The sequence below is a fragment of the Nicotiana attenuata genome, chromosome 2 (genome assembly GCF_001879085.1).
Source record: "Nicotiana attenuata strain UT chromosome 2, NIATTr2, whole genome shotgun sequence".
Classification (NCBI taxonomy): Eukaryota; Viridiplantae; Streptophyta; class Magnoliopsida; order Solanales; family Solanaceae; genus Nicotiana; species Nicotiana attenuata.
Window position 1 is genome coordinate 5,396,979 of NC_031990.1, and position 60,949 is coordinate 5,457,927.

At 39.4% G+C, this 60,949-nt stretch overlaps 2 protein-coding genes across 4 annotated transcripts; one reads left to right on the top strand and one right to left on the bottom strand.

Annotated features, from left to right (window-relative positions):
- On the top strand, positions 32,777-38,418 carry LOC109243492 (alpha-galactosidase 1-like). The gene is made up of 15 exons (XM_019410436.1): positions 32,777-33,342; positions 34,400-34,458; positions 34,588-34,644; positions 35,244-35,278; positions 35,362-35,465; positions 35,556-35,631; positions 35,716-35,774; positions 35,878-35,943; positions 36,033-36,116; positions 36,193-36,257; positions 36,588-36,670; positions 36,770-36,860; positions 36,992-37,041; positions 37,129-37,269; positions 38,114-38,418. The coding sequence occupies exons 1-15, from the start codon at positions 33,134-33,136 to the stop codon at positions 38,204-38,206; spliced, it is 1,272 nt and encodes a 423-aa protein (XP_019265981.1). The 5' UTR covers positions 32,777-33,133; the 3' UTR covers positions 38,207-38,418.
- On the bottom strand, positions 41,788-51,715 carry LOC109243500 (katanin p80 WD40 repeat-containing subunit B1 homolog). Of its 3 annotated transcripts, none has more exons than XM_019410459.1 (19): positions 51,419-51,715; positions 51,211-51,321; positions 50,451-50,581; positions 49,926-50,043; positions 49,600-49,826; positions 48,157-48,259; positions 46,957-47,027; positions 46,738-46,812; positions 46,505-46,648; positions 46,179-46,407; positions 45,465-45,989; positions 44,579-44,638; positions 44,386-44,504; positions 43,357-43,482; positions 42,976-43,050; positions 42,775-42,887; positions 42,562-42,678; positions 42,411-42,479; positions 41,788-42,320 (listed from the first exon to the last, which is right to left on the bottom strand). In XM_019410459.1, exons 2-19 carry the CDS (start codon positions 51,239-51,241, stop codon positions 42,257-42,259), a joined length of 2,397 nt encoding a protein of 798 aa, XP_019266004.1. In that variant the 5' UTR covers positions 51,242-51,321; positions 51,419-51,715; the 3' UTR covers positions 41,788-42,256. The 3 variants fall into 3 exon arrangements, with proteins under 3 accessions (XP_019266004.1, XP_019265998.1, XP_019265990.1); XM_019410453.1 differs by having other exon boundaries at positions 41,788-42,317; positions 43,357-43,521; positions 51,419-51,713; XM_019410445.1 differs by having other exon boundaries at positions 43,357-43,521; positions 51,419-51,711.

The following is a 60,949-nucleotide window of genomic DNA, read 5'->3' on the forward strand; positions in this document are numbered from 1 at the left end:
GTATCCCAGTCGCTTGTTGGCACTGACAGCCATGTCCTTCCACTCCTCAATTAACTTTTGATTGGCTTCTTGTATCTCACGGTGCTCGCTTTCGCACTCCCGGATCCTCTTGCGCAGTTGGTTGTATTTGACCCGTGCCTCGGCCTTTTCATCTATAATCCTGTGACCTCGAACAAACCTAGGCTGGCCCAGACCATCATGATTATCCTCTAACCAGCCGGAATAGTAGGGAGTACAACCAGCGTGGTATCTATCTGGTTCGATGGTATCCTTCCCCATGACGATCTTGCAGTGCCACATATGCTGAGCTTGGAACTTGTAAGGGCTATCATCATCCTGGAAGTCAGCCCAGAAGTGACTCATCTTGTCGACCCTGGGTACAACCTGCTTCCTACCAGCTTGCCTCATAACCCGGAGAGGGACGTAAGGGTACGTTCCTCTCAGACCGATCAATATCAGAAAAGGCGCGTCTCTGGATCGGGCGATGAATTCCTCGGTCGGAAACCACTCGAACATCCATTGTACTTGCTCCTCGGTCAAATTATCAAACAGTTCGAACCATTCTTTGGCATCCTCTGGCTGAGCAAACATATCAGGGATATAATTTATTCGCTTTGGGTGATGGAAAGCGATGTGATCGTCCCAGTCCCTTCGCTGAATCTCTTGTCAGTATTCACCCTTTTGTAGATGCTTCATGAGCCAAAGTTTAAGTAGCAAATTGCAGCCTTCGAAGTGATTGGCTCCCTGTTGTCACTTCTCTAGGGCTCGGTATATTTCCGCAATGATCATGGGCACAATGCTTAATGGTTGCCCGTCAATTCCTTCCATTAAGGTCTTAGTTACCATGGCCAATCTGGTGTGGATTCTTGCTTTCTTCATTGGAAACACAATCAACCTCGGGAAACAAAACATGAATACAAAGACCCTTCGGTGAATATGCCCTAATGATGTGATGGCAAACTCGTCAGGATAGGTACGGTAGGATTTGCTGTGTCCGTACCTCTCGTACAAATAGTCAAAGGGGATATAGGATTCTTTTAGGCATGTCAGTTCTGGATTCTTCTTCAGACCCATCGTTTTGAGGAAACCCCTGCCCTTGCGGTTCTCAGGCATCAACAAACCCGGAGTTTCCCATACCGAACCGGCCAATCCTCCTATTTCTTCTAGCAAGGGTGTCATCTCAATGTCCCCTAAGCGGAACACATCCCTTTCACAATCCCAAAACAATGTGGCAGCTTCTATGATTTTGTTGTTGGGTTGAATCTCCAGGAGGGAAGGTAGATTCCCTAGATATTTTCGGACGAGAGTCTGATCACTAGAGTGAAGATCTTTCCACCAGCTTAGCAGTCTTGGGTGGATGTTGGTAACCATGCCGAATCTGGGGATTTCGTGCCTCATTATCTGCAAGACAGAAGGGTTAGACCCTACCCCCACCGGACTCGGCTATTTAACATCAACAATTAGCATTAAGTATTTGGTTCTCCAAATAAATGCACAGAACGTGATGATGTCCGTTTGGGTTTAGGGAAACCCAGTGGACTTTGGACAAGGCTATCTTAAAGGATCATTATGTGGACAACATAACTGATCTAGCTAGGTTTGACCATGATGCATGTACAATTTAAATGGAATAAGGTTTCTATGGGGTTTTAGACCGGTACCCTTGAGCGGACAACTCAAGGGGGAAAGGCACGGAACCGTCGACTACACCGTTGATTGACTGGTTTTACCACAAATATGCCTTTCCGAATTTAGGGGGTAATAATATAGGAAGAGCGCAACCACTCATTATAAGCGTCGCTATAGTATTTGTTTTGGCACGAGTGGAGTATGATGTTGAGCATGATTATGCAATAAATAAAAGCATGTTGACATGTATTTGCACATTTAGAAAGCAGTAAATACAACAGTTTCATAATTTAAGGCAGTAATAAAGGAAAGAAACAAAAAGACAAGTCAGTTTTGCAATGGGAAAAGGGAATTGAATGCTTAAAGGAATTAAACAAGTAATTGCACATAAAGAGATATAAATTCACTATAACAGTCTGAAATGGTAAAAGGCCTAAAATCCCCAGCAGAGTCGCAATGCTATCGCGCCCCCTTTTTTCCCTCCTCGCGACGGGAGAATCGGGTTTATGACATTTTGGGTATGGGGCAACTCGTTCATTTTGGGAACTGGGTTTTGCATTTTCGAAGAGTCGCCACCTAATGATTTATGGTGCATTAGGACACCTTACAGGGTTCAATTACAAATATGCTTTGATAACCAGAGACATGGTAAGGGCTTTGAAATTATCTCAAGGGGAAGGTGTTAGGCACCCCTCAGGATCCACTAGTGTGGTTCCCGGCCAGACAATTATTGTGAATTTAGCAAATAGACATGTAGACAAATAAGGCTCAAGTAAGAGGGGATTTTAATACACAAATGCTTGGGAATAAACAAAGTATGGAAGAGCAATTATACAATGCTGATTTTTTGAAAAAAGAAATCAAAAGAAATATTTTTTAAGACAAAGAAAGAAAGGGAAATAGGGTCCTAGGTTTAATCATAATATGGATCACATCAATGCAATACCCGGTAATCACTCCTCAAGAGAGGGGCTACACGTGGTATTAACGCACCGGTCATCATATCCATATCTACCCTTTCCTACCCCGTTTAAGGTACTAAAGCGTGGATTGGTCTCGATTACTATTGCATGCTATTACCCGTCCCATTCCTATCAGTCCCGGAGGTATGTAGGACTACTATTCCTAAAGGGAAGGGATATTAGGCAAATTGGTTTCAAAGGATAAAAATCTAAGGCGACATACAAAACACATACTGCATGTTGGGGAGCATATAAACAGATACAGGCTCAAATACACCTCCTTGAACAAAAAAACACATAACTAGCATGACTTACACATACTTTTTAGGGTCTGATTAAAATACTAAAGACGAGGGGAGTTTGATTCAGAGCCAGATTCATCAGATACCTCAGATAAGAAGCCCAAATCAGGCCTGCCTGCTGGTTGGAACAGTTACTAATTAACAAAGGCAAATTCAGTTTTATTGTTGTTATTACGTAAGGCTTGCCTAAGTACTTAGACGGGGTCCTATAGGCATGATATCTACTTAATTCAGAATGCGGTGAAACAGTAAAAATGAATTGTTTGAAATCCTATAGGCATGCTTGCTAAACCTCGTTAAGCAAGTGAATTAGATTGTTTAAGACTGATTCAGAATAGACTGATTTTAGACCAATTTCAGATTCTGCAAGTGATGGTATCTACTATTGCCGATTTAAACCCTATGAACATGATATCCAACATTGAGTGTGAATTAAACGACTCAAATTTATTTAAGAGTCCCTATAGGCATGATTTCTATATGTTACTGATTTCAGCATTACGAGCATGACACTTATTTTCTAGCCATCTAGAACCTAAACATGATATCTAAGTGGTATGCAGAATTTAAATACGTCCTATAGGCAGGTTATCTAGGCGTGACACTGACCATGAAGAAATTGACATAAACCCTATAGTCATGATGTCTAAGATGCAGATTTGAACACAAAGAATTTAAAACAGTCCTATAGGCATGCTTTATACCCTTGAGCATACGTGATCACCCAACCCTTTTCATTAGCCAACCCCAAATGCTTAATACAACTTATTACAAACCAGAAATACTGAATTACAAAAGAAATAAAGAAAGAAAAAGCTACAACCATAGGAAAGCCTGATTTGACTTCCTATCTGAGATATGCAAGGAACCGTATCTTTGCCAATGCCATGATATCAAAGCCTTTCTCAGACCTGGGTGTGTCAAAGTTCCCTAAGGGCCTCAATAGGACCCCGGGCAGTGCTCACACCCATGTTACACAAGCAGAATAGAGATGAGTGCAGTGTGGAAATGCCAGCCCTCATGTGTCCAAGTTAAGAGGGAGCTCATGGGGTCCCGAGGCAAGGCTCACATGAGGGGGGGCAGAACTTAAGTTCTAAGAAGATAGTGAGAGTGCAGGAACAGAGTTTAAGGGCTGAGGGAATAAAGGAGAGGGAAAGGGTGATGGGGGACAGCCATTAACATTTCAGGAAATCAATAACTTCACAAAAGGGGGGCAGGGGATTGGGAATCCATTGCAAAGGAGCCTATACACTTAGGTATGGGTTAACTTTGCGCATGGACAGCAATAGGAAGTGCTGACATACCTGTAAATTAACCAGAACACACAACAGATAAGGGAAACATGGAGGTTGTGATCCCAAGGGGATCAAGTTTGGGTTATGAACAGCAATGTTCAATGCTGTTATGCCCCAAACCAACCACAGATACTAATTACATTAGGGATAGGGATTCAAAGTCCACAAGCTATGATAAATAACAAAAGCATTTATTCAGACAGAAGGGCAGAACATAGCATGCATTAATAATGGAACTATTTAAATACAAACAGGAGGCAAACTAGAAGGAAAGAAAAAGTAAAGAAATATATTGTTGTTGATGCTGAAAAATTAATCAGAACATACCAGTTAAAGAAGCAATGTGCAGTAAAGAAAGTAAGCAGGACTTCAAAGTATAGCCTTGGCTTTCAGCCGGCTAAGCAAATAGTAGCACAAGTAGTAATAATCAAGAGAGAATTTTCTTTTTGAGTGTAAGTGTGTGTTCAGAACCAAAAAGTTCGTGTGTTTGTGTTAATGAGAGAGTATGTATATATAGTAGTTCGAAACTAGGTAAAATAAGGCATGAATCATAATAGTATAGTAATTATGGAACTCAGAATTAATTAGAGCAAAATCAGTACAAGCACTCCCATAATTTAAGGGAATTAGTTCAAACGGTAAGGACAAGTAACAAACAAGGAAAGAAATCAATGTACGACCAACAAGGAAAGATTTCAAATTCAGTAAGTATAGGGTAAACAATTAGGGCTAAGTTCAGAAAACTCTAATTATGGAGATAGTCGGTAAGAATCAAAAACCAATATGGAAAAGGTACACAAATCAATCAAATTGAGTAGATAGGGTAGGAATCGAAGGTTTAAGCGAAAGTGTTCAAATCACACCAAGAAACAGGGAAATCAGAATCAATTAAAAGAAAGTCATGAGTCAATGTTTTGCATATAAATAAAGTAAGACATAGATGGTTAAGAGTCGACATACAATTCTAGCAAACATGAGAGTCAAACAATACTGGTTCAATGAGAAGCAGGCATGTTTTAAACAGTTAAGATGAACACAAGCACATGGAATCAGTGTAAGTTTAGGCTAAGAAACTGAGTAGAAACATATCAAGGCAGGATAGTCACGAAAAATCACAGAAACTCATAAATGAGAACCGGCCAGTCATGCTGATACACAAACCAAACAAAGAACCCCCGAAAAATTAGGGCTTTCAACATAGATGAGTTAAAGATGTAGAAAACTCATAGAATCAGTCAAGATATGCAAGAAATATAAGTTAAAACACAAAGAGTCAGTTAAACAAGGTTTTAAAAGAAGTTCTGAAAACCCTAGTTTTAGAAGAAGATGAAAAACACTTGAAACCGCATGATTCTCGTAGAAAACCTTAAGGACAGTGTAAAACATTAAAGGAACAAACTCAAATCGTTCTAGATCTGTATAGATCTAGGAGATATAGGCAAAAATTAGGGTTTCAGAAGAATCCATAATGAGATGAAGAAACCTGTCCAGAAACTCAAAGATCGTGTCAAATATAGAATGATGCTGCTTGAAATCACACTGGAATAGCCAAGAATAGGCAGGAGATGAACCCTAGACGTAGGTCTGCATGGCCCCGGGCCCTTGAAGACCTTAGAAAAGACAAGCATAGCATGAGAGAAGCCATTGAAGGCTTAAGAGACGATGAGAGGTGACCAGAGATGGCCGGAGAAGGGAAGTCGGCGGTTGACGGCTAGGGTTTGGTTGAGAGTTGCTGAGAGAGGAGAGGATCTTAGGGCGGCGGATTCTGGGAAATAATTAGGGTTGGGGGGTGGTTTAAGGGATTAAAAAAAAGGGCAAGAATCGAATACGGGCCGTTGATCGGGTAGGTGTATTTGTGTCCGTGGGTTCGGGGTANCAGACTCGAGTGTGCCTGAGATGGGTTGGGTGGAGAGTGGCATGGTCTCCACATAGATAGGGGTGTTATGGTGGGTGTGGAAGTGGTCATTTGTGGAGTTTTGGAGTTCTGGGAGAAGCAATGGGGTGTTGTTTGTGGTGTGGCAAGTGTTGCATTGTGTCTTTGGTGGAATGACATGGGGAGCGGGATGATTTTGTTGCTTTGGGATGTTTTGGGGTGGTGTAGGGTTATGAGTAGTGGGAAAGGTGATATCCGGGGTGCTGAGCCAGAATGATAAACTTGCCAGATTCCGAACCTGGTCGAGCTCTTCCTGGAACTTTAGCAATTTTTGTTCAAGCTGGGATACATTTTCCTTAGGAACCTGAGTACCATGACCATTAGTGACCTCTACCCGTTCAGTGGAATTTTCCTTTCTGACGCTGTTCAAATCTTCCATCTTGCCTTTGTTCTTATTCTTAACAGGACTTAGAGGAGGAGTGGGTGGAGGGCCCTTGGATCTTGTGGAATAGGATGATGTTGCCAGAGTGCTCGAACTAACCTTTGGGGAGGAGAATAACAAAACAAAAATAAAACAAAAAGGTAACCAAGTTAGTTGGGTATTGAAAAGTATTGCAATATTTAAACACATAATGCGGGAATGTAAATCGCGTCCTAATTTGGGGACCTCTTTGTGCCCGAGGTAGGCCTAGCGACAAATTAATTTGGAGAGCTCAAGATGCTAAATACCACATTTTATTGATAGAAAATAAGACGAATCCCAAATCGACACTAAACAACAGGAAACAAAAGTCACTAATGGCCCTTGGCCTTATTACATTTTATATAGCGAAAAGATAAAATCCTATCTACTTGGTGCCTGAAGGACCTTCCCCAGATTCGGCATCCTCGGCTCCATCGAACAGCTTCCCCAGCTCGCGAAGTCCCAGCAATAGGTAGGCCCTGGCTAGATGTCCGCCTTCGTTCCCCTCAGCATTCTGACAGTCTTCAACCCTTTTGAGAAACTTTCTTTCCAGCTCCACTATGCCTCGCTCCAAGTATCCCAGTCGCTTGTTGGCACTGACAGCCATGTCCTTCCACTCCTCAATTAACTTTTGATTGGCTTCTTGTATCTCACGGTGCTCGCTTTCGCACTCCCGGATCCTCTTGCGCAGTTGGTTGTATTTGACCTGTGCCTCGGCATTTTCATCTATGATCATGTGACCTCGAACAAACCCAGGCTGGCCCAGACCATCATGATTATCCTCCAACAAGCCAGAATAGTAGGGAGTACAACCAGCATGGTATCTATCTGGTTTGATGGTATCCTTCCCCATGACGATCTTGTAGTGCCACATATGCTGAGCTTGGCATTTGTAAGGGCTATCATCATCCTGGAAGTCAGCCCAGAAGCGACTTATCTTGTCGACCCTGGGTACAACCTGCTTCCTACCAGCTTGTCTCATAACTCGGAGAGGGACGTAAGGGTATGTTCCTCTCAGACTGATCAATATCAGAAAAGGCGCGTCTCTGGATCGGGCGATGAATTCCTCGGTCGGAAACCACTCGAACATCCATTGAACTTGCTCCTCTGTCAAATTATCAAACAGTTCGAACCATCCTTTGGCATCCTCTGGCTGGGCAAACATATCAGAGATATAATTCATTCGCTTTGGGTGATGGAAAGCGATGTGATCGTCCCAGTCCCTTCACTGAATCTCTTGTCGGTATTCACCCTTTTGTAGATGCTCCATGAGCCAAAGTTGAAGTAGCAAATTGCAGCCTTTGAAGTGACTGGCTCCCCGTTGACACTTCTCTAGGGCTCGGTATATTTCCGCAATGATCATGGGCACAATGCTGAATGGTTGCCTGCCAATTCCTTCCATTTAGATCTTAAATACCATGGCCAATCTGGTGTGGATTCTTGCTTTCTTCATTGGAAACACAATCAACCCCAGGAAACAAAACATGAATACAAAGACCCTTCGGTGAATATGCCCTAATGATGTGATGGCAAACTCGTCAGGATAGGTACGGTAGGATTTGCTGTGACTGTACCTCTCGTACAAATAATCAAAAGGGATGTAGGATTCTTTCAAACATGTCAGTTCTGGATTCTTCTTCAAACCCATCATTTTGAGGAAACCCCTGCCCTTGCGGTTCTCAGGCATTAACAAACCCGAAGTTTCCCATGGTATACCGGCTAATCCACTTATTTCTTCTAGTAAGGGTGTCATTTCAATGTCCCCGAAGCGGAATATGGACCTATCACAATCCCAGAACAAAGTAGCAGCTTCTATGATCTTGTTGTTGGGTTGGATTTCCAGGAGAGAAGGTAGGTTGCCCAGATATTTCCGGACAAGAGTTTGATCACTAGAGTGAAGATCCTCCCACCAGCTTAGCAATTTTGGGTGGATGTTGGTGACCATGCCGAATCTGGGGACTTCGTGCCTCATATTTCTGCAAGACAAATAAGGTTAGGCCCTTACCCCCACCAGACTCGGTTACTTAATATCAACAATTGGCATAAAGCATTTAGTTCTCCAAATAAATGCACAGAACGTGGTGATATCCGTTTGGGTTTAGGGAAACCCAGGGGACTTTGGACAAGTCTTTCTTAAAGGATCATTATGTGGACAACATAACTGACCCAACTAGGTTTGACCACGATGCATGCACAGTTTAATAGAGTAAGGTTTCTATAGGGTTTTAGACTTGTACCCTTGAGCGGACAACTCAAGGGGGAAAGGCACGGAACCGTCGACTACACCGTTGATCGACTGGTTTTACCGCAAATATGCCTTTTCCGAATTTAGGGGGGTGATTATATAGGAAGAGCGCAACCACTCATTATTAGCGTTGATATGGTATTTGTTTGGCACGAGTGGAATATGATGTTTAGCATGAGTGTGCAATAAATAAAAGCATGTTGTCACGTATTTGCACGTTAAGAAAGCAGTAAATACAACAGTTTCATCATGCAAAGCAGTAATAACAGAAAGAAACAAAAAGACAAGTCAGTTTTGCAATGGGAAAAGGGAATTGAATTCTTAAAGAAATTAAACAACTAATTGCACATAAAGAGATACAAATTCACAATAGCAGTCTGAAATGGTAAAAAGCCTAAAATCCCCAGCAGAGTCGCCATGCTGTCGCGCCCCCTTTTTTCCCTCCTCGCGGTGGGAGAATCGGGTTAATGACATTTTGGGTATGGGGCAACTCGTTCCTTTTGGGAACTGGGTTTTTGCATTTTCAAAGAGTCGCCACCTAATGATTTATGGTGCATTAGGACACCTTATAGGGTTCAATTACAACTATGCTTTGATAACCGGAGACAGGGTAAGGGCTTTGAAATTATCGCAAGGGGAAGGTGTTAGGCACCCCTCAGGATCCACTAGTGTGGTTCCCGGCCAGAAAATTATTGTGAATTTAGCAAATAGACAAGTAGACAAATAAGGCTCAAGTAAGAGGGGATTTTAATAAACAAATGCTTGGGAATAAACAAAGTATGGAAGAGCAATTATACAAGGCTGATTTTTTGAAAAAGAAATCAAAAAAAAAAAATTTAAGACAAAGAAAGAAAAGGAAAGAGGGTCCTAGGTTTAATCATAATATGGATCACATCAATGCAATACCCGGTAATCACTCCTCAAGAGAGGGGCTACACGTGGTATTAACGCACCGGTCATCATATCCATATCTACCCTTTCCCACCCCGTTTAAGGTACTAAAGCGCGGATTAGTCTCGATTATTATTTCATGCTATTACCCGTCCCATTCCTATCAGTCCCGGAGGAATGTAGGACTACTATTCCTAAAGGGAAGGGATATTAGGCAAATTGGTTTCAAAGGATAAAAATCTAAAGCGACATACAAAACACATACTGCATGTTGGGGGAGCATATAAACAGATACAGGCTCAAATACACCTCCTTGAACAAAAGCACATAACCAGCATGACTTACACATACTTTTTAGGGTCTGATTAAAATACTAAAGACGAAGGGAGTGTGAAAATGCCAGCCCTCATGTGTCCAAGTTCAGAGGGAGCTCATGGGGTCCCAAGACAAGGCTCACATGAGGGGGGCAGAACATAAGTTCTAAGAAGATAGTGAGAGTGCAGGAACAGAGTTTTAAGGGCTGAGGGAATAAAGGATAGGGAAAGGGTGATAGGGGACAGTCATTAACATTTCAGTGAATCAATAACTTCACAAAAGGGGGTAGGGGATTGGGAATCCATTGCAAAGGAGCCTATACACTTAGGCATGGGTTAACTTTGGGCATGGACAGCAATAGGAAGTGCTGACATGCCTGTAAATCAACCAGAACACACATCAGATAAGGGAAATATGGAGGTTGTGATCCTAAAGGGATCAAGTTTGGGTCATGAACAACAATGTTCAATGCTGTCAGCCCCAAACCAACCACAGATACTAACTACATTAGGGATAGGGATTCAAAGTCCACAAGTTATAATAAATAACAAAAGCATTTATTCAGACAGGAGGGCAGAACATAGCATGAATTAATAATGGAACTATTTAAATTTAAACAGGGGGCAGACTGGAAGGAAAAAAAACAGTAAAGAAACATGTTGTTGTTGATGCTGAAAAATTAATCAGAACATACCAATTAAAGAAGCAAAGTGCAGTAAAGAAAGTAAGCAGGACTTCAAAGTATAGCCTTGGCTTTCAGCCGGCTAAGCAAACAGTAGCACAAGTAGTAATAAGCAAGGGAGAATTTTCTTTTTGAGTGTAAGTGTGTGTTCAAAACAGAAAGTTCGTATGTTTGTGTTAATGAGAGAGTATGTATATATAGTAGTTCGAAACTATGTAAAATAAGGCAAGAACCATAATTGTGTAGTAATTATGGAACTCGGAACCAATTAGAGTAAAAATCAGTACAAGTACTCCCTTAATTTAAGGGAATCAGTTCAAACGGTAAGAACAAGTAACAAATAAGGAAAGAAATCAATGTGTAGACAAGGAAATAATTCGAACATATTAGGCATAGAGTAAACTATTAAGGCTAGGTTCAGAAAAACTCTAATTAAGGGGATAGTCAAGCGAAGGTAAGGGAAAACCAATGCAGAAAAGGTAAACAAATCAATCAAATCGAGTAGAAAAGCAGGGATTGAAGGTCTAAAGGAAAGTGTTCAAATCAGACCAAGAAATAGGGAAATCAGAATCAATCAAAAAGAAAGTCATGAGTCAATGTTTTGCATATAAATAAAGTAAGACATAGATGGTTAAGAGTCGACATACAACTCTAGCAAACATGAGAGTCAAACAATACTGATTCAATGAGAAAGAGGCAAGTTTTGAACAGTCAAGATGAACACAAGCACATAGAATCAGTGTAAGTTTAGGCTAAGAAACTGAGTAGAAACATATCAAGGCAAGATAGTCACGAAAAATCACAGAAACTCAAAAGCGAGAACCGGCCAGTCATGCTGATACACAAAACCAAACAAAGAACCCCCTAAAAATTAGGGCTTTCAAGATAGACGAGTTAAAGATGTAGCAAACTCATAGAATCAGTCAAGATATGCAAGAAATATAAGTTAAAACACAAAAAATCAGTCAAACAAGGTTTTAAAAGAAGTTCTGAAAACCCTAGTTTTAGAAGAAGATGAAAAAACACTTGAAACCGCATGATTCTTGTAGAAAACCTTAAGGACAGTGTAAAACATTAAAGGAACAAACTCAAATCGTTCTAGATCTAGGAGATATAGGTAGAAATTAGGGTTTCAAAAGAACCCATAATGAGACGAAGAAACCTGTCCAGAAACTCAAAGATCGTGTCAAATATAGAACGATTCTGCTTGAAATCACACTGGAATAGCCAAGAATAGGCAGGAGATGAACCCTAGACGCAGGTCTGCATGGCCCCGGGCCCTTGAAGACCTTAGAGAAGACAAGCATAGCATGAGAGAAGCCATTGAAGTCTTAAGAGACGATGAGAGGTGACCGGAGATGGCCGGAGATGGGGAGTCGGCGGTTGACGGCTAGGGTTTGGTTGAGAGTTGCTGAGAGAAGAGAGGATCTTAGGGCGGTGGATTCTGTGAAATGATTAGGGTTGGGGATGGTTTAGGATTAAAAAAGGCAAGAATCAATACGGGCCATTGATGAGAATTCTCTCTCCAAATCAACTCCGAACTTCCCGGAAATCAATTCCGACCATGCGCACAAGTCATAATACCTGAAATGAAGCTTCTCATGGCCTCCAACTGCTGAACGATACGTTAGAGCTCAAAACGACCGGTCGGGTTGTTACATTCTTTCCCACTTAAACATACGTTCGTCCTCGAATATGCTAAGAACTGCGCTGGAGTTTGCTGAAATCACAGTTAAACACATTGCGCACCTACCCGTGCTACCACAACCCAGTTGAGCATATTAGCTCGAGCGATTCTGAAGATATTCTCTTTTATTCAAACAAATGAGCCTTAGAGCCCAGTTTCAACATCCGAAATTCTCTGCCAGGCCTGCTCCCAATATAAGAACATTGTATAAATCACCACATGATGCACCGATGCAAGATTGCATACCTTTGCTGAATTAACACTATGCACCACGTCATTCATAGGACCATAATGACATTCTCTGACCATAATAGCCAACTTTCCCCAAGTCTGATGCTCACAATGCACCTCATGATACATTTAAATCTGGTTCCAACTCTTACAATACTGCCAAGACGGAAGAGACATGTAGAAATTCATAACCAATTGCCGGGTCTACAAATCATTGAGGCTACACTCCTGACAAGAACATTACCTCATTCTGAACCAAATAACGATCTTTGCTCTTTAATATACTTCATACAATCCGATTGCACTCATCCTAGATCCAATAACCTTGTCTCACCCAGTACAAACTGCTCATGCAACAAGTCACCCCTGACATGACCAAAAGTCTCATATGATGCCATAACGTGCCAATAGGCTACCAACTCGAACGCGATACATAAGGAAAATGAACTTTGGAATGGACTACTCAAATCACGCAACTAATATGAACTTTCCTCAAAAAATGGGAAACAAAACACACATAATAGAATATAAGGGACTGTAATTATCATCACACTGTTGCGGCGCGCAACCCGATCCGCATATAAAACTCACATAAGGAGATACACATCGAGCTAAATTGCTCATTACCACAAAATACCGAATATCAGTCACAAGCACGCTAAGTGAATAATATCGTCCCTGAGGGGACATATAGCGCCATAAGCTAACAAACTCAAGCACAACTGAGGTGCGATATATGTTCTGAAACTAAAGAACCATCATGCTCACATAACACCATCGCTCCGCGGAACCTCAACACATAAGAAATTTACCAAGCCGTTTCACAACTCACACGGCACAATATAGCATTACATGAAATAGCCGACGATGAAATAACACCCAACGTCCGAATACTCCTGTATAAGGAGAGCTATGCTGAAATAAACACATTCGGCCGGATATAGAGCCCATATTCATATTTAAATCCATTCACAGTCCTCAAGCCCTTTCTGATCATACCGAACTAGGCCAATAATCTTTTCTGGGTCCATAACAACCCCTTTTTCCCATAACTCACAAGAACAACCATCATAATCGGAGTAATCCTCCACAGTCCACAACCCAATAAACCGAGTGCCTTCCAGGCATAAATCCTCAAATTAACCATATCACCACAATCTCCATACTTGGTTTCATTCTCCAATCAATCAAGTGACTACATTCCACACTTATACAATCTTCCCGTGGAACACGCTCCTACGATCTTCCGTAACTGATAACAAGTCTGCACATCCATACTATCGGCCGCACTAACACTGAAAGGAGATCAAGAATTCATAACCAGGATGCAAAGCCTCTTTCACAAAACACTGATCCCAGGTGACGCTGAAGACGATGCCAGCTTACTCTAAACATTCAAATTACTTTCATGCTCATCCGAGCTCGTGACATCCTTGTCAACACCAAACCGCAACCTTGATCCTCACCTTCAAATTCCATACTGCTCACTGCACCTAACATGCCAACATGCGATAGTACAAGAATTTCATCACAACTCCTGAACCACTAACATGGTAAACACTTCCTCACATGGAAGCTCTTTACTTGACTCATTCCAAGAGAACCATAGCAACACACGAGTCAATTCTCATATCCGAAGAAGATGCAATTCTTCAAGTAGTGGCCTAAACCACCATAGCCCTTTCCGGGATCCGCCTACACATAGCAGTTCATAATACTAGAGTACTTACGAATAAAATCATTTACCGCGGCCGACAAGCCTCACACGTTCCGTCACAAATCACTTGCATAACTTGATCATGCTGAAGGAACTGATCACTACCACCAATATGCCAAATCAACTATGGCTACCCAATCCAACCTCTTCCAATTTATCCTTAATTGCCTTAGAATAATAATAACTTCATTCAACACATAACGCACTCAACCCGAGTGGCCTTGTAACATGAGACCATGCTGTCTCAAATCCCACGAACCATCTCATACCTTCCTTGTGTGCATAATCGCATCTCGACTGGTACACCCATTATGATAATTCCTCTACGAATCCGAAGTCTTTTTCCCCTTTTTCCCCTCAATGCTACACTGCAAGTCAAAACATCATAGAACATTCTGAGCCTCTTATCATAATCTGCTTCACAAGCCCGATTCCTAAACACATTGCAGGCTTGAACCCTTAGGCACCGCATTTTTAACCTTTGAATTCACTAGGACCGTTATTGAGAGTCACCCACTTTACATGGTCCTGAATATAATCAACTACAAGGCTTCGCTAGCCCATGACCGCCCTCTCAAAGAAGTACCCGGCCGAATCACCTTCCTTGCAAATCACTTCTTCACGAAGCATAATTCCTGAGTATTCCCAAAACTCAAACATGAATCGATGATGCCAATTATAGAACACATTCTTCAATTCCTTTGCTCAAATTACTACTGATGTTCTCTTTCCTTAGCCTAAATAACTTACCAATACGCCGATAACCCAAAACCCCGCAAGAAGATAAGCATACAACCCAATCGTAGGCGGGACTCTCCCACTTAGCTTGAAGCCACTATTATACAACTTTGGAACCCACCAAGATTCTCGATCTCTTACTGACATGACCTCGCGCAATTAAACCCCCAGATTCCTTGAAATCTTTCCTTTAGCATTTCATGAACACTCTGAATCTCTAGCAACATTCGCATATTAGACCTCTTACCGGATAGCCAGTAGGATTCTTCGCAGAAGCTTCGCCAACCACGCGACCGCTGATCTGCTCAAAGGAGATAACCCACCTGTGGAGATTACACGCCGACATCTTTCAACGCCGCTGCACGGGCACAATCACTATGTCATTCATAACCTATCAAGAGCCCGTGCTCATTTACCAATTGTACTAGTCTGCTCACTTCATAGGGAAATCAACTAAATTTGCGACAATATCTTCCAATTCAAAGTTATGTTGTATCCTTCTTCAATTCAAGCAGCTCCTTTCCGTTATATCAATTCTCCTGCCGCGTAATAGCCCATACTTCAAATTAAATCCGTCCCCAAATCATTCAAAACTTTCCTTAAGGTGTGTGGTCATCCTATCACAAACCCATATGCAACTCCGCCACTCTCCCACTTTGGCAGAACTCACTCATTTAATCAACTACTCGACCTTCACTTCTTACACCTGGCCTTCTAGAAGTTTAACCACCGCATGACACTCCCCACACGTCCTTCCTAACCTTTTACCGCCCAGTTATTGCATTAAATCAATATCTATCTCTATGTACTTGCACCAACAGATCGCACTACTTTAAACCTTTCCGAAGACCATCTTCCTCGATCCGTCACACTGGAAATACCGATTCAATCCTGAACCACTGCACCCTACGATCTCTGATAGCCGTTCCCTGACACCATTCCACAATACCCTGCCTAAAGGCGAATTGAAGAAGATCATAAAACCAGCAAACTTAACACATTCAACCGAGGACGACGACACTGCGTCGCAGATGTAAATTCCACCACGCTCGCAAATACCAAGCCTCGTTACTCCATCAACACAAACCTGATCATTTAGTCTGATTGCCTTTCCTCCTCCAGAAATAAAATACCGATTTCTATGAATCATGCACTGAGTAAACCTCCCTTCAAGTCATTCACTGCCTCGGCGCATAGGCAAACATCCTACCATCATATCAATACTGCGCGACCATCGTTCATAAGCATCATGGAAACTTGTGCCTAGTCTTAGAGCTCCCAGAAGTAAGGCTACTAAGCTGAAATGATATACTATCCTTCCACAAGGTGACGATAATAGCTCAAACAACCACGCAGGGAGAAACATCCCGCACCACATTCGTAGTACCATTACAATTACTCACTCGCTGATTCATGACCAATGCTTCGCGTCGCATAAGATTGAATGGAAAGGAAACAAGGGCATAAGCCTCAAGGAATCAAATCGCACGATGAGGAATCAAGAAGGGAAGTACTCCTAACAGCCCTATAGCCTCCCAAAGATAAGTACAGACGTCTCCGTACCGCCGAAACTCTACTAGACTTGCTCATGACTCGTGAGACCTAAGGAAACCTAGTGCTCTGATACCATGTTGTCACGACCCAAAATCCACTAAGGGTAGTGATGGCGCCAGACACTGTTGTCAGGCAAGCCAACCAAAATTACTTAACTAAATTCTCATTTAAATAATTGTGAAAACTCTGATTTTTTTTCCTTCAATTTTACTAGTAGAAGATACTCATTTGAAATAAAATATGAAATTCAAGAAATCGATCAAAATACCCCATAATCATCCCAGAACCCGGTGTCACAAGTGCATGAGCATCTACTATGAATGAATTAAAATACAGTAACTGTCCAGGATACAAGGTGGACAGAAATTAAATAAAGTAATCTGAAAGAGACTCTGCTGGCTGCGGGTCACCTCGGAAAGTGCAGCTCACCTAAGTCTCCGTATCAACCATGTTGCTACGCCCACTAGGCCACTTGAGATGCATGTGTATGTGCAACAAAAATGCACAGCAAGTGTAGTATGAGTACGAAAACAACGTGTACTCAGTAAGTATCCCACCTAATCTCGAAGAAGTAGAGACGAGATGGCTGTCACGCCCCGAACCTGGGCCTGGACGTAACACGGCACTCGGTGCCTGACTACATGTGACCGAGCGAACCAACTGGCTGGCTGAATCAACATGTGGTATCATAACATACTGAATGCAGAAGATAAACTAACACATGCTGATATACTGAAAGTCTGGATGATATAAATCAAAGTGCGGAAATACTAATACAATTCTGAAACATATTTGGCCAACATAGCTTAATATGAAAAGCCTGTGACTCTATATAACTGTTACTCTAGTCTATGAAGCCTCTAATGAAATATTGAAAACATTGACTGTCTGAAAATACTGAAGACTGTAAGGTAATGATAATGCCCTGAAAGAATTGGGATCACCAAATAGATGGTACAAGAATCCTAGCGCTCGGAATCCTCAACCTATAAATCATTACCTGCATTGTGAGATGCAGGCCCCGGGCAAAAAGGACGTCAGTGCATTTGAATTGTACTGGTATGTAAAGCAACTGAAAGAAAGAATTATAAATGCTGAAACTGAAACTAAGCTGATAACTGAGAATAGATAATTGATAACTGAAATGATAACTATTGAAACTGAAACTGAAATGATAACTGATAACTGATAACTAAACTGATAACTGATAACTGAACTGATAACTGATAACTGAAATGATAACTGATAACTGATAACTGAACTGATAAGTGATAACTGAAATGATAACTCATAACTGAAATGATAACTGATAACTGAATTGAATAAAGGAAGTAAGGATATGAATACTCCCTCTTCTGAATGATGAACAACATGTTTATCTGAATAAGCTACGGTCTCGGGCCCAATATATATGTGCACAAGCTACGGCCTCAGGCCCAAGTATACATATACATAACTACAGCCTCAGGCCCCAAAATGCATAAAGCATAAACTACGGCCTCAGGCCCAAGTATGCATAAAGCATATAAACTACGGCCTCAGGCCCAAACATGCATAAAGCTTAAACTACGGCCTCAGGCCCAAATACAGGTGTTCAACATTCAGGAACTGAGAATCAAACTGCAATACATGATAGTGAAATATTGAATCATACTGAGTTATATGATACTGGAATACTGGATCACACTGAGTTACATAATACTGGAATACTGGATCACACTGAGTTACATAATACTGGAATACTGGATAACACTGAGTTACATAATACTGGAATACTGAATGGGACTAGACTGAGACATGTATTCTTGAACTGATTATGAACACCGAAACTTAAACTGTTTATGGCATACTGAGTAATCTATACTAAGACTCGGGGGCATCAAACCCAATTCTATATTGAATACAAACTGAGCTCACAACGTTCAGAATGAAAGTGGTGAACGAGTTATGAAGCTAGAGAATAGAAGTTCTGCAACTATTCAAGGAACTAGGCTTAACTATATTTCTGAGGCAACTAGTAACGTGGTAAAAGAAATGTAGTATAGGGAGAATTATTAACATTCCCAAACATAGAGAGTTAGCCTCACATACCTTAACGTCCTGCTCTTGAGCATAATACAACATTCGCCAATCCTTTCAACTTTAATCTATATCAATACAAGTCAAAGGGATTCCAAATTAGCAACAATAGCCATGTTTTGGTCACTTAGGTATTTTATCAAACACTCGGTGGCATAAAGCTTCATAGCCCTTATTAATGGTGTCTCTACACCTAATAACCCATTCTTTTGCTCCTAGATAAATTCTAAAGTCTCAAATGGTTATAATCAACATTATTCTTTATCACCCATAAGGTAATCAACACCCATAACCAATAATAACCAATCAACAACCCAAACCTATCACCGTTCATACTTTTCTATCAAACCCATCAACTCATATCTCATGAAATAGAGTCTATAATCATCAATTCAATGATAGAATCAATTAGAGGGTGAAGATATTACCTCTTCGACATTCAATCTTCTTGAATTCAAGTTCTAGGGTTTCTTCTCTCAACAATGGTGTCCCAATCGAATATCTAATGATATGGAGGGTTTACCCATGTTAATAAGATGTTGGGAAATTGAAATTAACTTAGAATCACCATTAGAACTTACCTTGGGTGGTGGAGGGACCTTTAAGGAGTTAGGTTTTTGAGAGTTTTCCTTTCTAGAGCAAGTTTTTATGTTTTGGGGCAGTGGGGGACAAAATATAGCTTAAAAAAATGACTTCCCAAGTCGGCCACCGCGTCCCAGTAGGCGCGACCACGGTCCTGACCGCGGTAAATTGCTGGAACACTGCCTCGCCACCGCGGTCGCGGTAAAACGCGGCGGACCGTGGTGGTTGCATACCTTTCTGTAAAACGGGCATAACATTTTGTACAGAGCTCCGTTTAGGCTCCACAATTTATCGTTGGAAAGATATTTCAAAAGCCTACAACTTTCGTGCTTTGTATTTTCCCAAATTCCTTACACATTTTCACTAAACCCTGCTGGAAGACGGACCTTTTGCAAACTTAGTCGATTTTGTCAAATCTTATGCACCTCACTCTCCGTCTTGATTCCAAAACAACTATTTTCACCCATAATCATCCCGATGAGACTTCACATGTATAAAATATCAAATTAATACCCGTTTAATATGTCCACACCTAATCCGAATGTATGGGATATTACAATGGCGACTTCAACACTTACTAGTGGTCCAATAATAATATACCAATAATGTAGTGAATCGGGAATATTCATAAAAATGACTTCAACTCTATAGAATGAGGCAAATAAACAGTTCTTTTATTAATAGGATTTCCGGATTCAATTCCATCATTTAAGTATTTATCTCAGAATAGGGAGAACAATTATCAACATCTATAAATTCACGGCAAGCAATACAAGCATGCACAAATCATATCGAGGTCGTACGGCCCGATCCAATAATATTTAAACTATGCACTGCCAGAAGGTCGAATGGCGTGAACCATAGATGCATCTATTTCATCAACCGAGGCGTTCAGCCCGTTCCACAATAGAATAACACATTCAAACAGTCAAGCAATAATTCTTTAAGGAGCAAATATTCATGAAAGGCAAGTTTCTCTTTCAAAAATCAAGAAATGATATCTAGCCTTTTAGAAATTCATTTACACGGTCGATATGTTTTAAGCATTTTTTTGAATTTGTCAACAAGGTTGCAAGTATTACAAGTAAGCATGCTTTTGGGCCCTAAACTACCCGGACTTAAGCATAATATTAGCTACGCACGGACTCTCGTCACCTCGTGCGTACGTATCCCCCACAAGTAGGAGCACATAACCAATTAACTCACCTATGGGGACAATTCCCTCTTACAATGTTAGAAAGGAGACTCACCTCACTCCGAAGTTCAATAACCGGCTTCCAAGCCCTTCCGACAACTCAAACCGATGCCCCAACGCTCCAAAACTAGCCAAATAACGGGCAAACCAATGAAAATACACCCTAAGAATCATAAAAATTCAATTTATGTAAAATCCCAACTCCGCTAGAAAGGTTGACGAAATCGCCCCCGGGCCCACGTGCCCGGATTCCGAAAATTTTCGAAGAATAAGTTTACCCATAGCCTCACGAACTCAAATATATAATCTACTCTCAATTTTCACACCCAAAATCATGGTTAAAATCCAAGAATACCAAATTTCTAGGTTTTCCTCAAAATCCCAAATTCCTACAAATTTCCATGTCCAAATCCGTAATCATGTATTTAACTCAAAACTAGCATAAATACTTACCTTATGCTTGGTGGTGAAAATGGCACCTCAAAGTTGCCCCAAAATCGGCTCCAATGGAAGAAATGGGGTTGAAATGAACCCAAACCCCGATTTAAAAGAACCTCTCTGCCTCCAGCATTTCCGCACCTGCGGTCACATGACCGCTTCTGCGGTTCCGCAGGTGCGACTTACCCTCCGCTTCTGCTGTCCTCCTCCAAGCCCTCAGCTTCCGCATCTGTGCCTCTCCTTCCGCAGGTGCGGTCCCGCATCTGCCCACATCTGCGGTCCTAGTCTAGCCGGCTCATTTCCGCTTCTGCGACACAAAGGCTGCTTTTGCGGCTCCGCACCTGCGGCCCAAGTCTCGCAGGTGCGGTTACACTAGCAGGCAACAGCTTCAATTCTTCTCCAAATTCCAATTCGATTCGTTAACCACACGGAATCCACCCGAGGCCCCCGGGACCCCAACCAATCATACCAACCAGTCCCAAAACATAATGCGAACCTGCTCGAGGCCTCAAATCACATCGAACAACGCCGAAATCACGAATCACACCCCAATCGAACTTTATGAACTTTAGAACATCAAACTTCTACATTCGATGCTGAAACCTATCAAATCACGTCCGATTGACCTCAAATTTTGCACACCAGTCATATTCGACACTACGGACCTACTCCAACTTCTGAAATCGGAATCCGACCCTTATATTAAAAGGTCCACTTCCGGTCAAACTTCTCAAAAAACCTTCAAATTTCTATCTTTATCCAAATGACTCCAAAATGACCCACGGACCTCTGAATTCACTTCCGATCGCGCTTCTAACACCAGAATCACCATGCGGAGCTATTCCCAGACTCGGAATCCCAAACAGACATTGATAACACTGAAATGCACTTCAACCCAAACTTATGAAATTCCTCCAAAAATGCAATCTTCCGCAATAGGTGCCGAAACATTCCCGGGTCTTCCGAAACCCGATCCCGACATACGCCCAAGTCCGAAATCATCATATGAACCTGCCTGAACCTTCGAACCCCGATTCTGAGGTCGTTTACTCAAAAATCCAATCTTAGTCAATTCTTTCAACTTAAAGCTTCCGAAATGAGAATTCTCTCTCCAAATCAACTCCGAACTTCCCGGAATTCAATTCTGACCATGCGCACAAGTCATAATACCTGAAATGAAGCACCAGATGGCCTCCAACTACTGAACGACGTGTTAGAGCTCAAAATGACCGGGCGGGTCGTTACAAGCATAAGCAATTTTTAACAACCAGAAAAAGTGGCTTCTTCCTAAAAGCATTTTGAGAAGACCAAACGTTAATTGTTGTTCTCAAATTAATTAGTCAACCACAAACTTCTTCTTTACAAATGTATTTTTCTGAAAAGCGCTTCACAAAATAAGCTGATGTAGAAGTTTGGCCAAACAAGCTATAAGTAGGAAAAGAACAAAAAGAAGAATTACTCCTCGTGACAATTTAAACTGCAATCAATTCACATTAAAACTCTTTATGGAGTTTCCTTGCTAACTAATTAATAGGTTGATAGAATATATGAATCCACCAAACTATATAGAGACCAAATCCTATATAGGTTTCCATAGTTAACGCCAATGCAACAGTAAGTAAATGGAACAGGGAACTTTTACGTGGAAAAATCCCTGCTCAAATGGATAAAAAAAAACACGACCTACACTGGTAGGATTTCAACTTCACTATGAGTAATCTTTAGATTACAATCTAGGAATTAAACTCTTAAACCCTCACTAACTTGTAATACACCTATTGCAAGCCACTTTGCAATACACCTATTACAAAGACTTAAACTCATGACTAACTCTAGTCACGATACAAACACTAAAGGTTTATGGTTTACAAGGGGTTCTTAAATAAAGCTTATAGATAAGCAAAGTAGGAATTACAACGAAGAACAATTATAAAGTTACAACTCAACTAAGGACATACAAGAGACTTGTTGTAGGAACTGGTATGTAGTAGTGTTGTACGTTGTTCTTGATGCACTTGATAATTGAATGCTTGATTGTCAGATGCTTGAATGCATTCTCTGAGTGTTCAAGTGATGTTTTGTTGTAATGTTTATTATTAATACAACATAGATGACATCACTTGAATGATGTAATCACTTGGTTGGTCAATGAGAAGTGACTGTTGTACTGTGCTGCACTGTTTGCGTGTACAATGTAAGCAGTTCACTTTCCAGCTGTAGACAGTTGACTTCGTACTGCTGTCAGGGGAACCCAAGGGGATCAGGTCCCTGTGTTGATTCTTGATGATCTTCTGAAGTCATAGCAACTCACATTAGCTTGAGTCCATTGATTGAGTTGTGTACCAAGTGTGTCAGGTTCCTTATCTAGTTCTTTGACAGTAAGTTTGTTAGATCATCAAAACATAAACCTAAGGTACTGTAAACCCATCAATTTCTCCCTTTTTGATGATGACAAACTTAGAAATTGACAATCATGTTTAGAGCAACAAAAACCAGATAAAGTAACAGGAACTTCACAAGTTCCCCTTGATGTTATGCTTCCCCTTTAATCAGTCCCTGCATTTCTCCTTAGCTCCTTCAATTTTATCTACTTTTCCCCCTTTTGGCATCATCAAAAACACAAACAATCAAATAGCATAAAGAATTCTAGCCTAGTTAACTCACGCCACTTATGTGCACACAACATGATAGAAAAGAGAAGCAGAAACACATAGGCATTTACAGCAAAAGAAGGAGAGTTTTCATTTAAAAAAACATAAGCATTTGCCTTTACAACAAAAGTAGTTTTGAACTGTTTACATGGGAGCAGTACTAGTGATTTCCATCCACAAATCAAAAAAGAAAACAAACATAACTACCACAACATCATCAAAAGAGAGATAAACTGGACACTGGTCTCTAAGAGTTATGCCTAGGGGACACTAGAGAAAGAGGGCTTGGAAGAGGCAACAAGGGTGTTGAGAACAAGATCTATCCAAGCATTGGCGTACATTTACTCAGCGAGCAGTTTCTCCCTCAGGTTCTCAACTTGTTGCCTGAGATCAGCATTCTCCTCGGTCAGACGAACAACTTCTGTATTTGAAGAACTGGAGGACCCTGATGCCTCTTGAGCCTGACTAAGCTGAGTCTCTAATATGGCATTCCTAGCTTTCAACTTTCTGATCTCTTCAGTAGCACTGTTTTGAGCATTTATAAGCTGGGAAATCGTTGAAGTGCTTCCTACCGCTCCCATTTTATCGACACACTCACATTCCTCTAGAGTAGTTTTAGAGATAGTCTGCTTCTTGGTCCCATCTTAGGCTATCCCAAAGGCACTTTAAAGAATTTGAAGACGCGCGTGAGGAGAAACCCATAGGGGAGGCCATGATTTCCATATTTGAATGCTGCCACCTTTTGTATGTGCTCAATCATTATGGCTGGTAGATTAACATTTCGGAATCCACCCAGTGCTTCCATCAGATACAGACCAGACTTGGATGTGATGGACCTCCTCTCAGCACGAGGAAGCAGGACCTTGTTCACCAACTCAAACAGGAGCTGATAAACAGGAAGCAAGGCTTTCTTATACATCCGCTCTTCGCGCTACACTGCTCCCTCCTTAACTATAGCATGCCTAAAGTTTGAGCCACAAGCATCTCTAATAGTAGACAGGCCTTCACCAAGAACCTTAAGTATGTCTCCTAACAGAGCAGAGTCCATAACAATGTCTACGCCATTTACCAGTGCATAGATTTGATCAGATTCAACGGTAAAGAGGTCTGCAGAGAAACTTTGAACCTCTTCCTCATATAACTTGGGCACATCCACCTTGAATAGGTGTCCCCACCCTTGAAACTCAACCATCTCAAGCACTTGACGCATTCCAATCATCTCAGAAATCTCAGGGTCAAAAGTACGACCCCACAGCACTTTCTGATACCTCAACCTTTCTTTACCAGATATACTTCCCTTTCTTGCCTTCTTCACAGAACCGGGTTCCTTCACATCACCCAACTTCCTTTTCATAGACTTTCTTCTGGAATTAACTTTCCCACTAGACTTCACTTACACATCCTCATCAGACATAGACTCTTCTACCATAGCTTCCTTTAACTTACCACTATCTTTTACTGACTTGTCACTAGGTGTTTCAACCACCTCTTTTGAAGTACTCTCAGTGGAGTGCTTCTTTTTCTTAGACTTCCTGATCAAGGAACTTGGTTCCTCTGTGGCTTCCTCATCAACTTCCACAACTGGATATTCTTGTCACATATAACTTCACCATTCTTCACTAGCCTTTTCTTCTTCTTCCTGTTACTTCTCTTACTCTTCTTTAGGGCAGACTCAAAAGCCTCCTTCTTCTGCAACCTAGTGGTAGGTCGCTTAAGAGGGGGCTCAAGAGTTGCTACTGGCCTCCTTACGGTAATGAACGCGCTCAGAGCAACATCATCCTGATCTTCTTCATCACTGGACCTCATAACATGAGCCACTACTTCCAAAGGCTCAGCATCAAAGTGAGAAGAAGGAGCAGGGTCGAGACTGACCTGGGAAGATGATTCCTGACCTGTTTCCTTAGGAGAGGGATTAGGTCCATCAAGGGGGTCCTCGGTAGTCTTTTCTGGTGGAGGTTGTTCAAAAAGCACCATTGTTCCTTCTCCCACCATGGACTGAGTCTCTTCCCCATGAGACTCAAATACAGTGGAGTTTTCCTTCCCAATAATTCCCTCCGCAGCAATAGCTAACATATTTTCTATGGCGTCCCTCTCTTGAGGTTCCATAGAAGCAACAAAAGGAGAGATAGGAGTACATGTAGACTGATTAGAGTTCTCCTTAGAACCCTTAGCACTTTCGGGACTGATCGATGAAGCTTTTTCTGTCAATAGAGACTTACTCTTTTCCTCTGGAACTGCAATGTCATCTTCACTCTGTTCTTTGAGTGTCTCAGGCAATAGGGGAGAGAAGTCTTCATTCTTAGGGTTGTCTGAGTTCTCAACACTTAAAAGAGGAGTAGAATCAGAGGGAGTAGAGAGAGGGATGGAAGGTGAAGGAGAAACTGGTTTAGGATTTTCAGTGGTGGAAGAAGAGATGAGTGGTGTTGTTCCCTCAGGAGAAGACTCGAGGTTTTTCTCTTTAGTGGTAGGAGGGATTGTTTGATCCTCAGCCATGGTAGAAAATTTTGCTTGAAGGTTCTGGAGAGACTAAGAAAAATATAGATGGTCGTCAATTTAAGGAGTGAGAGGGTTATAATGAGGTGAATGGAAATTATGAAGGAAAGAAAAACGGGTTCTGAAATAGCGGTAGATACGTGGGAAGATGCAACGTTTCAGAGGGAAGTGAAAGGATTTGAATGAAAAGACATGACATACAGAGTCTGAAAAGGTTGATGATGTAGCATTATTTTTTTGTTTTTCTTTTGAGATATGTATGAGAAAAGCAAAAGACTACTAACCTGTGGCATAAGAACCAGGTTCCTGACTAGTCTTTAAAAAAATGCTCAACCTTCTTTTACCGCTCATGCATTGCCTCAGTAGCTTCTATAATCATCATGCGTGTCTACCTATAATGGTATAGAAGTGAGTTAGACTTGGCCGGAAAACACTTTAGCTAATTTTACCTGAATGTGATTTTCATAGCCATATGGTAGGAATCAGGTTCTCAATTAGGCTTTATTAGTCCCAGTTTCACCCTGTTTCTCTCAAAGTGTACTCTGCTCAGGGCTTTGGTGAAGATATCTACAATTTGGTCCTTGGTGCTGCAAAACTTCATACAGATAAGCCCCTTTTCCACATTGTCCCTGATAAAATGATGTCTCACATCAATGTGCTTGGTTCTTTTGTGCGGCACTGGATTTTTGGCCATGTTGAATGCACTTGTGTTATCACACAGAAGAGGTACACAATCAGTGTACACTCCAAAGTCTTCCAACTGCTGTTTGATCCATAGAAGCTGAGCACAACAGGAGGCTGCAGCGACATATTCTGCTTCAGCTGTTAAAAGAGCTACTGAATTTTGCTTTCTTGGGCCGTGAGATAAGACATGATCCCAAGAAGTGATCCATTCTAGATGTGTTTTTCCTATCTACAAGATAACCTGCATAATCAGCATCAGCATACCCAAAAAGATTAAAATTATCACCTGAAGGGTAGTACAGATTCAGGTCCTGTGTTCCCTTAAGATATCTCAAGATTCTTTTGGCAGCCGTCGAATGAGATTCCTTGGGGTTTGACTGGAACTTTGCACATAGTCCCATACTAAAAACAATATCTGGCATGCTTGCAGTAAGATAGGGGAGAGATCCATAATGCCTCTATACATTGTTTGATTTACAGAAGAGCCAGATTCATCCATGTCTAGTCGAGTGACAGTGGCAATAGGAGTGTCAATCACTTTTGATGCTTCCATGTCAAACCTCTTCAAAAGCTCTTTGATATGTTTCTGCTGACTAATGAATGTTCCCTTTTGTGGACTGCTTCACCTGAAGACCTAAGAAGAAATTTAACTCACCCATCATGCTCATCTCAAACTCACTTCCCATAAGTTTTGCAAATTCCTCACATAGTGAATCAGCTGTTGCCCCAAAAATGATATCATCAACATATACCTGAACAATGAGCAGGTTCCTCCCTCTTTTCTTCAGAAACAAAGTGTTGTCAAATTTTTCCTCTTGTAAAACCATTTTCTAAGAGAAACTTTGACAACCTATCATACCAAGCTCGAGGAGCCTGCTTCAATCCATACAATGGCTTGTCCAATTTGAACACATATTCAGGGTGTTCATGACATTCAAAACCTGGAGGTTTCTTTACATACACTTCTTCCTTGAGGAAGTCATTCAGAAATGCACTTTTGACATCCATTTGGAACAGAGTGAATTCCATGTGTGATGCAAAGGCAATGAGGATTCTGATAGCTTCCATGCGAGCAACCAGAGCAAAAGTCTCATTATAATTAATTCCTTCCTCTTGATTGTAGCCTTGCCTTGTTTCTTGTAGTGTTTCCATGTTCATCGAGCTTATTCCTGAATACACACTTGGTTCCTATAATGGTTCGATCTGCGGGTCGAGGTACCAGGTGCCATACGTTGTTCCTTTTGAAATGATGCAGCTCATCTTGCATGGTTGTGATCCATTCTGCATCTTTTAAGGCTTCCTTAATGTTTTTGGGCTCTATTTGGGAGAGGAATGCTGAGAAGGCAAGTGAATTTCTGGCTTTTGATCTATTTGGACTCCTGAAACCGGAGGAGTAATTATGTTGTCAAGAGGATGGGAGCTTTTGTGTTTCCAGTTGGGTACTTGAGCTTCATTTGTAGAGGAGCTGGGTAATCATGACTTGTTCCCTTATATTCTTCTTTCAGCTACCTTTGGAGTACTTTGAACTGCAACAACCACTCTTTCTCCAGCTTCAGTGGTTGTAATTATAGTACCTGGTTCCTTTCCGCCTAATGAGGAAAAGACTGCAGTGTTTTTACTTATCTCCTTCACTTGACTCATCATATCTGCCTTTCCATTTGCCATATCAATGACCTCACCTGGAACCAATAGAGGCTCTCCATCTTGATCATCCTTGTTGCTTTTCTCAGAGGAGAGGTAGGACTCGTCAAAGATTACGTGTACACTCTCCTCAACACACTAAGTCTGCATGTTGTATACCTTGTAGGCTTTACTTTGAGAAGAATATCCCAGAAAGATTCCTTCATCACTATTCGCATCAAATTGTCTAAGTTGATCCTTTCCGTTGTTGAGAACATAACATTTGCACCCAAATGTTCTTAAGTGAGTCAGCTTGGGCTTCCTTTCATTCAGTAACTCATAGGGAGTTTTGTTCAAGAGAGACCTGATCATGCACCTGTTCACCAAGTAGCAGGCAGTGTTGATAGCTTCAGCCTAAAAGTTCTTAGCAATCCCACTATCGATCAGCATTGTTCTTGCCATTTCTTCAAGGGTTCTGTTCTTCCTTTCCACAACTCCATTTTGTTGTGGAGTTCTTGGGGCTGAGAAGTTGTGAGTAATGCCATTCTCGTTACAGAATTCATCAAACTTAGCATTGTCAAATTCTGTTCCATGATCTTATCTAATGCATGCTACTTTTGATTCCATCTTCACTTGAATTTTCTTCACAAAGGCTAAAAAGTTCAAAGGTATCATCTTTTGTTCTAAGGAACAGAGTCCAAGTGAATCTGGAATAGTCATCCATTATCACAAAAAAGTATTTTTTTTCCTCCCCTGCTTTGCACTCTCATAGGACCATATATATCCATATGAAGGAGATCAAGTGGTTTTGAGGTGTTGACATCCTTCTTTAGCTTGAATGAGGATTTCACATGCTTTCCTCTAGCGCAGGCATCACAAAACTTGTGCTCTTTGGACTTTGACTTGGGCAGACCATGAACCAGGTCCTTCTGAATCAGTTTATTCAGTAGAGAGAAGCTTGCATGCCCCAGCCTTCTGTGCCACAGTTCAGCATCATCATCAACTACTTTCAAGCAGCTCAGATCACCACTTTGTAGGGACTCAAAATCAGCAACGTAGATATTCTTGTATCTTTTGGCCACAAGTACCACTACACCAGTTACTAGATTTGTAACTGTGCATATTTTAGAAAAGAACTCCACCTTGTTTCCTTTATCACATATCTGAGAAACACTCAAGAGACTGTACTTAAGATCATTGACATAGTACACGTTCGCAATTGAGTGAGTAAGTGATTTTCCAATTTTTCCAACACCAAGAATGTACCCCTTTTTCCCATTTCCAAAGGATACACTCCCTCCTTGCAGGGCTTTTAGTGAAAGAAAGTCCATGGTATTCCCAATCATGTGCTTTGAGCATCCACTGCCCATGAACCATTGTTGACTACTTCCTTTCACTATTCCCTGCACAAGGAAATCAAGGGTTAGATTTAGGAACCCAAGCAAGTTTGGGTCCCTTGTAATAAACAAGAGGATGAATAAGTGCTCTTCTAGTCCATGCAGATAACATGCGCTTTTTATGGGTGGCACCTGGTCCCCTTTCAGCAGTTACTCTTTCAGCAAAAACTTTATTTTTCTTAAGAGACTGAACCCTGGCTTGGCAATTTTCTTTGAAATGCCCATTGTTCCCACAGTGGGTACATAGCCAATTATCGGGCACAATAATGTACTTTCTATGAGGGTTGTAAGGAGTTCTCTCCCTTTGAAACCCTATTCCCTGCCTGTTTCCACCATTGTTAACGTACATGACAGTAATAGCATCTGAGGACCAGGTCCACTTAAGAGACTTTTCAAGATCACTTTTTATTCTTTCCAATTCTGCTTGAAGTTGTCTATTTTTCTCAAGTTCAGCACACAGACTAGTTTTTACAGCATTTAACTTGTTTTCAAGTTTAATATGTGCCTTACTAGCCACTTCCTTTCCTTTTTTAGAATTCCCAGGCCTACATTCAGTTTTGAGTTCCTCTATTGTTTCCTTTAAGTCTACAATCACTACTAAGAGGTCATCTCTTTCCTGCTCAATTACAGCCACTTTCTCCACTAAGGCATCTTTTTCTTTACTGCAATTCTCAATGGTTTCTTTTAGGTCAACTACAACTATCATCAGATCATCTCTTTCGTGTTCTACACTAGTGATCCTCTCAGTTAGAATCTCCTTTTCATTTTCCAGATTACCTATGGTTTCCTTCAAATCAACCACACAAACTATCAAGTCATCTCTAGTTTGTTCAGCATCTCCTAACTCCAAGGTTAAGGCATCCTTATCATTTAAAAGACTATGGTAAGCATCAATCAACACAATAGCTAATGACATGAGTTTTCTAGGAGAGTAGGACTTCAGATTTCTCTTAACATCCCGAAAATTTACCTCATCATTGTCATTGTCTTCATCATCATCTGATTGAGCCATCAAAGCAAATATTGAGTTATACTCATTTGCTTCACTTTCAACTGCCATCATTGAGTTGTCACCTGCATCTTCTTCTTCTTCAGACTCACTGGAAGAATCTACCCATGCTGCAAGAGCTTACTTCACAATATTGTCAGCGGCGTTCTTTCTTTTAAAGCATTTATCAGGAACCGGGTTCCTCTTGGCTGCTTTGTCAGAGTTGTGTTTGAAGTGTTATTGCTTCAGGAGAGGACAATCTTTGATGAAATGCCCTGGCTTTCCACACTTATGACAGAGGTCATAGTTCTTTGGCTTGCTAGAACTGCCTCTCTTGGGTATACCTCCATTCCTTCTAACCATTTTCTGAAATCTTCTAGTTAAGTAAGCCATGTCACTATCCTCGCCACTTGCGTCATTGCTTTCTGCCTTGAGTTCCTTCTTTGGTTCTCTTCTTTCAATGTCCTTCTTCTTCTTCATTTCATAGGTTTTCAGATTCCCAACCGGCTCATCTATAGTTAGCTCCTGCAAATCTTTTGCTTCAGTAATGGCATTCATTTTGAACTAGGCAAAACACTGAGAATTTTCCTCACGAGCTTGTTTCTAGGAATGATTGCACCAAGCGAGTGTAACTCATTTATGATGGAAGTGAATCGAGTGTGCATGTCTGGAATGGATTCATCGTCCTTCATTCTGAAGAGCTCATACTCAGTGGTGAGCATGTCAATCTTAGATTGCTTTACTTAAGTGGTTCCTTCGTGTGCTATTTGTAAAGCTTCACATATATCTTTGGCAGATTGGCAAGCTGAAATCCTGTTGTATTCATCAAGACCTATACCACACACCAAAATTTTCTTGGCACAAAAAGTTTTCTCCACAGCCTTCCTGTCAGCATTGTTATATTCTTTCCTCGTCTTAGGCACTGTCACAGCAGGATCTCCGACCTTTTTTGTAGGGACATAAGGACCACACATATAACATCTCATAGCTCGGAGTCTTCAGCCATGATAAAATCATGCATCGTTGTCTTCCACCACCCATAATATTGGCCATTGAACCTGGGTGGTCTGTAGGTAGACTGACCCTCTTCGAAGTTCGATGGAGCAGTCATAAGGATCATTTCTAGGTGTTAACATGATAGAAAGAACACGCTCTGATACCAATTGATAGAATATATGAATCCACCAAACTATATACAGACCGGGTCCTATATAGGTTTCCACAGATAATGCTAATGCAACAGTAAGTAAATGGAACAGGGAACTTCTACGTGGAAAAAGCCCTGCTCAGGGGGATAAAAAACCACGACCTACACTGGTAGGATTTCAACTTCACTATGAGCAATCTTTGATTACAATCTAGGAATTAAACTCTTAATCCCTCACTAACTTGTAATACACCTATTGCAAGCCACTTTGCAATACACTTATTACAAAGACTTCAACTCATGACTAACTCTAGTCACGACAAAAACAATAAAGGTTTATGGTTTACAATGGGTTCCTAAATAAAGCTTCTAGATAAGCAAAGTAGGAATTACAATGAAGAACAATTAAAAAGTTACAACTCAACTAAGAACATACAAGAGACTTGTTGTAGGAACTGGTCCGTAGTAGTGTTGTACTTTGTTCTTGATGCACTTGAGAATTGAATGCTTGATTGTTAGATGCTTGAATGAATTTTATAAGTGTTCAAGTGATGTTTTGTTGTAATATTTATTGTTAATACAACATAGACGACATCACTTGAATGATGTAATCACTTGGTTGGTCAATGAGAAGTGACTATTGTACCGTGTTACATTGTTTGCGTGTATAGTGCAGGTAGTTCACTTTCCAGTTGTAGACAGTTGACTTCGTACTGCTGTCAGGGGAACCCAAGCCTGTGTTGATTCTTGATCTTCTGAAGTCATAGCAACTCACATTAGCTTGAGTCCGTTGATTGAGTAGTGTACCAAGTGTGTCAGGTTCCTTATCTGGTTCTTTGACAGTAAGTTTGTTAGATCATCAAAACATAAAGCTAAGGTACTGTAAACCCATATAATTTATTTTTTTCGTAATTTGAAATAAGTTGAGTTTGACAAGGTTTTTAATACGTAAGAAAAAGATACTCATATAAAATAAAAATAAAAATAGATCATCCAATCCAAGAGCAATATGATCAAATCATACGTAGGTCCTACCACAAACCTGAATACGACCACACGAATGAATCTAATTAAAGTACTTCCTTAATTAGCATAATAATGAGACGAGTGTTCCAGAAACGTTAATCTTGTCAATCATTATCTCTTCTTATTCAACGGATAACGTTAGTACTACGTCAGCATTCAACAGTTCTTATATAACCTCGTACGCTGTAAGAATCCCATAAACGAGAAAATAGTGTAGTGAAGTTTGTGGACAAGTAAACTGTAAAAGTGATGGAGATTAGAGTAGGGAGAAAGTTGCTATTACTTGCATTATGCTTATTGATATCCGCCGTGATTGGTGGTTACTGCCACCGTCTGACGGCGGATATGCGGTGGCAAGTTTTGAACCGACGGCAGCAGCAAAAGGAGAAAGAGGATTCAGTTGACAGTACACGACGTAATTTGCTCTCCAATGGACTCGGCTTGACTCCTCCTATGGGGTAAATCCTATTGATCTCTTCCAATAATATCACTACTAAAAATTCCATTACTAAATTTAATTTGATTTTTCAGAATTTTCTTTTTTAATGTTTTACTGTTTGATTTTCATCTTTAACCATGTCTGCTCATGGGCTATGATGTATGATCTTGTAGCATTATTGTTCTCAGTATAAACTATGTATACTCATCAGCGGATCTACGATTTGAAGTTTATGGATTCTAAATGCCACTGCACGCACTGACCAACCAGTTACTTAATTCGAAATTAAATATTTGTACATATCTAATAGATGTGTTAACACAAATATAGGGTCTCAGGCAAAACTACTAGATTCAGCTGAACATGTACCTTATGTTGTACATCTGCCCCTGTGTACACTCAGAGTGTGTACACTCAAAGATAGATTTAAGATTTAAATTTTGAGTTCACCATTGAATGAATTACAATTTTGAAACTATGGATCAATGTTTAATTTTTTTTTATTTTTTTTAAATTTTAGTATTTTTTTCACGTGTCTATGTTCTGTGTCTAAAATATTTGGTTCTGTTGAACCCGTTAATTATATACACTATGTTTCCAGCCAGAGGCAGAGCTAGCATATGCCTTACAGGTTCGGTCGAACCCAATAGCTTTGGTCCAAACTATGTATGTCTTATAAAATTCATTGAATATGTACAAATTATTAATTTAGAACCTAGTAGCTTAAACGGATAATCCGAACCCATAAGCTTCAAATCCTGGCTCCGCCTCTTGCACAAAATAGTAGTTGGCATGGTAGAGCTCTGCATATATTTGCAGAAAATCCTAGACTCCGTCTCTGTGTTTGTTCTTTGTTGCTTCAATTGATTTGTAAACATTATATGTGCATATGCGTGTGTGTGTGTGTGTTTGAGTTTATGCTATGTATGTACATATTGCCACAAAAAAGTAGTGGTTTCATGATCCTCTGCACCCTTTTCTGTAAAATCCTGGATCTTGACTTTTTGTTGCAATCAGTCAATTAATTTCTTTGGGCTTCAGGAATTCTAACTAACAAAAGCAAAATTTTATTTTAGGTGGAGTAGTTGGAATCATTTTGGCTGCAACATTGATGAGAAAGTCATAAGAGAAACTGGTAAGTTTTAAGTACTGCACTAAGTGGTTTATCTGTTTTTGTTTGCATTACCTAATTTAGTCCCTGATGTTATAATCAACAAATTCACATGCAGCTATGTATAATGTTGAACTTTCTTTTGGTTGACAGCTGATGCCTTGGTTTCAACTGGTCTTGATAAGCTGGGGTATAAGTATGTCAATATAGGTATGTCCTCAACTAAAGGTGGATCCAAGATTGAGAAGCAGACGATAAATTCTCTAACATATATATAAATCATGTGATCGGGAGGTCATGGGTTCGAGCTGTGGAAATAGTCTCTTGCATAAATGCAGGGTAAGGCTGCGTAAAATAGACCTTTGTGGTTCGGCCCTTTCCCGCTGTATCAGTTTGGCCTTCAACTTGCTTTAATGGACAGTTATCATCCTTAAGGCCATATTTGCCTTTGCCACTATTAAAAGAGATCATATGAAGGCCCTCATACTCAATTTCCACACAGTGCGATTTAAACTTAGATAAAATAAAAGAGGCTTAGTAAGATCAACTTCTGCACACAATAAAATAGAACGATCGCCCTCAGCATCAGAGGTAGTATAATCACCCGGCGCATAGCGGGAGCTTAGTGCACCGGCCACCCTTTATTAAACTTTTTTCTAAATTTTCTATATACGTACACATTCCGTGTCCAAATAGCACCCATTGCTTATATACTGGATCCACCTCTGCATTTGATTCAGCTGTCTGTAGCTACTTCCCTTAGTTATCAACATTGCTAAAACCTTGTGTTTGAACCCTTTTCCTTATAGATGATTGCTGGGCTGAACCTCAACGCGATGATCAGGTACTTTTGTCTCAAGTGGAAATTTCTGCTTCACCTTACTACATTCCTTACTAGTTTTCTTTGTTACGAAATCCAAATTCCAGGGAAATTTTGCACCTAAGAATTCCACATTTCCTTCTGGAATGAAAGCTCTAGCTGACTATGTTCACAGTAAAGGTCTTAAGCTAGGAATCTACTCAGATGCAGGGTAACGCCAACTTGCACATGAAATTCATCTTTGAAAGATAGACTTGATCTCGAAATTCACCATTTAAGGAGATTTGATTTTATTCTGCAGGTATTTTACTTGCAGCAAGAAAATGCCTGGTTCACTTGGTCATGAGGAACAAGATGCAAAAACTTTTGCAGCATGGGTAAGTACAACGTTCCTGACTAATCTTGACAATTAACCATAAAACAATTCGAATATAGTTGTGAATAACGACATCTTCATTCAGGGTATTGATTATTTGAAGTATGATAATTGCAACCATGATGGAACAAAGCCAACTGTGCGGTAAAAACCTGTTGTTTCTGTTCAACTCGCGAAATCATGTGTGACAGATTCTACTAGTCGTTTATCGTATGTTCTTTCTTGACGGGGGTCCTGTCTTGTGTAGATACCCTGTAATGACAAGAGCTCTAATGAATGCTGGACGACCTATCTTCTTTAGTCTTTGTGAATGGTGACAACTTCTTCCTAAATGAGCCCATGTTTCCTGCTCTCATTTTGACATTATTGTAGTGAACCTATGTGCCTATTTATTTCAAATAGGGGCGACTTGCATCCGGCGTTGTGGGGTGGCAAAGTAGGTAATAGCTGGAGAAACACAAACGATATCACTGATACATGGGAAAGGTAATGGTTAAAAATAGGTCTTTGAATCGACAGATTTCATGACTTGATCTTGTATTCATCATTATTTCTTTGACAGCATGATTTCTAGAGCAGACCAGAATGAAGTTTATGCAGACCTTGCAAGGCCTGGTGGCTGGAATGGTTAGTTTTTCGATGCTTTTAGTTTTTTCTTAAATCTCTACATCCTTATTGTTGAAGTATGTGACAATCTTATCTAAAGCTGTTAGAGAGAGTTATATTATGTCTCAACACGCCCTCTCTCATGTGGTTGGATTATTTTTCATGGACCAAACGTGCGGAAATATTCTTTCTGTGTTTGAGTGGCCATGAGACTTAAACCTATGACTTTTTGCATACTCCGATACCATGTTAAAGTGTGACCATCACATTTAAAAGTTTAGCTGTTCAAGCGAACACTTTTTTAATTACTTAAATATATTATGTACCGCACTTGCAATTGTTTCCAATCAGATCCCGACATGCTTGAAGTGGGAAATGGAGGTATGACAAAGGATGAATACATTGTCCACTTTAGTCTCTGGGCTATTTCAAAGGTACAGCAAACATATTTCTTAAATGTATATTTCACTTTTTATTAAGGCTATTTGTGCTCCTTGAGGCAAAATGTATGATCCATTCTATGCTAATTCTAGGCTCCCCTTATCATTGGTTGTGATGTGAGAAATGTAACAAAGGATACCACGGAAATACTTGCCAACAAGGAGGTCATTGCTGTAAACCAAGGTACTAAACTGCATAATATGTAAACTGCAACTAGTCATTTGTTATAATTTATATGCGATTACCAAGGTAGGAGCTATATCCCTTCAGTTGTTTTCAAAGGTATTATAGCACTCATTCATTGCTTTAAACAGATGAGTTAGGCGTCCAGGGCAAAAAGGCCAGAATGGAAGGCGATATTGAGGTAAAAAATCTATATGTAATAAAACTATTTTCCATGCCGATTTTGCAGATTGCAGACAATAATCTTTTCACATTCTATTACGAACAGGTCTGGGCAGGGCCTTTGTCAGGCTATAGAGTAGCTTTAGTGCTTCTCAACCGTGGTCCTCAGAAATATGAAATAACAGCACACTGGGATGACATTGGAATCCCTCCTAACAGCGTCGTAGAGGCAAGAGATCTTTGGGAGGTATGTCTTTGTTACATTTCCTAATCTGTCTTTCAGAAGACTTCAGAAAGAATGAGCCCCTAGGGATTTGGTCTAGTGGTAAGAACGTAAACTGATGTGTGGTTTAGACGCACGTAGGTTGGAACCTCGCCAAAAAGATTCCAGGGAGAACGATTTTCAGTCAATCAGAAAGTTAGGACTTTTATAACTTCAACAAGAAATATCATACATATCAAATTAGACTAGTCCCTTTAATACTTATTATTCAAGTATAAAACCTTTCAAACTTGCTATAAATTGATACTTTCTTGTTGAACTTGTTTATTTGATCAACTGTGTGACCAAATACTTTGTATGCCTAGATTAGAGACACCAATGTCAAAAGGGTACATATGACATAGATATATAAGTACTTCATAGTGATCCTTTAGAATGCACTGGAAAACTTTATATAACTTGAACATACTCGTGAATGTTACATACCTCTATGTAATACTCAGCCGGATCCATAGAATAAGTTCTCAACCAGACCAATAAAGTAGTCTATCATCAGGGACGGAGTTACCCCTATTGTTAGGGGAGTCAGTTCGTCGGAAAATTATACTGTATAGATAGGTCAAATATTTTTTAATATGTATATACTATATGTTGAACCCCCTTAGCTTCTTCGTGTGTTTATTTATTTATATTTGACTCCCCTTAATGAAGATCCTGACTCCTGTCTATCATTCACCATTTTGGGAAGTTACGGGGAAAAAAAATATTTGCAATTATTCACTCCCTGATTGCTAGCCCTTTTACACATTATGGATTTAATGTGGCATATTCTTGTTGCAAATAACATGGGCACAATTTTGAGATGCAGCACAAGACATTGAAGACAAGATTTGAAGGGAATTTGACAGCTACTGTGAACTCTCATGCGTGCAAGATGTATGTTTTAAAGCCTATTGCTTGAGGATTCAGAGAGTGGTTGGCACCAGGCTTCTCAGTCTCTTCCTCTCAATTTGTTATGTTTTATTACAAAATTAAACTAGTCATTCGTCGAACGTATACAAAGGATTGAACATCACTAATATGAAGGGATGCAAAATCCTGTCATAATGTATGAGTTAGCTTTCTTATTTTGGTTGTCATTTGTCAACTTCAGTACCACATCCTATTAATGGATATATTTGTAACGACCCAAAATCCATTAAGGGTCATGATGGCGCCGAACACCGCTGTCAGGCAAGCCAACCAAATACTTAATTAAACTCAAATTTTAACAATTTTGAAAATCAAGATTTTTCCTTTAAATTTCATAAGTAAAAAGGTAACTGCTTCAATTCAAATTAAATACTAGCAATCAATACAAAAATATATAAAAACCATCCCAGAACCCGGTGTCACCAGTGCATGAGCATCTACTGATAAGGAAATAAAATACAATACAACATCCGTCCGGAATACAGTGGACAGAAAGAAAATACAATTTACTGGAAGGGACTTTACTAGCTGCGGGCCGCCTCGAATAATGCAATTCACCTAGTCCCCGAATCATCCGTGCTGCGATGCCCAATGGGCTGCAAGAGATAAATATACCTGTGCAACAAAAATGCACAGAAGTGTAGTATGAGTACGTAAACAACGTGTACTCAATGAGTATCCCGTCTAATCTCGAAGAAGTAGAGACGAGATGGTCAACTTCGACACTTACTAGAGGTCAATTGACAAAAAAAATGTGAGGAAATCATGGCTTTATATAGCAGTCCTAATTCACGAAGCCTGAAAACGGGTAAACACCTTCAACAAATAATCAAGGATTTTCAAGGTTTACTTTTCATTATCTTATCAATTTAAATCAAGCCACGAAGGGCAATTTCACAGTTAAAAATTCGCAAGCGACAATATATCATGCGCAAATCATGCCGAGGTCGACGGCCCGCTCCTACAGAAATGTAAACTGTGCACTGCCGAGGGTCGAACGGCTCGAACCATAGATGCATCTATTACCCCGCTCGCGAACTATCCATGCGACGCGGTCAACATAAAATAAACAATCACCCTGCTCGCGAATCAATCATGCGAAGGTTCACATAAAAATACATGCTCAAATAGCCAATTAAGGATTTATCAGGGAGCATTTGTCCAATTAAAACCAGTCCTCTTTTTAACAATTTAAGAGATTAAAGTTTAATCCTTTTTTGAAATTCATTTACTAATTCAATGCGATCTAAACAATCCAAGCTATCAATGAGCTTACAATTAATCCAAGTATAGCATACTTTTGGGTCCTAACTACCCGGACAATAGCATAGTAGTGGCTACGCACGGACTCTCATCACCTTGTGCGTACGTAGCCCCCACAAATAGGAGCACATAATCAATTATTTCACCTATGGGGACAATTCCCTCTTACAAGGTTAGAAAGGAGACTCGCCTCGCTCCGAAGATCCATAACCGGCATTCCACGCCCTTCCGAAGACTCTAATTGATGCACCACGCTCCAAAACTAGCCAACGATTACGCAAATCCATTAATATATGCTCAAATATTCGTTACAATCTAATTTATAGCGAATTCCTAACTCCGATCGAAAAGTTGCCCAAAACGCCCTCGGGCCCACGTGCCCGGAAATCCGAAATTTCTCGAAGACAAACTCTACCCATAGCTTCACTAGCTCAAATATATAATTTACTCCTAATTCCATGCTCAAATTCGTGGTAAAAATCCAATTTATCAAGTTTCTAGGTTTTCTTCCAAAAATCCCAATTTTCCCACAATTTTCATATCTAATTCCATGATATAATCTTGTATTTAACTTGGAAATGAGTAGGAGTAACTTACCTTAACATAGATGACGAAAATCCCACTTAAAGCTCTCCCAAAAATTGTGCCAAGCCAAGAAAATATGAGAAGAAATGGCAAAAATTCCGATTTTAAACAACCATTCTGCCCCCAGCATTTTTCGCTTCTGCGGAAAAAATTCCGCTTCCGCGGTCCCGCTTTTGCGGACCATCAGCCACTTCTGCGGCTTCCACTAGGCCGCCCATTTTCGCTTCTGCGTTCCCCTTCCCGCAGATGCGGTCCCGCTTCTGCGGAACCTTGACCGCATCTGCGGTCCACGAGCCCCTGGCAAAATCCGCTTCTGCGATGCCTCTACCGCAGGTGCGGTTCCGCATCTGCGGAAATATGACCGCATCTGCGGTCCTTCCTCTTCTAGCCCAAAACCGCTTCTGCGGTTGAGTTGCCGCATCTGCGGTACTGCTTCTGCAGAACCGCAGATGCGGTTATGACAGAAGCAGAAAACCTCAACCTTCCATAAATCCCATTTCCGATCCGTTAACCACCCGGAATCCACCCGAGGCTCCCGGGACCCCAACCAAACATACCAACCAATCCTAAAACACATTACGGACTTGCTCGAGGCCTCAAATCACATCAAGCAACGCTAAAATCATGAATCGACCTCCAATCCAAGCTTTATAAACTTTAGAACTTCTACTTTCGATGCTTAAACCTATCAAATCACGTCCGATTGACCTCAAATTTTGCACACAAGTCATATTCGACATTACAGACCTAGTGCAACTTCCGGAATCGGATTCCGACCCCGATATTAAAAAGTACACTTCCGGTCAAACTTCTCAAAAACCTTCAAATTTCTATCTTTAGCCAAATGGCTCCAAAATGACCTACGGACCTCCGAATTCACTTCCGATCGCGCTCTCAACTCCAGAATCACCATACGGAGCTATTCACAGACTTGGAATCCCAAACGGACATTGATAGCACTGAAATGCACTTCAAGCCAAACTTATGGAATTTCTTCAAAAATGCTAACTTCCACAATAGGCGTCAAAACGCTCCCGGGTTATCCGAAACCCGAACCGGGCATACGCCCAAGTCCGAAATCATCATACGAACCTGCTGGAACCTTCAGATCCCGATTCCGAGGTCGTCTACTCAAAAATCCAATTCTAGTTCATTCTTTCAACTTTAAGCTTCCGAAATGAGAATTCTCCTGCTAATTCAACTCTGGACGTCCCCAAAATTCAATTCCGACCACGCGCACAAGTCACAATACCCGAAATGAAGCTGCTCACGGCCTCAGGCTGCTGAACGGAGTGCTAGAGCTCAAAACGACCGGTCGGGTCGTTACAATATTTGACCAGAAATTTTTCTTGAGTTTGACTCGTATTTCAGTACATGATTCTGCGACGCATCTTGTGTGAAATTATCTTCTTATGCAGGAAGACATAAGCCTAATGTTAGGATTTGTCAAAGCAAAGCACTAGCAACCTGTATTTCTTTTATATGAAGCCTGTTACCTTTATTTCTTTTAGGTATATCAATTGTTCGAGTGATTTTGGTCTTTGTTTTCCTTGAATAAAATTATTGTATGCAACTGAATGTGCATTCTGTATGACATCCCTAACCATAAGGCTCCATGGTGCAGTTTTTTTTTTTTTTTAATTTAGATTTTTTAATATATATCAAACTCCGCCATGGTGCAGTTTAGTGGTTAATAAAGCTATATAATAAGACAGGTAGAAGAATGTCAAGATACCACAAGGTTTAGATACCGTTACACATATCAATCAACTCTGCCTCAATCTCAAAAAAGTTGAGTGGGCTATTGTTTAGACAACCTTGCATAATATACTAATTATCACAACTGATACATGATTTCCACTCAAGAAACCTACAATTACAAAGAATAATATGTAGTCCGGTTAGATGAGAGTAAGTATGATGGATCCTTCTCCAACAATCAGGTTCATTAGCAGCAACATTTAGACCAGCATCAGTGTAGAACAGGTTTTTCAATGATCAGTGAAAATGTAAGGAATTAGTAGTCAGTGTTCAATCCTGGCAGGAATGTAATACACAGGACTCTAGCACGGCAAGATACAAAAGCATGCAGTGCAGGTAGCTTCGGATCTACAAAAGTAGCTCAAGTTCAGCACCATCATCGTTACTTTACCAAAATATTGGATCGCTATTCCATGAGATAACAGTGAACTCATGAAACTTCTTGAAGTGCTAGACTCAGCTCCTGAGCAAATTTGGCAATGGATCCTCCTCTTCTAGATGAAAAAAGGTACAGAAATAGAGATATGTAAGCGATGTAACCTTTCCACAGACCACACAAGGTTGGTTAAGATGCTTTGACATACCTAGAAAGAGCAGGCAGATGATTCTTGACTTTTTCAAGCTCAATAAAGCAGAGATTGCAGCGCTCCATCCTTTTGTTGTCAATAAGCAATAAAACAGTTCAAATTAGATCTAGAAAGAACATGATAAGTATAACAAAACATGTAATAATACCTTTTCTCCGCCTCAATATCAACACCAACTGATGTTGGAGTAGACAACGAAGTATAAATCAGTGAACCAAATACTCTAACAAGTTTGAGCAGCATGTTTAATGAAATATCTTGATGCCTAAAGGAAGTCCACCAAGAAGCAAACATGTCAATCATGGAAGCTTTCGAACAATGTTAGCCGAAGAAAACTAAAATAAAGCTCAATTAGTTCTACCTATCCAACTTGCTCTGAAGCAGCCCCGTGAGAAGTGGTAATAGGCATGTGCAAATCTCTAATGTGATAATGTCAATTTTCTCAGTCAAGAAGCTCAACAAATCAGCAAGCACCTGTATAAGCGTCATTAAATGGTAACCCTATGGTGTTAAAAAGGTAAGTATTAAGAAAAAAAGTAGGGCACAAAAGCAATAGACTTACAGCATTATCTGCCATCTTCTCCAGTGCACTTATTGCCCCTTTAATATCATGTCTTTGCCAGTACTGGTACACAACCTACAAAAGGCCAAAATCTATATCTGATTAAGCGGACTCTTGAAGACCAATATAACATGGTAGAGATCAACTGAATGAATCCCCCCCCCCCCCCTCTTTCTGCACGTCTTACCGAGGGCAATTCGCAAGAGAACCTGCAAATGAGTAGGCTAAACATTGCATGCAGGTCATCATCTCATGATAATGCAAATCGCTTATAAGAGACTTAAACACATAAATTAGTTACAAGGGACTGAAAAAGCTTTATAATAGCCAGACACAAATTGGAGCATCAAATAACCACTAGTGAGTTTTCCAAATTGCTACCTGTAATTTAGCCAAACGAGATTGCAGCGAGCCAACAAATTGGTTGTGCTGTTCCATCAACTCCGCAATGGTATCCTCATCGGCAGCAATAACCACCTCACTTACAGCTGAAAGGGGGTCTTCTCTCTTTTCATGTATGATTATTGAATTATGATGAGTTAAATTCTGTGTCAGGAAAGACAGAAATTTACTATTTTCACATAAATGACTTTAATCCTATGACATTCATGGAAGAAACAACTAAATCATGAATATTACGTGGAAAACTTTTTCAGGTATTAACAGTTGTATGTTCCAGCGGTCACGTGTATTGTCTATGTAGCCATAGAAATGCATGTCCATCTATGAGGTCTCCACAACTACTACACTACTAAATGAAATTGCAGTTTCCGTCCAATATTCTTCTCTAATAATAAGGAACTTTGTCAGCAGTAGAGCTACCAACCAAAATGATAGAGATCAAACAAAATTTCGGAAAAGGCAGTTCCAATGATGAATTTAGTTTTCCTTTTTCCCTCAATGGAGGCATGCTAGCTGTCCCACTGCGGGCACCGCCCTTGTGATTCCTGTTTGAATTAACATGTCTTGGGTTCTACCTTTTGCTCTTTCGGTTGGATAAATCAGGAATCAGGTTTCTGATGATTGTTGTTAGGTTGATTTTGCATCCTTGCTGATTTTGTTATTTTAACACTGAGAGCCTTCAAGCATTATGTTGGGCCAAGCATTATCTTCCCAAGCCTGGCAGAGTTTTGACTCAGCTCGGCTTAAGTGCACTCCTAACTATCAACGGAAACCCCAGTCTCCATGTTCCTGTACTATCCTTTTCCATGATTGTGAAGGAGCTAATATAACTAGAAATAATTCCACAAGGTGTATGTGGAAGCAAATCACTGAAATGCTCCCACATCCTTTGTATAATCATCATTAAATTAAGCAAGAAAGGGTTAATATTAATAGAAGAGCAAAATCTCAATATGAAAAAACATTTGGAATAATAAAAATGCAGAACAACTCAGATTTGACTCATACCATATTGGTTGGAACCACATCCGGATCAGGACCCGCCCTGGCAATGCAGGAAGCAAGACCCTCATAATTAGGAACTCTGTCTCTCTTTTCCAAATTTGCAACAGTAGACCGTGTCCTTCCTAATTTTCCAAATTCAACACAGTGAGACGACCTTAATTGAGAAGTGCGCTAATGGCAATAAAGAATGTTCTACCTCTTAGTTGACCTTGCATGGAATAAGGATTCCTATTTAGAATATTTCCACGGGCTTCATCTGCAACAAATGGTAAGTTTAACCAGTATAGTTAGTTCAAATTATTCCAAAGAAAAGGAAAAAGAAAAATACATTTATTGGCAAACATAAAACTGAACACATCTTTTAAGAAATTGTACTGAGTAGAAGAAAGTGAAAAATTATGGGGAAAAACTACAGAAATGAATAAAGCAAAGGATTAAACAAAAAAGCCTTTTCCCTTCCATAGAAATTATGGTGATGGTCAGTTGAAATAGTCAGAAAATAAGAAACCCAAACAAGGAACCCCGTTTGCTCAAGGAAGATTACTGAAATGTTAGCAAGGAAAACACAATTAATTAAGTATTTTATCAAAATATAACTAATTAAAATATGAATAAAATCAAGATAAGAAAAATGTGACATGAAAGGCAAGACGCACACGCTTACATATATGAAGTAGATACGGGATACATACACACATATTAAAGATATTTAATTTCCTCTGTGTCCATTATGACATCCCTTTGGTTCCATAAGTAAAAGAATTTTACTGGTATACATTCAGTTAACCGCTGAGAACCAAACAGGAGGACAAACACTGGGCTTTCTACACCCAATCATTCCTCATAAAAATCCAGCTTTCTTTTCTTTTTCTTTTCCTTTTTTTTTTCTGTTGATAAAAAAAGCATCCACTTAGCAGTATATCTATGCAACTTACCACTAAAGAATGGTGCTAAACTTCTAGACCTAATAGAGGGCGCGTACATAAGTTATACTGAATGGGAAACCATACCTAACAACGTTTCAAAAAAAAAAATCACAGCACCCAAAAACATAGCAGACGAAAAAGGTCAAGAAAACGCACAATCTTCAATGTGGTGTCTGGAAAGCGATTCCGGTGCTGTATCCATTTCATGTTTTGTGGAAACTAAATTCTTGTCATCATTCACGTTTCTGTCAGCAGCAGCATTTCCAAATATCGAGCATTTAACAAAAGGGAAAATGTTCCTATCTGCAGGACTGCTACTTTCAATAGCCTTAGGTACTTCAACTTCAGACTGCGCTGCAGCAGTTGGCCTCCCAAGGTTTTCGTTGGGAGTAGGAGACTTCCAATCAGATACTTTTGGCTGCAATCTTTGTGGCATTTCCCTTCCTGCAACTCCTCCTTTCCTGCGTTCAGATGCCAGCTCCATTCTTTCATTATTTCTTGGGACAAGAACAGGTATTATCTCTGATTTATTGACAATAGAAGCATTTTCTGTTGACTGGGCTTTTGACGAATTCCTCTTTACACCAGTCGTATTAGGAACTGTTCTTGAGCTGATTGGAGGTGCTCTTGGACCAGTACTGAGATTGATTTTTTGTGAGCTGTCAGGAGTATCCGTGATAGCTTCATTCAAAAGATAAGTGAGAGTCAAATATATTGTGGCAGCCAAACTTGGATAAAAGAAGATAATCAAAGGCTAGTAGCTCGAAAATAAGTCGCAAACGGGGAATTAAAGAAGCAGAGTAAAAACTTAAGATAAGGTGTCAAGCTAATAATATTAGGCAAACATATTAAAAAGGAAGAGTAGCATACTAGTAGGAGTAGTAGAATCCTTCTGAAGATCCTTGTTGTGTGACAAAGAAAGTCTTCCAAAATACTTGGATTCTTTCACAGGATCAGAGTTTTGTGAACTTAATAGTCTCCCGAAACTTGCATCTGTGGCATCCTCAGCCGGAGTGGATAAATTCGCTCTCAAATTGGATTTCACTACTGAGTGATCATTTAATCGTGTAGTACTATCCACTGTATATGGTTCAAGACACTGCAAAAGACAAACATGACAAAGTTAGACATTACTTCAAAATCTCAGAAGAAGCAAAACATCAAAAACAATTTCAATGGAAAAAGGTAACACTTACTGAAATATCGACAACCCACACTCCAACACAACTTTGATTGTAAGAACATCCAAGAAGTTTTCCTTCATGAATACTAAGATCAGACAATGTAGACCAACCAACATCTACTGTATCATGATACCTAATTGGTTCCCACGAGAAAACCTACAAAAAAGGACTACTTTCTTTAGGGGGACTAAATGCCACATTGTATTAAAGAGCTGTTTCTCAAAGAACAGCAAATGCATGCCTACCTTCAAATTCTCATGTAAACCACAAAGAAGGGTTCTTCCATCAGTATTAAAGGCCATGCAACGCACTCCTGTTGTCTAGAATTGAGATAAAAACAGTAATGTTTGTTATACTGAAAATTCAAGCAGTCGCCAAGACACATGAGAAACATTCAGCAGTTATACTGTAATGACAAAAAGGAGATCAAAGAGAAGAACCAAACAAAGATGACTACAACAAACCTCAGGTCCAGCAGAACCTATGAGTTCAAAAGTTTCAAGGTCCCAGAATTTAACTGTTTTGTCAGCAGAACCTGGTAAGACAAAAACCAAGAACAAATTACAAGGCATCTGACAACTTTGATGATAAGAGATAATGCAGCACAACTCTCAAGGTGACCTTTTTTAATTAATTTGAGCCCTTTCTCCAATCCTCACACACACCTACCCCTACCCCACCCTGAATTTGATTAGGTTATCAGCACTACTAGCCTGCAACTGAAGATGCACGCTTCAATTAAGTGAACACCTTAAAAATTCTCAAAACTTAATACAGTATTTTCATGTCTCGGTTCCCCCTCCCTCTTTCTCAACTGCCAATTTAATCACGAAAAAAAAAAACTGGTAAAACTTAATCTCTAATAATTCGACACAAAAATATAGATATCACTTTTAAAATGGGGTTCTTGGTATATTTTCAGCAGAAATGCCTCAGGAGAACCTCAAAGCTAAATTGAAACTAATCACTACTGGGGAAAAGAGCGCTAATGTTCAGATTTCCTTTATTTTGATTGAAGAAGGAAAACTCAACAACAAGGAAAGAAGAGCGTATTGCTTCATGGGGCAAGCAACGTTTATATGGAAAACATATTGCTGGGTATCAACTCCCCTACATATATGCACCAAAATGAGACAAAGCATTTCTATATACTTCTTACGTAAATACTTACATAAGAAAACAGATTTCTTATATATAAGTAGACAAATCAGTTCTATAGATAGTACCCCAAGATGGAAACCAACAGATCTGATTGGAGAGGAAAGGACTAAACTGGAGATATTGAATACTGGAAGAACAGAAAAATAAGAAACAAGAATGAAACTAATCACAGTGTATAAACTTATTTAGAGCATGAAGAATCAGTATGCAGAACTTATCAAATCTGGTCATAAGTCCAGATAAATGAGTATACTCTTCTCAATTTGTCATTTCCTTTTCAAAATGTCTGGTTATTTTTTCCTCAGAATATCACCATGGGAAAAGTTTAGGTTGCCACTAGAATCAAATTCTACATAGATCATGGCATACATCAGCGAACTCATTTCAGGAATATAACAAAAGTTGCAGGAGGATGTACAAGACAACAAGAAGTATAACCTTCAGTTAAACTCCAAGTTTCTGGGAAAAGAACAATGTAGCACTATGTCAAAGCTTTATCTAACCTGTTGCCAGTAAGAATTCATGAGGATGAAAGTCTATTGACCGAATTTGTCCTTCATGACATTTGAAATCATGTAAAAGCTTTCCTGCAGTTAAATCCCATATCTGCCACACCACCAAATTTATCATCAGGATATCATACTTAAGGAGCTTAAAAGCTGTTACACCTACTTGATATCAAGCAAACCAATAATGTCCTAGAAAGAGAGCCACGCGGAACAAGGAGACTACTTGAAAGATTAGATTTTAAAAACCAAAAGTGCAACAAAAATTCGACAAGGCTCCTGGGGATTTTTGCGAAAACTGAATCGCGTGCTTAGAAAATAACAAAAATTACATCATATAAATGAACTTAGTAGTTGCAACATCAAAATTGCACTTAACATTACTAATTTCAACGTCCAATATACAATAATAACAGTATTAATCTGAATTCAAATTCAATATGTCAAGATGTAATCTCAGACAAGCCACTTCAATCAAAATATGATCTCTTTTTTTCTTCAATTGATCTGACAAAAATATAAGTTAATTTCATATTTAATTGCCTAAGTAAACTGTATTAATTGTTACTCTGATTACATGTTTTTTGTTTTCTAACAATCAGCCTATAAATCAAGAATTGAAACAATACAAAATAAATAAGAGAACAGATAAGAGAACAAAATAAGAACTTTGATAACAAGAGACTAGAAGAAAGATGCAGGTGGGAAGCCCATAAACGAAGTAGCAAAGAAAAGGAACCGCACACCAAAAGAAGAAGGAAGGATCTTCATGAAGAAAGAAGAAGGGAATAAAGAGCAAATCAAGAGAAGCGGAGAAATAAGATTAGTGGCAAAGAGTCAACCCAAACTGGAAAAGAAGAAGATGATGGCAACGATTAGAAGAATGAGTGTCGAACTATCATTTTTATAATCCTTTAAAGACAGATTCAAAGAAATTCCTTCTCACTTAGAATGCTATGCACTTCATCGCTGCAAGCACACACTTCTTGCAAGTTGCATCACTTCACCCATAAGAACTGATAACCCCTCGCTTTGCATCACTGTCACTTTAAGTCGTGAAGCGCCACTTTTTAGTAACAGTGGTTTTCATCATGGTCATAAAAATGTGTTAAGTACATCCGTCATTCAATCATCCCATGACCACATTTAAGCTAGCAATGGACTAACCTATAACGAAGTAAATCCAAAACAAGTAGCTTCTGTAAGATGCAGCAAGTTTGAAGTCATCAACATAAGTGAATGTTTCATAAGTTGGTGAATGGCAATAATCATATGTCCTTTTTTTTCTTTTTTTCTTTTTGAGTTTTGTGGTTTAGACATCATCCAAAACAGTACTAAGAACATATGAAATGGCTCCACCAACCATAAGAAGGCACATCAATGTGTAAGTTCGCAAATATATTACTGAACAAGGAAAAACATGAAAGGGAGAAGTCTGACCTTTACGGTACTGTCTTCTCCACCAGATACAACCCAGCGGCCATCTGGCGTGAACCTGATGGTGTTGACACCTCTACTGTGCCCTTTGTATGTGTGAATGCACCCTTTGCGTCTAATATCCCATATCTTTAAATTTGTGTCCAGAGACCCAGATGCAAAGAACTCACCAAAGGGATGGAAGTCCAATGATATACAATTGGATCTATGTCCAGTGAGAGTCCGAAGAACTGAGATAGACAGATAGATAGAGAGTGAATTTATAAATTTCACAGTAAACAACAAACAAAATGATTTTTCACAAAGAAAAAAGACTATAACAAGCATACTCTTGGCCTCCTCTAAATCCCAAAGCTTGATAGTACCACTTGCTGCTCCTGCAGCTACCAGAACTTCTGAAGAATCAAAGCTAACTGAATCAATTCCGCTTGAATGACCTGACAAACTCTACACAAGAATACAGATACAGGACCATGTGTAAAAACCAAGGATATTGCCGCTAAAAATTTTGCATCTTAACAAACAAAGAAAGTTATAACGTAAAGGTTAAGCCCCAAACAACAGCCTCAATCAAGGAAAACATTTTCCAAGAAGAAATTTTCTCCCGCTCTCCAATACTCACTCAAAAAGTCATTTTCCCTCTTTTAGTTGCCAGAAAAAGACTTAAACATAACAGACTTTGCTGCTTCAGAGTGTAAATTATATTTTATGATTAAGTATTCACCACTTGTACTCATATAGCTTCCTTTTTAGCTAAAGACAAAACACATTTTAATCTCAATGCGAATATATACATAACAAAGGAATTGGAAGTACAGCTAAAAGAGAGAGAAAATACTCCAGCAGGTACTAACCAATATGGCATCAGGCTTGCCAATGGACCAGAGATTAACCTTGTGATCTTCTCCCCCGGTTACAAGAACCCTGGATGATTTCCTCCCTATCTTTAAGCAATTCACGCTTAAAGAATGTGCTACAAATTCCTCTAATTACAAAGCATTGTCAAGGTCTGCAAATTATAGCTTCAGTTCTCAAATGTACCATTCATTCCCCTCCACACCCCTATTTCCACAATAACAACAACTAAGCCTCAGTACCAAACAAGTCAGGGTCGACTATACTAATCCTTTTTTTTTTTTTTGAGAATAAAGGTCTACTATACGAATACTCACTGAACACATTACTCCATTTAAACTCATCCCATGCCAAGATTATGCAAAGAGTTTAAGTTTTATGCACTGCTATGTACATTTTTTTTTACACCATAAGGTCATTAAAAGGTAATTGTAGCTAATTTCATTTAATAAGCACTAATTAGTAACATGTAATAAAGGGTAAGTAATGCTTTAACACATTAAATTGCACTCATGACGAAAAAAACTCTACACTATATATAACTTAAAATCTTATACAAATACTCCCCCTTTTCTATACAATAAACAAAAATCATTAAGAGCCTAATCAAAACTATTGGTCTACCTACTATATAAATCTTCTATATTCGTCTACACTTTTCAATAATTATGAAGAACATGTGTCCCTATATGCTCAATTGCAAGTCAAATAGAAAAATTAAGCAAATAAATAGAAAATTTAAAATAAAAACAAGGATACGTAGCTTATAAGCACGTTTAGTGGTTGTCATTGAGAAATTCAAAACCAGGCATCAACTTGTCGATTCACAGAGCAGACCGCATTCAATAAACCCCTTGATTTTTGTCCTTTCTGTTAGAATTTAGAGTCAGTGGATTCGAAGTAAAATGCATTAAATATATTTTATATATTTTATAAGAGAAATGAGTAAGTTCGGTTGAAAGCTTACAATGAATAAAGGCTGAGAATTTGGGGATTATTCTGTGGAGGATAAATTGAAAACTAACATGGCATAGAAATGTTAACAATGGCGAAATGCAGAAGGAGAAAAGGAAGATTTGAGAAGAAGAAGGAGAAATGGCGCTTTCGAGATGACAAAATTAATAAATCTATTTTTAAATGTTTAATTTAATCATGAAAGTTCAAAATGATTCAGGAAAAATGGAAGTGCAGCCAATCTCAGCCGTTAATCACTGGACGAGACCTCATCCAACGGCTGAGATCTGATTTTTATTTTTGTAGAATGACTTTTCAAAATTTTGAACGAAGTAGGAGTTTTATGTAATCATTTTTTTTTTACTTTTTAGAAAGGAAAAGGGGAAGTTTAATTATTTAAGGCTTCTACTTTCTTTTTTTCTCAAATTTAAAAAGGGAGTTGTGTGTAGCAATGATTAAAGTGTAATTGTCATATATTTAACTCATATGCTTATTTTGTTTCAAATTAAACTATTTGATTCATTAACCCTTTATTTATAATTTGAAGTTAGAGAGGGGAGACAAAGGAATAAAGAAAGAGGGAAAGCAATTTGGAGGGAAGACAACTCAAATGAAAAATCTTGAGAATTATTTTCGAAAAATAGCTATTGAAGGTGCATTTTGTAAGGGTCGTTTGATTCGGAATATTATAATTCTGGAATTATAATCTCACTTCTAATATGATATATTTAATACTAAGACTTTGTTAAGATAACAATTAAATTTGTTTATGATTTTAAAGATATGTGATTTAGTTCAATAGTAATTAATAACCAAGAGATCTGAAGTATAAATGAAAGAAGTAAGTTGAATCAAACCGGTGTTCAAGCCAATCTTGACCTCGAGCTACAATGGCCTCGAGGTTGGTCAGTAGGAACAGTAGAAAGTAAGAGACTATATTCTTTTGCCAATGATTGATCCTCCTTACAAATGATTGGGGTCTCCTTATACAGTAGGGGAACCCTAAATAAGGTACATTTCTATTTACACTAAGTAATCTTATTGGGACAGCTGTCTAACCGCCTAGTACGGATTCGTATGAACTCGTACGAATCTATTCCGGAATTTACACCATGATCTTGGAGATGTGGCGGGAATCTTGCTCTTATGTAACAAACCCGTAACGGCATCATCTCGGGGTTGGTCATACTCGGCTTCGGTGCTCGCCGCGTACTCCGATCTTCGATCCTTATACTCTGTCATCGGGCTCGGGCTTAGTCCATCGGCCTCGAACTTGACCTATCCTGAACTCGGGCTTGAAGCAACTCTTCGAGCCCGTAAAATTGGACATACCTGATTTCGACCGTATACAACCCATAACCAAGCCTGAGGTAAATATAATACTAAATTTTATACAAAAATTAATATTTTTATCACGAATCAAAAGACCACTAGAATTATAGTTTTTATTGGGAGTAAAAGTTCGGGGCAGTGCATTTGGATAGATGTCTTTTTACTATATATCCTATAATAAGAAAATCATTAAGAAAGTTTTTTCAGCTAGTTTGGACGGTCGTCACTTCTTGTATTGTATCGTATTGTTACTTTAAATACGATGTTTGTTTTAGTTGTTACTTAAATTTTATTGTATCATATCGTTAAATCCGTCGTTACGTAACGACGAAATGTGTCACTTTATGTAACGACCGATTTGGTGTGATTGCGGCGTTATCTTATCTTTTTCTCTCATCTCACCCTTCACTATTATTAAATAATTTTATTTAATCATTTACCCTACCTTTTTATATAATGAATTATCCAGTATCATAATTTTTTTTATAATATTACAAATTTATTCTTCATATTGTTGGTGCATGATGTCATGAAACAACGGCAAACGATACAATCTATCTAAACATTGTATTCATCAAACGATACAGTATAATACAATACAATACGATACGATACATTATGAAACGATGTGTAACAACCATCCAAACAAGTTGTTACTTGCACTCAATGTTTACATCAAACCTATAAATGCAAAGATATATTTTTCTCATAGTTATTTGTATACGGTCAAAATCAGGCACGTCCGATTTCCAAGGCTCGAGGGATCACCTTAGGTCCGCGTCCGGGTGAGGCCGAGTTCGAAATCGACGAACCAGACTCGAGCTCGAAGACAGAATGCAAAGCACGAAGATAGGAGTACGAAGAATATCGAAGCCAAGTATGCTCGACCTCGAATAATATCGTTATGAATTTGTAACAGAATGAGCAAGATTCTTGCCACGTCCCCAAGATCATGGCGCAAATCCCTGAATAAGATTGTACAATTCCGTACTAGGCGGTTAGACAGTTGTACCAATAATATTCCTTACTGTAAAGAGAAATGTACCTTATTTAGAGTTTCCCTATTATATAAAGGGCACCCCAATCATTTGTAACATCATCTAATCATTGGCAAAGAATATACTATCCTACCTTTCTCGCTTATTATTCATCAGAGCTGTCCTTTTTGCTTTATTGTTCTTATTTTATTGTTCTTGATTCATCTCGAGGTCACTGAGCTCGAGGTCGATACTTCTAAACAACACTGGTTTGATTTACTTTTTTCCTTCATTTGTAACTCACATTTCTTGATTATTAATTGGTATTAAGCTTAATCACATATCTTTAAAACCACAAATCAAATTTAATTGTTACTCGTATTTTCGAGGTAAACAGTTTGGCTCCCACTGTGGGCTAAAGATAATAGTGATTATTTCTTTACTGATTCTCATTACACACGTTATTTTTAAGCTTTTCTTGTCAAGATTTTCTGATTCTCAGGATTAAACATGTCGAACTCGCAAAATGCACCTGTCTATGACAACGAAGGTCTTGGATTTCATGGGGCAAACAACAATTTAGGGGTCGGTATACCACCAATAAACCCTGGGGAAGTGCCAAATGTGGAACCAGTTGATGTCAGTTCACACATTGCTTTGGATACAGATTTAGGTGCAAACCTCGGAGGGAGTGTACGCAGAGAAGACCGATCTGGGGGCTAAGGAACACCAGATATAGGAGATGGGGGAGTCATCCTCCAAGTGATATTCGAGATGCTTCAAGCTCAGTAGATCGCCATCGCCCAACTTCAGAGTCAGAATAAAACTCCGAGTATAGTTGAACCACAAAACACTCGACGTGTTGAACCGGCGCCAGTGAGGTCGAATGGAAATGACTCGGGGACTGACCCCACCATTACGAGGATGCTCGAAGATATCACCAAGAGGATCGAGTCCGGGGAAAAGAAGATTGAAGGCAACGACAAAAAATTGGAAACTTATAACTCCCGTGTAGACCAGATACCGGGGGCACCTCCAGTTTTGAAGGGTTTAGATGCCAAAAAGTTCATACAAAAATGGTTCCCTCAGAGCGCGGCTCGATGCCCATTCCTAAGAAGTTTTGCATGCCTGATATACCCAAATATAACGGGACAATCGACCCTAACGAGCATATTACTTCATATACTTGCGAGATCAAGGGAAATGACCTGAACGACGATGAGATCGAATCAGTATTGTTAAAATAGTTTGGAGAAACATTGTCAAAAGGAGCTATGATTTGGTATCTGTCGCGCCCCCTTTTTCTCGCGAAATCGGGTTTATGACATTTGGGAAGACAACTCGTTCCCTTTTGGGAATTGGGTTTTGGATTGAAGAGTCACCACCTAATAATTTAAGTGCATTAGGACACTAAGAAGGGTTTGAGTCAAGTAACAGAGATTGGGTAAGGGCTTGAAATTATCCCAAGGGGAAGGTGTTAGGCACCCCTCAAAATCCACTAGTGTGGTTCCCGGCCAAACTATTGTTGTGACTTAAATACAAATAACACATAGGCAAGTAAGAGTTTCAAATAAGAGGGGATTTTCATGTAATGGTCACAAATAAACAAAGTCGGAAAGAACTAAAGAGAGTTGATTTTCTTAGAAGAAATGGTTTTAAAAGATTAAAAAAAAGAACAAAGGGAAAGGGGGTCCTAGGTTTATTAATAACATGGATCACCCCACACAACATCCGGTAATCACTCCTCAATGAGGGGCTACACGTGATGTTATCGCGTGTCTATCATATCCATATCTACCCTTTCTCACCCCGTTAAGGTATTAAAGCGCGGAATGGTCTCGTTTACTTATTGCATGCTATTACTCGCCCCAATCCTATTAGCCCCGCAGGTACTTGGGACTACTAATCCTAAAGGGAAGAGATATTGGCTTATTTTTGGTTTCAAAAGGTAAAATACTAAGGCGACGGGCAAAAACACATATAGCAAATTTGGGGAAAAGCATATAAACAAACAAAGGCTCAACTACACCTCCTTTAAGCAGAGAAAGGCAAGTAGTTAGCACGACTTACACATACTGTTTAAGGTCTAATTAAAACTTAAAAGGTTGAGGCAGACTGATTTATTACATAGTTCAGATAAGAAGCCCGAAGCAGGCCTACCTGTTGGTTGTAGCTAATAAGATCTGATTCAGTTTATAAAATTTACCATATGGTTTGCCTGGGTGCTGGACGAAGATCCTATAGGCATGATATCTATTGATTTCAGAAACAATGAATTAAACTGAATACATACTGATTTAAGAAAAATTTGTCAGTTATTAAAGAAAGGCGAGTTTTAGCAAAAGACCATAAGTTCTGCAACTGGTAATGCATTATTATTGCTGGTTTTAGACTTATAAACTAGCGAGGCGATTCAGATTTGGCTAAAGCTCCTATAGGCATGCTTTCTATGCGTTTGTTGACTTTAGAACACTTTTACAGACATAGAGAAATGTAGAAATCCTACAAACATGATATCTAGGTGTTGTATTTTATATATATGAACATGATATCTAATTGCAATTGATTATTTAGGGCCTATAAACATGTTTGCCTAATGGAATTGGATATGCAAGATTCAGAAAGCCCTTTGGCATATTTTTATGCATATGCAGAATTCTGATTGCGAATAATTGCAGACATGGCATCTATATGAGATAATGCAGGATCCCTATAGACATGGTATCTATATATGCGAGAATGACAAAGACATTGTTGAGAAAAAGATGGCTTTTCCCGGATGAAATGAAAATTGGATTCATGTAACAGGAGAAAGATTTCCCATTCCTTAGCCGGAAAGATATGTGGCCATGAAAGAGGGATTAAGTGGAACAGAATTGACTGGGTGGTAGAGTCGTGGAAACGCTTGTTTCTTCCATATTTTGGACCTTAGCTCCATGGAAGAATATGTTACTGCTGAAACACGGAAGAATTGAAATCTTAGATCAAAACACTATGTATGGATGGTATGAACTGCCTAAACAAGAATTCTTGAACAGCAAACAACCAGTTCAGATATTCACGACCAAGAAGTACTGGATTCTCTTTCCTAAAGACATGTTATCTATATATGAGAGAATGCAGAAATTTAGAAACTCCTATAGACATGGTATCTATATATGAGAAAATGCAGGATTCCTAAAGACATGTTATCTATATATGAGAGAATGCAGGATTCGTAAAGACATGTTATCTATATATGAGAAAATGCGGGATTCCTAAAGACATGTTATCTACCCTTTGCATACATGGTTACCCCTTCCCTTTTTCACTAGCCATCCCCGAGAGTTTTATTACAAAGTTATTACAGCCCAGAAAAAAAAAAGAAGTAAAGTAAAGAAAATACATCAGAAATTAAAAGTACAACCAAGGAGATCCTGATTCAGACTTCCTGTCTGAGGTATGAAGTAAACCGACTCCAAGAGGTCACATTTCAAAGCCTTTCTCTCATTTGGGGTGTGTCAAAGTTCCCTAAGAGCCCCACATGAACTCCGGGCAATGCTTGCACCCCAAATATATCACCAGATTAAGACATAGTGCAGTGTGGAAGGGCCAGCCCTCAGGTGTCCAAGTTCAGAGGGAACTCAAGGTCCCAAGGCAAGGCTCACAAGAGGGGGGCAGAACTTAGGGACTAAGAGAGAGTGCAAGTGCAGAAGCAGAATTCTGAAAGGGGAAAGGGAAAAGGGAAACAACTTAAATCAGTACACATAAGGGTATAGGGGAATGGGGGAGTTGNGGATAATGTAGACATGGCATCATATGAGAGAATGCAGGATCCCTATAGACAATGGCATCTATATGAGAGAATGCAGGATCCCTATAGACATGGTATCTATATATGGGAGAATGCAGGATTCCTAAAGGCATGGTATCTATATATGAGCAAATGCAGGATTCCTAAAGACATGTTGTCTATATATGAGAAAATGCAAGATCCCTAAAGACATGTTGTCTATACATGAGAAAATGCAAGATTCCTAAAGACATGTTATCTATATATGAGAGAATGCAGAAATTCAGAAACTCCTATAGACATGGTATCTATATATGAGAAAATGCAGGATTCCTAAAGACATGTTATCTACCCTTTGCATACATGGTTACCCCTTCTCTTTTTCACTAGCCATCCCCGAGAGTTTTATTACAAAGTTATTACAGCCCAGAAAAAAAAAAAAGTAAAGTAAAGAAAATGCATCAGAAATTAAAAGTACAACCAAGGAGAGCCTGATTCAGACTTCCTATCTGAGGTGTGAAGTAAACCGACTCCAAGAGGTCACATTTCAAAGCCTTTCTCTCATTTGGGGTGTGTCAAAGTTCCCTAAGAGCCCCACATGAACTCCGGGCAATGCTTGCACCCCAAATATATCACCAGATTAAGACATAGTGCAGTGTGGAAGGGCCAGCCCTCAGGTGTCCAAGTTCAGAGGGAACTCAAGGTCCCAAGGCAAGGCTCACAAGAGGGGGGCAGAACTTAGGGACTAAGAGAGAGTGCAAGTGCAGAAGCAGAATTCTGAAAGGGGAAAGGGAAAAGGGAAACAACTTAAATCAGTACACATAAGGGTATAGGGGAATGGGGGAGTTGCAAGAGGAAAAAGCAGGCTGGTGGGCATACCCAGCAATGGAGATGCTGGCACACCCTTAGGCCTGTTAACACATATTGTTTAGAGGTTAAGATCCCCATGGATCAAACTTAATTCATGGACAACAACTTACATTGCCATGCCTCAAGTCATAACTCAAAACACGTAGGGATAATAGGGGTAGGGATTCATTACAAACAAACAGAAAGGAATCAACATGCTAGTTTAACTATTTAACTCTGCAGAAGCAGTAAAGTAGACATGGATACAAAAGCTGTAAATAAACACATTGTGACGATGCTGAAGCTTAAATTAGGATATACTAGTTTCAAAGAAACAAATAGGGAAAAAGCAATAGGTCTTGCAAACAGGCCACAATGCAGGCAAAGAGAGAATACTATTATGAGCAAGTATGAGTTCAGAAGAGATTGTGAATTGTGTAGTGAAGGATTGTAAGTCGCGTCTTTGTGAAAAAGGGGCGTGCCTTTTATAGTGTAAAGATCAAGCAGAAATAAGGTAAGAAAATAGTTGAAGAACTGATTGTCAATCAATTACACAAAACTCCCTTTATTAAGGGATTCAGATTCAAACGAGTGAAAACCAATTAAGGAAAAAAATTGAATAAACACTTTGTGCACAACATGCAATTAAGGGCACATACATAAAAAGGTTATTTAAGGACAGGGTTTTGAAGTACACGGTTTGTACAAATAAGGTAAGGAAATCAATTAACAGCCAGTACATCACAAGGTCTGAGATTTGTATGAATGAATCGAGTCAAACAGATGGGAAATGTTTTTAACTTAAGGGAAATCAGCAAACAACGGAAAGGGAATCATTAGACCTATTTAGAAGGGATTCTGAATTAATCATGAGTTTGAAAACCACTTTAAAGGGAAGTTCCTCATATATAAGGAGCATACGAACATGTTAAGCATGAAAGAAAATTGTAGTGTCATTGTAAAATCAATAGAAAATCCAGTGTAGAAGAGTTTAGTAAAAATCCAGAATCATATGCAAACAAGGATGTCCAAACTCAAAGTTGGTCTGAAAGAGTTAGGGGTTCTAAAATAAAAACCCTAGTTCAAGCAAATCACGAAGCAACGATGAGAGGGCAAGCAATTGAATCGAAAACATGTTTAGGGGTTTCAGAAAAGAACTGAAACTTCTAACATGCTTCTTTCAGCAACAGAATTCATGAGAAACATGATAGCAAAGTAACATGCAAACACAGTAGAATGGTTCGAAGCAAACAGAGTGGAAGAAACTAATTCGAAACATAATGAGAAAAGTCTGTTAAGAACAGTAGGAAAGCATGCTTAAGAGGATCTTTTAGAAGAAACTTAAACAAGGTTCAGTAGAAGGCAAATAGTAAAATATTAAGAACACAGTAAAACATATAGTAGGCGAAACATACCAGAGCATGGTAGAGGAAAATACCAGAACATGGTAGAAAAGCATACGAGAACATAGTAGAAGAACATACAAGAACGTGATAGAAGAAAAACATAGGAGCACAGTAGAAAAGCATACGAGACCATAATATAGGAAAACACAGTAAGAGAAGCATATAAGAAAAGAAAGGTTTTGAAAGTAATTTTTGAAAGAAAAGTTAAGGAAATCGTTTGAAAGCTCAGGGAAAGCGTAGATACACAACGAATCTAAAGAAATCAGAGAAAATCTCGAAGGGTTAGGGTTTCAGAAGAACCCTAGAGATGAGAAAGGCTTTGAAAGATCACCGATCTGAGTCGGGGAGGTCAGAATCAGGCTTAAACAACCATGGTACGCCAAAGCAACGCCGGAGATAACCGTGGAACTCCGAATCGACAGAGGTCTGGGTATGAATCTTCAAGGTCAGGCCTTGAATCTGTAGAGATCATGCACGTAGGATCCATAGGAGGCCGGTGTAGGACTCTCGTAGCCTTGGAGGCCATAGATTCCGGTGGATTTCAGGGCGGAGATGGTAAGAGGCGGCTAGGGTTTGAGAATATTCGAGAGAGTTTGAGAGAGTGGAGGGTTTCAGAGGCGGCGGGCTGGTGAAAATGATTGGGGTTAAGGAGGGGTTGGTAAATTAAAAAAGGAAAGAATGAAGTGTGGCCGTTGATCATTTTGATCAACGGCCTGGACTAAACGGGGAGCCGGGCGGGTTGTATTTAATTGGGTCAGGGGCGGGTAATTTAAGAATTGGGCCGGGCAATTTGGGATTGAAATTGGGTTTAATTGGGGGGCTGATTTAGGCTAAAATTGAAATAAGTAGGGCTAGTGTTTAAATAGCCACTTTTCCCTTTTTATTTATAAAAAATAGTAAAATAATTTTTGGAAACAAAACTAAAGGTACTAAATTGATTAATAATATATATAAATATTAAATAAAAAATACTGGAATCAATTTTGTAACTATAAACGCAATTAAATCTTAAAATAGGCTAAAATTGCAATTATATGCAATTTAGCTTTAAAAATACTAAATAAGTTTGTAAGAAATGCAAAAATTATGTTAGCTACATTTTAGCATAAATATAAAATTCTAATAAATAAACTACCAAAAATAATAATTATGGAAATAATCATTGGGTTTTTATAGATGAAAAAGGGAAATAAATTATTTTAAAAACC

Bases quoted from the DNA above. Each gene is read 5' to 3' on its own strand.
- LOC109243492 (XM_019410436.1), top strand. From the start codon at position 33,134: ATGGAGATTAGAGTAGGGAGAAAGTTGCTATTACTTGCATTATGCTTA. The intron at 36,258-36,587 runs GTTAGTTTTTCG...GTTTCCAATCAG, and splicing joins AAGGCCTGGTGGCTGGAATG to ATCCCGACATGCTTGAAGTG. The intron at 37,042-37,128 runs GTAAAAAATCTA...TATTACGAACAG, and splicing joins GAATGGAAGGCGATATTGAG to GTCTGGGCAGGGCCTTTGTC.
- LOC109243500 (XM_019410445.1), bottom strand. From the start codon at position 51,241: ATGACAACCACTAAACGTGCTTATAAGCTAC. The intron at 45,990-46,178 runs GTATGCTACTCT...TTTTGAATGAAG, and splicing joins GGATTCTACTACTCCTACTA to CTATCACGGATACTCCTGAC. The intron at 44,505-44,578 runs GTAGAACATTCT...TTGGAAAATTAG, and splicing joins CATGCAAGGTCAACTAAGAG to GAAGGACACGGTCTACTGTT.